Consider the following 72,089-nt stretch of genomic DNA (forward strand, 5'->3'; position numbering starts at 1 on the left):
AAGTTCTCAATCTTCTTCTTCCTCCACATTAACCTTTCCCTCTTAACCAAAATAGTCAAAGCATACTACTCCTAGGTTCTCCCCCTAAGAATATCAAGGCTTCATTGTGGTAAGTGTCCGGGTTCTTGGTTTGAGGTTATCTTGAAGAAGGTCTTTAAGTTGTTCGTGTTTGTTCGAGAGAGAATCGTGAAGAAAAGGTTCTACAAAGGTGATGTTTCTTAAAACCTTTACTTGTAAAGCATATTGTAATTTAGATTTAAATGCATATCTAGTTGTTTATTTACTATAAACTTTGTATTCGATAATTTATGAAATTTGGTCGATCCACTTCTGCTCAAGGTTCTCCTTATATGAGTTCCTTCAATATCCAATATAACATATAACCTATAGTTTATATTATATCAAATACAATATAACCTATAGTTTTTATTTCTCTCATCAATACATAGTATTTAAAATAAATCCCATTTATATTAAATTTAATTATATGAAATCATTTCACATAATTACTATTTAAATCATATTCAAATATTTATTTTCTCTCAAATAAACTTTATTTTATAATGTATGAAATACATTATAATAATTCATATATAATTAAGTAAAATTAGTTATATCATATATAATTAATTCCATCGTTTAATTTGAACAATTCAAATTAATCCAAAACTAATTCTCATTTAATCCATGTTGAGCTATAGAAGGGATCTCATGGACCTGTAGATTGATGCTCCAATGGTACTGGAATAATTTATTAAACTCCTTTAATTAAATTATTCAACATCCATTGACTATCAAGCATTCCACTAAAGACTGACAGCTGACATCTAACTCCTTAAGTACCACTGATCCCTCTAATAAATAATAAGTCATAGTCCAACTATGACCAAACCTCTCTCAGGCCAGGAGAGGGTGTGGTGCCACATTGTTCAAACCCCAAAATTAGCCCCTAAGGGAGCAATTTTTCTACTTACCTCAACATTGGGTAAGGAGTGAATTTCGTCTTATGGAGCTATGTTCCCAGCTCCTCAATCAGAGGAATCCCCAAAATGGTAGGCTTATTGAGTCGATGATCTAGCCACTCTCACCCATACAAATCAAAGGACTGCCTTCATAGGCAGGAGTTCACAACTCACTCAAGATCAAGTCATGTCACCTATGGTCATCCTGGTGAAATGTAAGTCTCTATTATGAACGGCGTTAGACTAAATGTGGTCTATCCTATAGACCCATACTCTGCAAGTGACCTTCAAACACCTTACCGTAAGGGCCTTTGTAAATGGATCAGAAACGTTGTGCTCCAAAGCTATCTGCGTGACGATCACATCCTCACAATGCACAATCTCTCGGATGAGATGATACTTCCACTTAATGTGCTTCCCGCGCTTGTGACTCCAAAGCTCTCAGGAATTAGCCACAACCACTATTATCACAATAAAGGGTGATTGGCTTTGACATGTCTGGAAGGCTTTTTTTGTACGGATGGCCTCATTTGGGAGGCCCAAATGAAAAATGGCCACCTATAGAGAAAGTAATGGAAAGTAGCCTCCTGCTTACGTCATAAACATGTGATTTTATCGACTTTTACCTGAGATGCATCTCACGCACTTGCCAATACGAATTTACTCGATCCTCGATGGCTCATCACTCGATACCCAATGGCTCGTCACATGTTCCTCGATGCACGATCACTCGATACCCAGCTTCATGGTTACTTGATACGGTTGCAACCGACACGTGTATACTTGATCATATCCACATCATACTCGATAATTGATTACTTTATACTCGATTCTTTTGAATTCTTAACCCGTATGAAGGCGTTTGAAGTCCATTATTTCACCACTTCTGACTAGCTTAGACTATTCTTTTTGTTCGTTCGATTGTATATCCTTCGACGACAACACCTTTACACTTGAAACTTGACCATCTCTACATTAGGTAACATTCTTCTCCTTGTTTGTATTTTGGCATCATTCACTCGAAACTCGACTATCTCTGCATCAGGTAACATTCTTCTTCTTGTTTGTATTTTGGCATCGTTCACTCAAAACTCGACTATCTCTGCATCATGTTCCTCGATATATGCTTGCATGTTACTCAATACTCAACCGTCATGGTTTTCATTTCTATTTTCATATCTTCCTTTTGATAGTTAAACAATTTTTATTAATGGTCATTAAAAACTTTAATAAATTTTAATCAACAATTGCATGCATGTAGCAAATCTATCTAATTTTCCAGGTAAGTTCCCAGGTAGGGTGTTACGTTTCCGTCAACTTAAATACCTCAGCCTAGACATAACTAGTCGTAGACAAAAGGTTCCTTATAGATACATTTGCTACAAAATTTAATCTTTTAATTAGAACCAATTTAATCCTATTAAGTTGATTAAAAGATTAAACTTAATTTTTAATCTTATTAGAAATGTGATCTTAGGTTTATGCGATTTTAGGTTTATGTGAATCATATTTTAAAACTATTTTTAAAAAATGATTTTAACCTAAGGTTTGTATGCAATTCTGAATTATTGATTTTAATTTCTAATTTAATTTAATTATAACTTTTATAAAAAATGAAACAAATTAAAATCATATTGTTACATTCATTGACACACTTAGGAAAAATATAACATTGATAAAATTACTTAAAGTAGTGTCATGCTTCATGCAATTCCATTTCATGAGCATGCTAAAAAAATAAAATCATGCAACTATATATTATAACATTTATAATATAAATGATGCATGAATTATGCATAATCTATGGTGGGAATTTTTACTATATGGCATACATTATGACATATAATAAGGAAAGAACCATACATCAAACGCATAACTAAAAAAAATCATTATTGGATCGGGATTGGACACCAAAACAATTAATTAAATTAATATCATTTATATTAATTTAATTAACTAGAAAAATCTAACTATTACAAAATAATAGCCAACCGGTTCGAAACAAGTGAATCGGGCCTTGAACCGCTCGAATCGAACCACCCAGCACCTGAACCGGACCCAAAATGCTCGAACCAACCAAACCAGACACGAACTAAACAAACCACGAATCAAACTAGACAAGAACCAGTTTGCTCTTTCCTTCTCAGAGCGTTGCAACGCTATGGAAAGAACAAAGCGTTCTTCCTCATTACAACGTTGTAACGCTGCGGTACAATCAACATTGTACAAGCGCGATCTCCTTTGTTTTTCCTCCGATTTGGGCCTCATTTTCTCCAGGAACTCATTAGGAACAACACGAGCGACTTAGAAACAGTAAAGTACACACTCGATTGCAAAAGTTATGCCCAAAACAAGGGCCTTTACAAACCAATTTGTAAATTGAAAGCAATAAATCTAAATGGCCGATCTCGAAAACATCCAATAATTACAAAATATCATTAAACAAAACATTCATCACATGAAATATTTTTACAGAATGAACGCCCACCATAACTGTAAATCAATTCTAAAAAATAATAAAAATTGGGACCAAAACCTGGCTCTAATACCAATTGAAGAAACCTGTGAAGTCCCTGAGCAAAAATATGGATTGGTCCCAATTTCAATTTTACACAGAATAAAAACTACAAATCATGAATTATGAATAAACACAAAATTTACAGCATGTTATCAAAATTAAACATAAAGGAAATTAGGATTTTAAGTAAACTTACCCTTGAAGAACCATTCTTCTTCATGAATTCTTTTCTCCAATCATGATCTACCACGAACTAAAAGACCTCCAATAATGAGGACATCACCACAATAGAACCTTCTCTGTATTCTCTATTGGGATGAGAATAACTAAGGAGCCTTGTGGGCTCTTAGATTTTTGGAGAGGGAGAGATTAAAAGGAGAGAAGAGTTTTCTTGGGAGGTTTTCTAGAGTTTCACACACAGAGAGTGAATCTCCTATATTCTCTTCTGTGAAGAAGAAAAAACTAGCCAATCACACACCATTCACTCATGTAGAAGGTTGAGAGATATTAGGAGAAGGGAGTTAAAAATAACTTCCTCCATTTTAAATTCAAAATTTAAAATAAAATAAAATAAAATTCAATTTATTTAATATATATATAATTATATATTAACTAACTTCATATATAATATATACTTACTATATGTTATATCTAATATAAAATATAACTTATAGTTTATATTAATCAAATACAATATAACCTACAGTTTTATTTCTCTTATTAATACATGGTATTTAATATAAATCTAATTTATATTATATTAGTTATATGAAATCAATTCAACATTAATTAAATATTTGAATCATATTCAAATATTTTATTTTCCTCTCAAATAAGCTTTATATTATAATGTAATTATATCATATATAATTAAGTAAAATTAATTATATCACATATAATTAATTCCCTCAATTAATTTGAACAATTCAAATTAATCCAAAATTGATTCTCATTAAATCCTTGTTAAGCTACAGAGAGGACCTCATGGACCTGTAGTTGAAGCTCCAATAGTACTTTAATAATTAATTAAACTTAATTATTCAACTTTCATTAACTGTCGGGCACTTCACTAAAGATCGATAACTGCACTCTTCGCACTCTAGATATATTTTTGTGCCCATTGGATATAACCAGTCAACAATGTGATGACGCTTCACAAATTGCTCGTAAGTATAGCTAAGCCAAAATTATCGCTTTGCCCCTATAGTTACATCTAACTCCTTAAGTACCACTTATCCCTCTAATGAATAATAAATCATAGTCCAACTATGACCAAACCCCTCTCCGGCCAAGAGAGAGTGTGGCGCCACATTGACCAAGTCTCGAAATCAGCTCTTAAAGGAGAAATTTATTTACTTACCTCAACATTGGGGAAGGAGTGAATTCCGTCTTGCGTAGCTATATCCTCAACTCCCCAATCAGACGAATCTCCAAAATGGTAGGTTTATTGAGTCGGCGATTTGACCACTCTCACCCATACAAATCAAAGGTTTGCCTTCAAAGGTAGGAGTTCACAACTCAGGCCATGTCACATATGGTCATCTTGGTGAAATATAAGTCTTTATTATAAATTGTAACTGGGATATAATGTATGCCCTAGTTTATTATTATTTTTTTTTTACTATATTTGTTTTGTACATTGAGCTCCCTAAGCTTTAGAACAAGTGGGAGATTGTTAGGATTGGTATTCTAAATCTCATATATTCTCGTAGTTTGTAAAGATTGTATAAACAAGTTGTTATTAATAAAATAATTATTATTTTATAAGCATAAAACTAATCCAATAAACTAAAGATCATAAGTTATTTTATGTAATTTAAACAAGTAAGTAGAGACCGTTGGGGTTGATGCCCTAAATCTCATAGGGTTCTATAGTTTGTAAACCTTGTATGAATAAAATTTTATGTGATTAATAATATATGATATTTTTATTCATTTTGTCTATAAAATATGTGATATTTTAGTTGCATTAATCATAAACCAATCAACTAACATCCAAAATTATTGTTGTAACTTGAACATGCATGTGGAGACATATAGGTGGATCATGTTTAAGTGATAACCTAAATGGTCTGTAGTATATGGATAAGGTTGGGTACCTTATCCTAGTGACACTACAAGTATGACCCGTTTTGTAGGTGTTACAAATGTTGTAAAGTGCTACAAATTATCTGATCCTGATCATGTATTAGACATGCGAACGGGAATATTCTATGATCTATTGTTCATTAGAGGGATCGGTAGTACTTAAGAAGTTAGATGTACCTACAGAGGTAAAACGATAATTTGGCTCAGCTGTACTTACGAGCAATTCGTGAAGGGTCATCGTACTGTTGATTGGTTATATCCAATGGACATAGAAATATATCTGTAGTGCAAAGAATGCAGTTGTCGGTCTTTAGTGGAATGCCCGACAATTAAGGGATGGTGGATAATGTAATTAAAGAGTTTAATTAATTATTCACGTACCATTGGAGCTTCAAGCTACAAGTTCATAAAGTCCCCTTGGTAGTTCAAAAGGATTTAGTTGAGAATCAATTTTTGGGTTAATTTGAATTGTTCAATATTAATAAGAGGGAATTTAATTATATATGATATAATTAAATTGATTCAATTATATATGATATAATTGTTATAATGTATTTGATACATTATAGTTTAGTTGGAGGAAATAAATATTTGAATGATATTCAAATAGTTGTTAATTTTAATATAAATATGATTTATATTAAATGCCATAAAATAGAGAAAAAGAACTATACTTTATATTGTATATGATACAATATTAAAACTATAGGCTATAAATATAATATGATAAGTTGGTTATCAATTTTATTTATATTATTTTATTATTTTGAATAATAAATCATATTTTCTCTCTAACCACCTTAGTGGGTAGTTAATTGGTTTTTTATGGCAAATGGAATAAAAAGGAATTAGTTTCTTTTCTTCCTTACAGAATCTATCCGACAAGTGAGAACCTATATGATAGAGATTATTCACTAAACGATTGAGATTTTTGCTGTACGATAGAAAGTCTTCAATCTTCTTCCTCCTCCAAACTCAATCACCCTTCTAATCAAAATAGTCAGACTCCACAACTTCTGGACTCTCACCTTGAGAATACCAAGGACTCCTTGTGGTTGTGTCTTCATACTTTTGGTCCGAGATTTATTAAAGAGGGTCTTCAAGTTTGTTACTGTTTGTTGAGCTCGTGACTGATCGAGGGTTTTACAACAAGAAGTGTTCTTCAGAGGTATAATCTCTTGAACCTTTTTCTTTCTTAAAGAGCATGCTGTAATTTTTCTTAGAATACATAATTTGTATGTTTGTTGTAAATTAGTTTTTCAATCATAATGGAATTTGGACGATTCTCTTCCGCTCATGGATCTCTTGTAAATGAGTTCCTTCAATTGGTATCATAGTCAGGTTGTAGTTCTGATTCCAAATTTCAGAAGAAAGGTTGCAGTGCGTTTCGATGGAGAAGACGAAACAGCGGCCGCATCGTGTAGTTAGAGCTAAACGATCGTTTAGACTTTGTTATGCGTTTGTGTAGAGTTTACTACACGATTGTGTAGCATCTGCTAAATGATCGCATAGCTAATGCTATGTGATCGTGTAAAGTTTGTTACACGATCGTGTTGCATTGGTTGCATGATCGCGAGGAGCTCGATGGGTAGACGATTGTGCAGTATATGATACTCAACGCAAGACTTGCATGCTAAACAATCGTGTAGACTATCATGCTCATCGCATAGTTAGTAGCTACACGATCGCATGGTATGTGCTACTTGATGCACGTTGCACGATCGTGTAGACTTTCATGCACATTGCATAGTCAAAAGCTACATGATCGCTTATAAACAGTCGTTTATAGTCGATGCCTCATTACATGACAATCAGGAGTTTGCTACATGATCAAGTTGCAAGGGTTCTTGGTGAAGCGGTTCAAGGCGAGTGGTTCAAGACCCGGTTCACTTGTTCCGAACCGGTGGACTAAACTTTTGTAATAGTTTAGCCATTTAATTTCTGATTTTGAGATTACCTATCCTGGTCCATCAACTTTATTTAAATGTACATGTGATTTATGTTTATTTTATATGCCATAATGTATATCATATAGTTTTAAAACCCACCATAGGTTATGCATTTCATTCCATGTATCATTTTATATTATAAGTGTTATAATATATTAGTATGCATGATTTAAATTACATAAAGCATGCTCATGCACCATATAATATAAGAGTTATAATATATGTATGCATGCATTATAGCATATCCATGCATCATTTATATTATAAATTTTATAATATAAGGTTGAATGTATGTACAGTTTAATTCATTACTTGTTTATATAAAAGTTATATATTAGTAATGAATGAACATTGCATGAAGTATGACACTACCTTAGTTTAATTGATAATTGTTATAAATAACTTATGCATGTCTAGCTTGCAATGTTGGTTGGTTTTAATTGTTTCATTTCTTATAAGTGTTATGATTAATGAAATTAGAATTAAAACCAATGATAAAGAGTTGTATGTAAACCTTAGGCTTTAGTCATTTTTTAAAAGTGTTTTAAATTATGATTGAGATAGACCTAAGATCACATTTCTAATAAGATTAGAAATCTAAGTTTATTCTTTTAAATCTATTTAATAGGATTAAATTGATGTCTAATAAAAGATTAAATATGTAACAAATGTATCTATAAGGGACTTTTTTCTAAGGCTGGTTCTGGCTAGGCTGGGGTACTTAAGTCGATGGAAACGTTGCACCCCTACTTGGGAACCTACCTGGAAAGGTGAATTAGATAGATTTGTTACATGAATGCAAATTTGATGAACTTCTGTTAAAAAGTTTAATAAGACTTGAATCGAAGTAGTTTAATCATCAAAAGCAAGTGTTGTTTTTTAGCAAATTAAACAAACACTTAGATAAAATCAGTAGCCAAATTTCTAAGTTAATGAACTCTAGGTAGAACATTCAGTGGGAGAAAATGGGGTATGCGATACTTCACTTTAACCTCTACACATTTCTCCCTAAAAGTTCACACCGTGAGATCTATCCTCGACCTCGAGGCACCATGGGTGTCTCCCTACAGGTGGCATTTGGGTAGGTCAATACCAAGGTGAATGGAGAGAATGTTCATAGTAAGTGGGAGCGAGACATTTGATAACATATCCCTCGGTCTCTCTCATTAGGTTGGATAAAGTTTTTTGTATCGCCTCATGGCATCGTGGGTGTCCCCCTAAAGGATGGCAGTTTTGCATAACTCTTTATTTGATCTCCAGAAATGGATAAGGTTACTTTAGTCTCTTGTCCTAATCGGCTATTCCCAAAGGTTGGCTCATTAGGGCAGGACTCTAGAATCTAAAATTGTTGGGATTGGTGTCCTAATTCTCCCAGAGTCATGTTATTTGTAAAGATACACATTGTTTGATGAATAAAATAATTGTTATTTAATTTTGGCATTTACTCATATCCAATAAACAAAGCTCCTTGGTTATCTTATGTAAACTTAAGCCTGTATATGTGATATACAAGTGGATCATGACTTAAGTGATAACCTAAATAGGTATGTAATATAAGGATTAAGGTGGGATACTTGATCCTGGTGACACTATGGATACGGCCCGCTTTGTAGAGGTTTGCAAGATTTGTAAACTACTACAGATGGTAGATCCTGACCATTCATGTGGAGACGTGGGGGGTGTCCTATACAAAGAGTTTGTATAAGTCCCGGACCACGAGATGACTAGACTCTGTATATAACATCATTGATACTAGAGATTTACATCTCACCTAAATGAACATTGGTGACACGACCACAATCCTGAGTATTTTGGGAACCCCCTGCCTTTGAGGGTGGTCCTTTGATTAGTATGGGTGAGAGTGGCCAGATTGCCAACTCAACATGCCTATCTTTTTGGGGACTTGTCTTAATCTAGAAGCTGGGAACTCAATCCACACGATGGATTCACTTCTTTCCCGAAGCAGGGATAAGTAGAGAGAATGCTCCCTTAAGGGTTAATTTCGGGGCTTGAACATAGTAGCCACAGCTTCTCTTTGGAAGAGAGGACTCATTCATAGTAGGACTATGACTTATGTTCATTAGAGAGATCAGAGGAGTTAGATGTAACTACAGGAGACATAACGGTTATTGGTCGAGTTGTACTTACGAGGGATCTGTAAAGGGTTGTCACACAGCTGATTGGTTAAGATAGACATATAATATATCTATGGTAAGAAGAGTTCAGCTGTCGGTCTTTAGTGGAGTGTCTGGAAGTTAACTGATGCTGGATCTGTGACTAAAGAGTTTAGTCAGTTATTTACATACCGTTGAAGCTTCAAGCTACAGGTCCATAAGGTCCCTTTGGTATTTCAATGGATTCAGTTGAGGATCAGTTCTTGGTGTTGATTTGAAATATTAAAATTGACAAGAGGTAATTTGATTATATAATTGATATAATCGGGATGATGTATGAGATACATCTAGTGGAGGATTAATGTAAATGAGATTTACATTAAGTACCATGGAATAGAAAAAGAACTATGGTTTATATGTTTCATGAGATGAATATTAAAACTATAGGTTATAAATATAGTATGATAAGTTGGTTATCATTTCTATTTTATAATAATATTAATTATTGATAATTAATTCTTTTTCTCTAATAACCAATTGAGTGAGAGGTTATTGGTGGTTCATGGTAACCGTGAGATAAAAGAAAAATTGTTTTCCTAATTTTAGTAAGTTTTGCAAAGGTTGAATTTGTGAATTTTCTCTCGAAAAGAAAGTTGTCAAGTAAATATGATTTACTAACCGATAGCTTGACGAAGATAAACAATCGTGTAGTGTTTTGCAAGCGACAGACACGATGAGCTAAACAATCGCTTAGCTTTTGCTAGACGATCGCTTAGCTTTTGCTAAACGATTGGGCATCGACCTATACGATTGGTTCAGCCTTCTCCCATTTGCCCGATCGTGTACACGATTGTTGTTTTCTTCTTCGTCTGCCTCAATCTAAGTCCACACAGAGCCCACCCTCTGGATTCTCACACCAAGAATACCAAGGCATCCTCCTTAGTGGTGTCATACTCAACTCAACATCGTCGAGGTTCTATGGAGGCTATTCATGCTATTAGGGAGTTCATGACTGAGGCGATCGCTAAGCTTGAGTGCATGGTGTTCGTGCTGTGGAGCGAGCGTGTTGTTCGAGCGTTCGAGGTTGTTGTGTTCGAGCGTTCGTGAGCAAGGAGTGTGGAGACAAGTCTACAAATGTTCGTAGCATTTTCCTTGTTCATTTGTAGTTATCATGCTGTAATATCTGTAATGAATGCATAACCATTTGTTTCTGTGTACGACTGTAATTTGTAATGTTCATACATGATTGCAATTTGGAATGATCTTTCTGCTTCTCATGGAAATCCTTGTGTTCAATTTCCTTAAAAAATGAGGGGCTACATTTATACATAATTGTTAAGGATGTTAATAAATTTTGGACTGAACAATTGTGATTATTAGATTCAGTTAAAAGGAGTTGTTTCTGTCTAATGATTGAGAATGTCTCATTTCAGTGAAGGGGCACTTGATTACTGTTGAAATACCTTGAATCTGTTTGCTGGCGCTTCGAACAACCTATTCAGATTTTGTATTCAGCATATTTATTTATTTGCAGTTATTTACGATTTTGACCTTAAGGTTTAGAGTAGTGCGCTATATAAACTCTCTAACTCTAAAGGCGCCGTTTTGATGTAATTCTGAAAACATTCTCTCGAAATAATATTTTTCTCCCTCTGCTCGTAGACGTAGCTGACACACTGTTAGTGAACCACGTATATCTGTGTGTCGATCTTCCCTACTCTACGTTCCTTTTTGTGTTCTTTAATTGATGATTTCGCAACAATCACCCTACAGTAACTTTTCACCTGCCTCACTGAAGCATCATTGCAAAATAGATGTAAGTTAGAGATCATATGCACCGCATTCATATGTACCACATAGTCAAACAGGAAAGAAAAAGAACAACAGCAAAAAAAAAAAAAAAAAAAAAAAAACCAGTTGCTCCTTTGAGATCTCAAGAGTAATGCAACAAATTAAACAAAACGAATCATAAACATTAACTTAGAGATCACCTGACAAAAATTAAGTTTCATAAACAAAAAAATAGAAATGGAAGGAAAGAAAAAGGTTATTCCTCCAACAGTATTTGTTAACAACAAAATCAAAACAAGAAACCGTGAGATCGCAATAATTAGAAGAAAAACCAAAGCACAAGAAGTAAATTCCACAAGATTAAAACCTCGAATTGAGCTAGAAACACCAATGTTTACCTCAAAAAACGAGAAAATTGAGAAAAAAAAAAAAAAACAAAAGATATGGCAGTAGAAACAACAAAAGGAAATGGAAATTTCTGAAGGAAAAGAGGAAGAAAGCAGAAGAAAGATCAGAGCGACAATTTAGAGAAATGAGGAGAAGAAGAAAAGGAAGAATTTAAACAAGAAAGAGGAAGACAGAGAGAAGAAAAAGAATAGATTATGGCATAAGGCATGAGAGGTTGAAGAAGGAATCATCTAGGCATTTGTGTCATACACTAGATATTTTGTTAAAACTTGGTTGGTTTTCTAAAAGTGGTTTAACGCAAGTAGACTTAATTAAGTTTGTTTTGTTTCAACAATTTTATTATGGCTACTGTGACTCAAAGCTTACTTGCCACCGATAAACTAACTAGCGAGAACAATGCTAGTTGGAAAAATACAATAAACGCAATTTTAATCATTAATGATCTCTGATTCGTCCTGACGGAAGAGTGTCCTCCTATTCCAACTCCTACTGCTCCTCAAAATTTTCAGGAAGCATACGAGTGATGGACAAGGGCAAATAAGAAGGCCCGAGCGTACATCTTGCCCAGCCTTAATGAAGTCTTGGCCAAGAAGCATGAGCTCATTGTCACTGCACATGAAATCATGGAGTCCCTAAGAGGAATGTTCAGACAACCATCCGCACAGCTCAGGCATGACACTCTCAAGTACATCCTCAACTCACGAATACAAGAGGGTTCATCTGTTCGAGAACATGTTCTCAACATGATGATCCACTTCAACGTGGTTGAGATGAATGGGTAAAGCATCGATAAGTCCAGCCAGGTTAGCATAATTCTGGAACCTTTATCAGATAGCTTCCTTCATTTCCATAGCAATGTTGTTCTGAACAGGATTGACTACAACTTTACTACTCTGCTCAACGAGCTACAGACTTTCCAATCTTTGTTGAAAAGCAAAGAGAAGAAAGGTGAAGCAAATGTTGCTTCATCATCTAAAAAGTTTCACAAAGGTTCAGCCTCTAGAACTAAGTCTGCATCTTCTTCCTCTGGCACTAAAAAATGGAAGAAGAAGAAAGGTGGTAAGGGGAAGGCACCTGCTAACCCATAAGCTACTGCTCCAAGGGGTAGACAACCAGTGAGGGTTAACAAGGGAAAATGTTTCCATTGCAACCAAGATGAGCACTGGAAGAGGATCTGTCCCAGATATTTGGCAGAAAAGAAGAAGGCCAAACAAGGTAAATGTAATTTGCTTGTTTTGGAGACATGTTTAATGGAGAATGATGATTCTTCCTGAATTATTAACTTTGGGGCCAAAAACCATGTTTGTTCTTCATTTCAGGGAATTAGTTCCTGGCAGCAACTTGGTGCTGGTGAGATGGCGATGCAAGTTAGAACTTGTTCATGATTTAAAAAGGAACTTAGTGTCTGTAAAGTGTCTTTTAGAATGTAAATATCAACTTCTCTTATAATAAAGTATTTATTACTAAGAATGGTATTGGTATATGTTCTGCTCAACTGGAAAATAATTTGTATGTGCTAAGGTCGTTAGCAACAAATGCCCTCCATAACATATAGATGTTTAAAATTGTCATAACTTAAAATAAACGACTTAGAATTTCTCCTAAAGAAAATGCCCAACTTTGGTACCTAAGATTATAACACATTAATCTCAATAGGATTGAGAGATTGGTGAAGAATGGACTTCTACGTGAGTTAGAAGAAAATTCTTTACCTGTGTGTAAGTCATGCCTTAAAGGCAAAATGACTAAAAGGCCTTTTATTGGAAAAGGTCATAAGGCCAAAGAACCTCTAGAGCTAGTGCATTCAGACCTCTATGGTTCGATGAATGTAAGAGTGTGAGGGTAGGAAATTTATTATATCTTTATCTATATGGACAATGATGAATATGAATGTAATGCAAGTTCATGTCCCCATTTATTGCGCTAATGAATGAATGAAAGTGCTCTATATGTGCTCAAGTGCTTTGCGATAAAGATATTATGCGATACTACGTTCTAAATGTATGCGTTGATAGTGATATGCTCGTAGTATGCGATGAAGTAGTGCGTGTCACAAGTTTCCTTGCGCTGAAGCCAAGTATAATTCCAATGCAAGTTTCTCAGAATGATCTGAGGTCGAACACTGGGATTGTTGTCATTAAATGCGATACTAATGTGATATATGCGACCGGTTATAATAAAGAATAAAGAATTTTGGTTTTGCAGAAATATAAATTGTGCTGAAAGTAAAATGCGTTGATAAAGTAAATTTCTAAACTACTATGATACGGGGGTCGAGGACTGGCTGTGAAGTTATACAAAAGAATCTATGAATGCGATGACAAGTCTTATGAATGAGGAAAGAGTAAAAACATCTGAAGTTCATCAATCGTGTTAAGGATGCAAATAAGGTTCCGCTTTCCCTTGGCGTACACCTTTCAGTGATCGGGCCGTTCCCATACGTCTATGGTGAAATAGAGATGAACGTGATGAACGTAAGGTTATTTCCATCTCTAGAAATACTTCTTGATTCAGTTAATGCATTCTTCCAACCTTCTCTCGATAGGCGGTAACATCTTCACTTCTGCTCTCATAGGTGAAGATGTCATCAAGCATGCTTTAGCTAAACTTAATTGATTACCTTAACACAGATTAACTCACTTGCTTAATTCTCCCTTTTTACCCAGGGGATTAAGAACACATCATGGAGAAAATGGCTGATAAATGTGTGGAAAGGGACAGAGAGATGATAATGATGACGTTGATAACATTTAATTCTAAATATAAGCGTTTGATACATGATTGTAAATGAAGGATTGAAGAAGATGAACACAGAAGATGAATTAAAGAATAGAAACAAATATGGAAAGAGTGTCAACGTCTTGACATAGATCCCGATCGGAGACTTGTGCTTGTCGGCGTATGAATCGGAAGAATTCCTTGCTCGAAGACTCACTTTTCAGCCTTGTCTCGTAGATCTCCCGGATTTTCTCTGTAAAGTCTCTTCAGACCAACCTCTCTCCCCACCTGTATATCTTTCAGTGAATTCAAGGAGGCTATTTATAGACAAGACCTTGGCTCTTTGAATTTGTGGTCCCACTGTATAATTCTGATAATTTCTACCATGGCGTAATGGAAAATTCCTCTCTGCTCCACGATCAATCTGTCAGAATTGCACAACAGAAAGTTGTACACTTGTTAGAATCGTCCGCGACTGCGTTGCTCTTCACATCTTCGATCGATCGCCACATGCGGTGTTGTTTTTTATTACCGCATGCGGTTGTAATGCGTTGATCTCTAGAGTCCATGATCGATCGTTGCCTGGTCATCATCGCGTTGATCATTTCTTCATTCTTGATCGATTGACGCATGCGATGTAGATGCGTTGTACATTTTATCTTCAAGCCATTAATGCAAGTGGTGACCTATTTCCTGCAAAACAGAGACTAAAACATTCTATTTCACCATCGCAATGGGGTTAATGGATGCATTTACGACATTTCATAATTTTCGTATTTCTCAGCCAATTCTTATACTATCAATGCAACTTTCCTCTCTTTTTGCCACAATATCTAAATAAAACAGTACAAATAACTTGTATTTCTACAAGTTATCAAAGAGCCAAGGGAGGTTATGAATATTTCATCACTTTCACTAATGATTATTCAAGATATGGGTACGTTTATTTAATGCAACAGAAGTCTGAGTCTTTTGAAAAGTTCAAAGAATTCAAGGCTAAAGTTGAAAATGCATTAAATTGAACGATTAAAACACTTTGACTTGATTGTGGATTTGTGGATTCAACTTTCCAAGACTATTTAATAGAACATGGAATAGTTTTCCAACTCTTAGCACCTGGTACACCTCAGCAGAATGGTGTATCAGAGAAGAGAAATTGAACCCTATTGGACATGGTTTGGACTATAATGAGTTACGCTTCCTTACTTGACTCGTTTTGGGGTTATGCAGTGGAGACTACAACTTTTATTCTGAACTACATTCCCTCTAAGAGTGTTGCCAAAACACTTCTGGAGTTATGGAATGGTCGTAAAGCTAGTTACATCATTTTAGAATCTGGGGCTGCCCAACACATGTGTTTGAGGCCAACCCTAAGAAACTGAAACCACGTTCAAGATTATGCCTATCTGTAGGCTACCCCAAGGGAACAAGAGGTGGTTATTTCTATGATCCTAAAGAAAAAAAGTATTTGTATCGACAAATACTACTTTTCTTGAGGACCACATAAGGGAGCACAGATCCATAAGTAAAATCATGTTGAATGAATTTTTCAAAGAAACTACTAAATCTTCAACAACAGTTGTTGAAGAGCCTAGTACCTCAACAAGAGTTGTTGAAGTAGGTTCATCTAGTAGGTCAAATCTAACTAAATGTAGTGGGAAGGTTACGAACCCACCTATTCGCTATATGGATTTAACTGAAATTCCTAGCTATGGTAGCTGATGGCGAGGTTGAGGATCCATTGTCTTACAAGAAGGCAATGAAGGATGTTGACAGAGATGAATGGATAAAAGCCATGGATCTCAAAATGGAGTCTATGTATTTCAATTCAGTTTGGGATCTTGTAAATCAACCCGATGGGGCTAAACCTATAGGTTATAAATGGGTCTACAACAGGAAACGAGGTGTTGGTGGGAAGGTTCAAACCTTCAAGGATAGTGCTAGCATTTTGTTCTTTTGATCTCGAAAGATTTGAATACCCAAAACAAACTAAGCCTCTCCCAAAATCTTTCATTTGGAATTGGGTTGCTAGCCAGTTCATTATTGTAGTCAGTAAGCCAACATCATTCCTAATGAATAGGATATTATCTACGTATAATACTAGGAAAACTACGGAACTGTTGATGATCTTCTTGGAGACACAAGGCTCATCAACATTCTGATCAAAGCCATAAGATTTGATCGCGGTAACAAACCTTATATTCCAAGATCGAGATGCCTATTTTAATCCATAAATGGATCGATTAAGCTTGCAAACCTTTTGCTTTTGACCCTAGACTATGAATCCCTCGAGTTACACCATATAAATGGTCTTCTAAAGATTTCCATTTAGACAAGCAGTCTTGATCAATGAGACAAGAAACGGAGATTAAGTTCCTCTTAATATGAGGAACTACAAAAACATTATCTAGTAACAGATAACGTTTTTTGTCAACAAATAACTTTAGCCTGCCTACAGCAACAGCTGAAACAACCTCACCAGTACCAACTCGTAGAGTCATCTCTCCCTTTGACAACGTTTGCCAGAAATTAAATCCTCGGTAAGAGGAACTGACATGATTGGTAGCACCTGAATCAAAGATCCAGGCAAAATCATCATTCTCTACCAGACATATCTCTAAGACCAATAAATCAGATATACTGTCTTGTCGCCTCTTTTGGAGAGTAGTGGGACCAGTGTCAGAACAACTGACACTACTGGTTTTGTCATCCATCCCTTTATGCTCGAAAAGTATAAACTGACGTTCAAACAAATCTTGCAGTGAGTCCAAGATCTCGCGTGCAATGATCATGTTCTCAACCCTTTTGGCCAAAACATCAGGTATGTTAGCCAAAATGTGAAGTCGGGCCAATGAATTAGCCTTCATCCACACCTTATATGCATTACAAACACTTCACGGTGCATCAAGGGTCAGGACTTGAGGACACTCCTCAACCATGATAAATATGAGGTCGTTTGCCACGAAATATGTTTCACACGATTCTTTCCGCTGTATGTAGTCAATCATATTAAAAGCATTAAATGGAAATACTAACGAGTTGCTAAAAAGAAAAACACATTGACCTACGTTAGGTTTTAAGCAAATACCCGATGTATAATAAAACAATATCCAATAAAGTTTAAGCAAGACTAATATGAACCCCGTGTGACATCTAGTTTCACAATGACACTTCAAAGGTTTAGGACAAAGCCGCCGAAGGGATGTCAATTATCCCTCCTCTGAATTAAGAAGTTCTCAACCAGTCATTAATACTAGAACAACTCTTGCTCCTATAACGACTAGCTATCATTGATTTGGCCAAGAGATCATTAACTTACTTAACAATCTCCCGTAAGTGTAACCCGCCATTTTAGGCACTAGAGATCCGCCCCAAAAAGCCAATCCGAAGGGAAAAAATTCCAATCTGAGCAAAACCTCAAGCAACCCTATCCGTTTCTGGAGTTCACGTTGATCTTGACCAACTACACAAAACCCATTCTAAAGAGGAATGCTCTCAGGGCACCACGAGGGAGTACAGAATGATCTCATGGTGTGACCAATGACAGAGACCATAGGACGTGTTGACACACACCTTCACCCACTTACTATATACACTTTCTCCGTTCAACTTGATATTGACTCATACAAACACCATTCGAAGGGGGATGCTCCTAGGGCACCACGAGGCCAAGCATGAATCTCATGTGTGAACATACAAGGAGAAACATGAGTGGAATCATAGACAAATCAGATACATCTCTTCCTCCCAGTGAGTATTTTATAACCTAGGGTTTAGCTTACTTAGAAAAAAATATGGCTAAGGATTTTAACTAAGTGACTTTTAGGTTTGCCCAAGAGTAACTTTTACCTTGGATAATTAAACAACTTTTGATCATCATCCATTAAACTCTTTAACAAAGTCTTTGATCAAATTGTCACATGCTTGTTGAAAATCTATCTAATTCACCTTTCCAAGTAGGTTCCCAGGTAGGGGTGTTACGTTCTATCAACTTAAGAACCCCAGCCTAGCCAGAACCTGCCTTAGACAAAAGGTCCCTTATAGATTGATTTAAAACAAATATAATCTTTTATGCTAACCAGTTTAATCTTATTAAACCGATTTTAAAAGATTAATCTAGGTTACTAAACTCTTTAGAACCACTTGAACTTAGGTCTATCTCAATCCAATTTTAAAACCCTTTTAAAAAACTTGAGTTCACCCTAAGTCCGCATACAACTCTTTGTTATTGATTTTAGGTTTAATTTCCTTTATAACATTTATAAACAGAAACAACCACCACGATGCAAAGCTAACACATGCAAGACATTCATAACGCTTATAAACAGCCTAAGTGTCATGCTCAATGCATTGTGCATTCATTCATTGCTACTTCTTTTATATAACTATTATACAAAACAGAAATGAAACAAGCAAAACATACTTCCATTCACCCTTAGACTATAACACTTATAATAAAAGGATGATGCATGGCAATGCTTATTGCATGCAAAACATAACTCTTATATTTCATGATGCATGCGCATGCTTTCTAGTAATTTCTTCATGCTCGATTATAACATTTATAATACATGATGCATGAATAATTGCATAACCTAAAGTAGATTTTAAGCTATATGTCAAACACTTCGGCATATAAGCACCAAACATCACATGTATAATTAAAAAAATGTTGATGAACCGGGTAAAATTGCCTTAAATTCACAAAATTAAAGTTAACTATTACAAAAACAAGGAGTCTCCGGTTCAAACAAGCGAATCGGGTCTTGAACCGCTCGGGCAAAGTAACGCATCTCCAACCATCGTGTACTAAACTCCCCACAATCGTCTACACGATAAAACAAATGCTTTTCTCTATCGCTTACCAACACTCCCAGAGCTAAACGATCGTTTAGCAAATACTACACAATCGTATACCTTTTACTAAGCGATGAAGCTTGAGGTACGCGATCGCTTAGCGCACTCCGCACAACACACGCCTTCCACAATCGTTTAAATAACTACAATGTGGCAAAACACCATCGGCTAACAATCGTTTAGCTAGCGCCTCCATATCGTATATGCGCGATTGTGTAGGTAGTAACTAAGTGATGAGGCTTGCTAACTACACCATCGTCTAGCACGCCTTTTACTAAACGATGAGCATCACATGCTCCCACTACGATCGTCTACCTCCAGCGTCTACGCAATCGAGTAACCAATGCTATGCAATAGAATAAACGATTTACCCCTTAGCATTAGTTAAACGATCGTTTAGTAAATACTACATGATCATATAGAAAAATCTACACGATCGCTTAGATAAATCCCAACAATCATTTATATTAGGCTACATGATACGACCAACGCTTGGTCTTCTTTTTCATTGAGAACTGCATCTCCATGCTTCGAAACTTCCTCACGAACAACTCGATTAACTCAAACTCTTTGAATTACAGACTCGATTGCAAGTTTATTACGCTAAAAAACACAGGGGCCCTTACAAATTAACATTTTGTAATTAAAGAAAACTTTAACTAAAGGCAATTAAACCCGAAACATTCATCAACTCCATTCACAAATGCACTTAACAATTAAACAAAATGCAGAAACCCACCGAGACTGTAAAATGAAGTTCAAAAGAGACTTGTAATTTGGAATATCATAACAACCTGACTCTGATACCAATTGAAGGAAATTGTGCACGAGGATTTCCATGAGTAGCGGAAAGATCATTCCAAATTACAATCATATATGAAATTTATAATTATAGTCATAAACAGAAACATACGATTATGCATTCATTACAAAAATTATAGCATGATACTACAAATAATCAAGGAGAGATGGTACACGTATACACATTTGTAGACTCATCGCCAAGGTCCTTGATCACGAATGCTCGAACACAGCAACCTCAAATGCTCGTCCAACTCGACCACTAAACTGCACGAACACCGTGCAATCAAACTCACTAATCGCCTCGATCACGAACACCCCAACAGCACGAACAGCCTCCACAGAACCTCGACGATGTCAAGTTGAGTATGACACCACCAAGAAGGCTACCTTGGTATTCTCGGTGTGAGAATCCAGAGGTGGGCTCTATGTGGACTTGGTTTGAGGTAGAAGATGGAGAAAACAACAATCGTGTAAACTATTGAGCAAGTGGGAGAAGGCTGAACCTATCGTATAGGTCGATGCCTAATAATTTAGCAAAAGCTAAGCGATTGTTTAGCTCATCACTTAGCTGCGTGTCTGTCACCTACGAACACAACATGCTCATTTAGCTCACTCCAAATTGTCGCTTATAAATCCTATTTACTTGACAACTTTCGTGAGATTAATTTCCAAGAGAGAATTCACAAAATCTCAAGCTTAACCTTACTAAAATTAGGAAAACAATTTTCCTTTTATCTCATGGTTACCATGAACCACCAATAACCTCCCACTCAATTGGTTATTAGAGAAAAAGATTTAATTATCCAATAATTAATATTATTATAAATATAAATGATAACCAATTTATCATACTATATTTATAACTCATAGTTTTAGTATTTCATCTCATGAAACATATAAACCATAGTTCTTTTTCTATTCCATGGTAGTTAATGTAAATCTCATTTACATTAATCCTTTACTAGATGTATCTCATACACCAAACCAATTATATCATATATAATCAAAATATCTCTTGTCAATTTGAACATTTCAAATCATCACCAAGAACTGATCCTCAACTGAATCCATTGAGCTACCAAGGGGACCCTATGGACCTATAGCTCGAAGATCCAACAGTACGTGAATAAATGACTAAACTCTTTAGTCACGAGATCCACCATCCGTTAACTGCCAGGCACTCCACTAAAGATCAACAACTGAACTCTCCTTACCACAGATATATTATGTGTCCATCTTAATCAATCAGCTGTGTGACAACCCTTCATAGATCGCTCATAAGTATAGCTAGGCCAATAACCGTTATGCCCCTGTAGTTACATCTAACTCCTTAAGTACCACTGATAACGGGCAGGAATGCACGTTATTATAGTGCTAAGTTATTAAACAATGTTGGATTGCGTTGATGAAAAATGATAAATTGCGTCCATTAAGTATAAATCTATAATATTGCGGTCGCGTGCGTCAACACGTTGGAACTATTGATTTTTGTATTTTTTATGCAGAATATGCGTTAACGCATTACAGAGATTGCGATCGTAGGAATTCATCGGTCAAGCGCAACTTCACCATAAGACTTTGCGATGATCGTGCTCGCAAATATTCACCCAAGAAGAATCACCGCAACATGGTGGGCACATCTAGACGAAAGGACAATTAAGATCGATGGGACAGAAAGCTGACAGCAGTTGGATCCAAATTAAGTTGACAGCCGATAATAGTCATAGAGTACATCCAGCTTTATTGGTGACAATCATCCGGCGCATCAATCAGGAATTAAAGTTGTCCCATCTGAACAACCAGGAAAGAGAAGTCGCCTTTCACCTTTTGATGCCCTATAAATACCAAGTGCATTCTTCAGAGAAGGGGTTAAGTAGTTGATTAGTTCACCATTTTTAGTTCACGCCTCTGTCCATAGTTTTCTTTCATCTTTTTAAGGCGGACGCGAGGAAGAAGTTGTACCAGTAGATCGTTTCAACAAGCTTGGGAGAGCACTGAAAGCTACTAAGATGGAGAGAGGGTCGACTTCTACAGAAGCGGGAATATCTTTAGTTCAGAATAGAGATTCTAGTGTAAAAAGCCTCGTTCAGCAAGGAATTGCCACCAGGCTCTCTGCCTTAACTTCCATTAACATTTTGTACTTAACTTATATATAAGAATGGAATTTCTTTCTCTATATCTGTTCACTCTCTGTGATTCACGTATGAGTAGCTAAATTAGTTGAATGGGTTGAGAAGCGTTTAGCTAGCACAACGAGGGAATCTTCATTCTGTGTGATTATCTTGTTTATGTATGCTTCATTCGTCTATTAGAGATACTCGAGAGGGTAGTCTAAGAACAGGATCTAGACTTAGGAAGGTCAGGTTAGAATCTAGGTTTGGAAGAACCAGATTATAAAGCATAAATAGGAGATAGGCACTTAGGGATGAGCACTATTTGTTATCAACGCATCGCATGCATCTTAGCAATAAGATATGATTGTATGCGGTCACCTTGCTTTCTTGCATTTTGCACCAATGCATAGGACAAGAGTAGAGACTTATGAATAAACTCTATGGACATTTTGCATGCAACACTTGCGTCCTAGATTTAGGAGCATTGCATTTACATTAGAAAATGACTTGTTGTGCATGGTAGTAACATGATCGCATAGTCTAACGCATTCCCAAGTAACGCTAGCTAACGATCTTCTCAACCCGTTCATCGCATACTCATTGCTTCTATCAAAGCAACTTTGTTTGTCAAATCCTCTGCATTTATTTATTTCTTTTTATCAACACAACAAAAACCCAACCACTTTATTTATTTACTCAATTACCGCAAAGTTTTCATAAGAAAATTATCCACGCAAACTATTTTCACAAGTCCCTGTGATCGACCCTGGACTTACCAGGAAACTCAAGGGAATTTACACTTGAATTCCACTGGGGAAACTTGAGTGCACAACGTAATTCTACCAACGCATTTCATCCATATTCCCCACTTAATAAAACCACGCATCAACCACCAATCCCTCTAATGAACATAAGTCATAGTCCTACTATGACTAAGTCTTCTCTTCCAAAAAGACGTTGTGGCCACTATGTTCAAGCCCCGGAATCAACCCTTACTGGAGCAATCTCTCTACTTATCCCTACTTCGGGAAATGAGTGAATTTCATCTTGTAGATTGAGTTCCCAGCTCCCAAATCAGACAAGTCCCCAAAAAGGTAGGCATGTTGAGTTGAAAATCTGGCCACTCTCACCCATACTAATCAAAGGATCGCCCTCAAAGGTAGAAGTTCCCAAAACACTCAGGATTGAGGTCGTGTCACCTATGGTCGTTTAGGTGAGATGTAAGTCTCTAGTATCAACGGTGTTATATACAGAGTCTAGTCATCTCATGGTCCGATCTTATACAAACTCTTTATATAGGACACCCCCGCTCACACATCTCTACATGAATGGTCAAGATCTATCATCTGTAGTAGTTTACAACACTTGTAGACCTCTACAAAGTGGGCCGTATCCGTAGTGTCACCAGGATCAGATATCCCACCTTAATCCTTAAATAGACGTATTTAGGTTATCACTTAAGGCATGATCCACTTGTATATGACATATACATGCTTCAGTTCACATAAGATAACCAAGGAGCTTTGTTTATTGGATAAGAGTAAATGCTAGAATGAAATAACAATTATTTTATTCATCAAACAATGTGTATCAATACAAATAACAAGACTCCGGGAGAATTAGGACACCAATCTTAACACTAAGACACCTCAAGAGGTTGATTATATGAGACAAGTCCCCTATGCATCTTCCATGAGTAGTTTGATGTATGCGATGTTATGTACTAGACATGACATTTGCTATGTAGTGGGGATAGTTAGTAGATATCAATCTAAAACAGGATATGATCACTGGACAGTCGTTAGTAACATCCTCAAGTATCTATAGAGAATGAGGGACTACATGCTTGTGTATGGTTCTAAGGATTTGATCCTTACATGATACACGGACTCTGATTTATGGACTGATAGGGTTCTAAGAAATCCACATCAGGATCAGTGTTCACACTTAATGGAGGGGCAGCAGTATGGCGTAGCACCAAGCAGGGGTGCATCACAGACTCCACCATGGAGGCTGATTATGTAGCGCCTTGTGAAGCTACTAAGGAGGCCATTTGGCTCAGATATTTTCTGACTGATCTGGAAGTTGTTTCAGATATGTCAAAGCCCATCACACTTTATTATGATAATAGTGGTGTTGTGACTAATTACCGTGAGCCTAGGAGTCATAAGCGCAACAAACACATAGAGTGAAAGTATCATCTCATCCAAGAGATTATGAATCGAGGGATGTGATTGTCACGAAGATAGCTTCGGAGCACAACATTGCTAATTCGTTTACGAAGGCCCTCACGACTATAGTGTTTGAGAGTCAACTACAGAGTATGGTTCTATGGAACAGACCACGGATAGACTAGGCAAGTGGGAGATCTTGTATTGCACGTGTTATGCCCTAGTTTATTGTTTTGTGTACTTGTATTTTCTTATCTTGTACACCCCACTAGCTTTAGGACAAGTGGGAGATTGTCGGGGTTGATGCCCTAAATCTTGTAGGGTATTATAGTTTGTAAACCTTGTATGAACAAACTTTTATGTGATTAATAATATATGATATTTGTATTCATTTTTTCTATAAAATATGTGATATTTTAGTTGCATTAACCATAAAAAATAAATTAACATCCAAGGTTACCATTGTAACTTGAACATGTATGTGAAGACATACAGTGGATCATGTTTAAGTGATAACCTAAAGGATCTATTGTATATGGATAAGGCTAGGTACCTTCTCCTGGTGACACTACAAGTATGGCACACTTTGTAGGTGTTATAAATGTTGTAAAGTGCTACAAATGATATGATCCTGATCATACATGTATTAGACATGCGAGCAAGGATATTCTATACAAAGAAGTTTGTGTAAGACTGAACCATGAAATTTTTAGTCTCATTATATAATGTCGTTCATAATAGAAACTTTCATTTCACTAGGATGACCATAGGTAACATGAACTTAATCCTGAGTGAGTTGTGCACTCCTACCTATGAAGGCGATCCTTTGATTTGTATGGGTGAGAGTGACCAGATCACCGACTCAACAAGCCTACCATTTTGGGGATTCGTCTGATTGGGGAGCTGGAAACTCAGCTACACAAGTTGAAATTCACTCATTTCTCAAAGCAGAGATAAGTAGATAAATTGCTCCCTTAAGGGCTGATTTCGGGTCTTGAACAATGTGGTGCCACACCCTCTATTGGCCCAAGAGGGATTTAGTCATAGTAAGACTATGATCTATTGTTCATTAGAGTGATCAGTGGTACTTAAGAAGTTAGATATAACTACAGGGGAAAAACAATAATTTGGCCCAACTGTATTTACGAGCAACTTGTGAAAGGTCATCGTACTGTTGATTGGTTATATCCAATGGACACATAAATATATTTGTAGTGCAAAGAGTGTAGCTGACGATCTTTAGTGGAATGCCCAATAGTTAACGAATGGTGGATAATGTAATTAAAGAGTTTAATTAATTATTCATGTACCATTGGAGCTTCAAGCTACAAGTCCATAAGGTCCCTTTGGCAGCTCAAAAGGATTTAGTTGAGAACCAGTTTTTGGGTTAATTTGGATTATTCAAATTAATAAGAGGGAATTTAACTATATATGATATAATTAAATTGATTCAATTATATATGATATAATTGTTATAATGTATTTGATACATTATAGTTTAGTTGGAGGAAATAAATATTTGAATGAAATTCAAATAGTTGTTAATTTTAATATAAATATGATTTATATTAAATGAAATTTATATTAAATGTTGTATAATAGAGAAAAGAAATTATAGTTTATATTGTATGTGATATAATATTAAAACTATAGGTTATAAATATAATATGATAAGTTGTTTATCATATTTATTTGTATTATTTTATTATTTTGAATAATAAATCTTATTTTCTCTCTAACCACATTAGTGGGTAGTTAATTGATTTTTTATGGCAAATGGAATAGAAAGAAATTAGTTTCTTTTCTTCCGTACAGAATCTATAAGACAAGTGAGAACCTATACGATAGAGATTATTCACTAAATGATTGAGATTTTTGCTATACGATAGAAAGTCTTCAATCTTCTTCCTCCTCCAAACTCAATCACCCTCCTAAGCAAAATAGTCAGAGCCCACAATTCCTAGACTCTCACCCTAAGAATACCAAGGACTCCCTGTGGTTTTGTCTTCATACTTTTGGTTCGAGATTTCTTGAAGAGGGTTTTCAAGTTTGTTTCTGTTGTTGAGTTCATGACAGTTCGAGGGTTTTACAAGAAGAAGTGTTCCTTAAAGGTATAATCTATTGAACCTTTTTCTTTCTTAAAAAGTATGTTGTAATTTTTCTTAGAATACATAATTTGTATGTTTGCTGTAAATTAGTTTTTCAAACATAATGGAATTTGGACGATCCACTTCCGCTCATAGATCTCTTATAAATGAGTTCCTTCAGAGACATACATATGGATCTTGTTTAAATAATAACCTAAACGGTCTATAGTAGATGGATAAGGATGGGTACCTTATTATCCCTGTGACAATACGGATACGACCTATTTTGTAGATGTTACAAGTGTTGTAAAGTACTACAAATGATCTGATCCTGATCATTCATGTTGAGACATGTGATCAGGAGTATCCTATACAAAGAGATTTTATAAGACCGGACCACAAAACGATTAGTCTCATTATATAATGTCGTTAATAATAGAGACTTACATTTCACTAGGATGACCATAGGTGACATGACATGAATCCTAAGTGGGTTGTGAACTCTTGCTCATGAAAGTGGTCCTTTGATTTGTATGGGTGAGAGTGGCCAGATTGCCAACTTCATAAACCTATCATTTTGGGGATTCGTCTAACTGGGGAGCTGGGAACACAGCTACACAAGATGGAATTCACTCTTTTCCCGATGACAGGGCAAGTAGATAAATTGCTTCCTTAAAGGCTGATTTCGGGGCTTGAACATAGTGATCACACCCTCTCCTGGCCCGAGAGGGACTTGGTCATAGTTGGACTATGACTTATTGTTCATTAGAGGAATCAGTGGTACTTAAGAAATTAGATATAACTACAGGGACAAAACGGTAATTTTGGCCAAGCTGTACTTACGAGCGACTTGTGAAGGGTTACCGCACTATCGGTTATATCCAATGGACACAGAAATATATTTGTAGTGCGAAGAGTGCAGCTCTCGGTCTTTAGTGGAATGATCGACAGTTAATGAAAGTTGGGTAATTTAATTAAAAAGTTTAATTAATTATCCAAGAACCATTGGAGCTTCAATCTACAGGTCCATAAGGTCCCCTCTGTAGCTCAACAAGGATTTAGTTGAGAATTAATTTTGGATTAATTTAAAGTGTTCAAATTAATTGAGGAAATTAATTCTATATGATATAATTAATTTTATGTGATATAATTAATATAATGTATTTGATACATTGTAGTATAAAGTATTTGAGAGGAATTTGAATATGATTCAAATACTAATTATGTGAATGAGATTCATATAATTAAATTTAATATAAATATGGTTTATATTAAATACCATAAAGTAGTTTAGAGGAATTAAATATTTGAATATGATTTAAATATTAATTATATGGATGAGATTCATATCATTGAATTTAATATAAATGTGATTTATATTAAATGTCATGAATTATTGAGAGAAAGTAAAATTATAATTTCTATTGTATTTGATACAATATAAAACTATAGATCTGTCTCTTATACACATCTAGATGTGTATAAGAGACAGATCTTATTGTTATTACTGAGAGAACATATTTGATATAACATATATATCTCATCCAATACGTGAAGTGGGTAAGATGAATGGCTATCATTCATCTTCCTCCTTGGATTACTGAGAGAACCGTTCTCTCTGAAAGAAACACACAGAAGAGAAAAGTTCTCTAAAAAAAATCCTTTTCCTCATCTCCATTCCATCTTCCAAATCTAGGTCAGAGCCCACAACTCCTGCTTATTCTCAGCCCTAGAGAATACAAAGGGTTTGTCTTTTGGTGGTGTCCCTTTTGAAAAAAGAGATCGTGATCTGTTCAAGGGATTTCGTGAAGAAATCGGTTCTTCAAAGGTAAATTTTTTTCCTCCCTTTTTTAATTAGAAAAGCATGTTGTAATTTTATTCTTGAATGCATATCTTTCTTCTTCATTTTGTAATTCTTGGGAATTCTATTAAAAAAAAAAAGAAAGAAAGAAAGAAAGAAAGAAAATTGGTAGCGATCCCCGCATTCCGCTACGGAAACCTTAAATGATTTTTCTTCATGAACGACATTATATAATGAGACTAGTCATTTCGTGGTCTGGTCTTATACAAACTTCCTTGTATAGAATACCCCTACTCACCTATCCCCACATGAATAATCATGATCAGATCATTTGTAGCACTTTACTACAATTGTAACATCTACAAAGCGAGTCATATTCGTAGTGTCACCAGGATAAGGTATCCAACCTTATCCATCTACTACATATCATTTAGGTTATCACTTGAACATGATCCATTTATATGTCTCTACATATATGTTTAAGCAATAGATGATAACCTTAGATGTTAGTTTATTGGTTTGTGGGTTTAATGTTACTAAATGTCAAATAAAACATCTCATATTTTATTAAATAAATAAAATGTTTGTACAATACAATTACAATTTATAGAACCCTACGAGATTTAGGGTATCAACCTCAACAAATGTTTCCCCTATTCTCATTAGAGTCGGTGTTAAAGGTAGCATCACTTGTTCTAGGTTCTTGCTACCACCAAGGTCTACCACTCGGGTACATGTTTTCTACAATGAAAGCTAGTTAAGTGTTATCTACTATATTCTACCTTTACGTTATCCCAAATTATCCTTACGTGATCCTATATAATTCCACTCGTTGTGTTTTTACAAGTCCTAGATTAATTTTTCCTATTGTTCTCGCCAGGTTCCTATAACCCAACCCCACCCCCCCCAAGCCTTCTATGAGCCTTGCCCGATTACCAATTTCAGATTTCTCCAAGAAATATTTGTTACCAACTTGTCACACCTCCTCCCGTTCTTACTCCTTAAGCCCAAAACACCACCTTTTGTGATATCCATTGTCCACTTACCCTAGTATACTAGATAATTCTTAAACACGGATGTGTCTAGTTTCAAAGTTAATCTAGTGGCACTTCCAAAACGTCCTCTTTCTTACTTGAGGGGAGAAACAAAACATTGGAAAACATGAGCTAGAAGCTTAATGAGTGATAAGGTTTTAAAGAAAGTTTTTCTTTTAGTAATTCGTTTTGAAATAATTTCATAAGCAACAATCATAAACAACGTCAAGAAATAAGACATAACCACCTCAGTCTGATAGCTGAAATAATATTGTTATGATCATATGTTTTTTAGGTTGTCCAGTCTAACCCAAGACGCAAGTGCGAGGAAACAATCCCAATACCCAATATGGCCCACCGAATGTACACATGTCGACAAAATCCTGTTAGACGTGCTTGAGACACGCTAACATTTTTCCAGGGTACAATTCCAGTTTCCAGTCAAATCTTTATAAACATGCTATCAAGCAAAAGTAAGGGTAAACAACCATTCAAGTAAAACAATGGAAAACCAGTGATTTAAATCTAAGAAGATACATTTCTTGATGATGCCAACTTTACCAAACCATACGTATATATACAATATCATATATGTATGTACAACCAAAACAGTGAAAATAAAACCACTCACAATTCCCTCGCAAGAGTTTTTCTTTCCTGAGCTTTTCCCGCTTCCCTAGTTCCTCCCTGATTCCGAATCTGTGTTAATCCCATTATCAACTTAGAATCTTATATTCTAGGGCTAAACAATTTTAGAATACCTTTTTGGCCTTAGCCCTATCTTACCAACTCAATAGATGCTTATCTACACCCTAGGAAAAACTAAGACAGCTGTGGGTGTAAGGGGTCACTTTTCTGCAGACTAATTGGTGCATGGAACTCTCCTTCAACGCAAGGCAAGCCTAATAAATGCATGGTAGTTCTCCATCAATTGCATCCCTCTCCCTGAGCTCCTCAATTCTCTCTAACTTCCTCCTTTTTTCAAAAGGGATCTTTTCATCCCTCCTATGCTCCCAACACATGACACCTCAATTACATGGTAAGTTTATGTGTCAACACCATGCAAGGTCCAGTGCATCCCCCTTGACACCTCTCCTTACATGCAAGGCTTTAGTGTCTTCACCATACACATGCCAATGCATAGCTACCTTGGAGGTGTCATCTCGAACTTTTTCATGTCATACTATGTGCCTATCTCATCCTTGGCTCGGCCAAGACTTCCCTTGGTCGAGCCACATACCACACTTTGCTATCAATACAACCTTGCTTCCCAAGTCTATTCAAATCAATGCATGCTAGCTATGTTGGGTGCATGGTTGCTTCACCAATCACCTCATATGCGTCCAACAAGCTCCTTCTATGCATCCATGAGGTGATCAATGCATGGTTCCCTAGCTATGCTCCCAAATTGCCTTTTGTTAGGTTTTTAAAGGATATGTATTTTCTATGTTAATTCCCTCAAAATTGTATTGATTATTTATTTTAAATGCTTATTTTGTAGGTAAAACAGTCCTCGAAGCATTTAGGAGTCATTAAGAGAAGATCGGGCCAAAAAGGATCCAAATTAACCAAGAAAATCAACAAAATTGAAAAGAATCGAGTAAATTACCAAAATGCCATCGAGAATCAAGTTTCACCATCAAGTTGTAGCGTTACGACCCTAGGAGAGGCGTTGTACAATGCTTAAAGACAGAACACTCAATCTCGTTGTAAAATAGGCCAACATTGCAATGCTCCCCACAGCGTTGCAACGCTCCGAACTTTGATGCGCATCACCGCGAGCGTGCCCTTGCATTGACAAGCGTTGAGGGGTAGCATTGCAATGCAAGCCCAACGCTTTGAGGCCTTTTCATCAATTTAGCGTTGCAACACTATCCCAGCGTCATGACACTAGCTTGCGAACTATAAAAGGTTTTTCTTGCATTTTTGTAAGGAGAGGAAGAAAATCCATGGAGGCTGGGATCTCTCTCCGAGTTCTTTCACTTCTTTGGTAATTCGTGTTCCAATTTAGGTTAGATTTTATATTTTTGTTGAATTATGAACAAAACTCTTGTAATTCTTCATACAATTTGTCTATGAATTTGTGAAGTTTGATTGAATCTTGTTTCTATTTCAAGGGTCCTTGCAAATTATTTTGAGTTTTCTCTTTTTCTTTATCAATTGCAATCTGATTTGTGCCTTCTTGAATCTGATTTCAATTCTTGAACCATGTTGAATGATCTATATCTTGAACATGTATAGTCTAGATGCTTGGTTTTGTCACAATCGTTGTTGAATATGTTGCTTTCAATATGTCCGATGGAATATCTAGCCAAGATTTTTAAGAGGCAATAGTAATTGTGTGTTTAATAGCTATCCTAGGAAGCACTAATTACTAGATTTGGAGAAATTTTGGTTAATTGAGTAAGCCATCTTAACAATTAATCAATGCAATTGAATCCTAGAACCTAATGCGCATGTTTTCTATTCTATATAGCCGCTATTGAACCCAATAGAAGTAGGAACATGTAAGTTGATTAGGGTTTTGCCTATCCAACCTTAATCAATGATTAGGACGCTCTCTCAACTAGGTTATTGCTAGTTGTCGGCTTTTGTAGAGGCTAGCTTGATCGAGTTGAGTGAGTAGCTGCGAGCATAATTTGATTATCAATAAACTTTTAGAATTCAATGATAGGAATTGCATTGAACGTCTAAATTGAACTAGAAGCAAGATCATTCCTTATTTGTTTACATTCATTTTTTATCTTTTGATCCTTAGTATTTTTCCAATTTTATCAACCCCCCATTTTATTACTTTAATAGTCAAGGTTAGTTAAGAAAGAATAAAAATAAAAACCTTCCCTGTGGATCGACCTCTTACTTCCACTTTAACTACGAGTTAGTTCGGTTGTTGTTCAAGCTTTATAAATATTGTTTGTTTCGAGTTAGGTAGAGCTAATGACACCTACTTTAAAACTGAACAAAATGGCTTCGTTGCCGAGGAAGGCTAAGCCATTTAAATCTCATTCTTAGCTAATTTGACTAGCAAACTTTAAAACACCAAAAATGATTTCTTTTTTCTTTTTTCTTTTTTTTTTGTGTCTACTTGTTTTAATATGATAGACATGAGCATCTATTACGTGCTTCCAACAATGTATGTGGCCCATCAAAGAGAATAAGAGGTAAGAGAATTTAATGAGTTTAAAAGTGAAATAAATGAACTAACCTCTCTTGTTCAAGTTTTGGTTACTGAACACACACAAGATTGGCGTGGTCCTGAGCATGAATGCTATGCTCCTTGGGAGATGCCTAACCAAACCTCGTTATCAATGTTGTATCCTTCTACCAATTTAGGTAATTCTTCATAAAATTTAGTTGATGAACTTTCTGACTACTCTTGTGAGTTTGTGCAGGAACATTCTTATCTTTCTCAAAAACCATCGAGTTTCTAGCAGGATAGCTTCTATTCCGGACATGAGGTTAGAACCGACTTTCAGAATATGTGTGACCTCGTTCCCCAGATTATCGATTCAGTTAGGAGAATCGATGAGCCTTGGGAAGATGCATCTTCTGAGAATATTGAGTTAAATGGTGGAGAGATTCACATTGACAATCTAGTAGAGCCGGCGGTTCTTCGAATTTCCTATCAAGGTAAGACGTTGCATTTAATAATGTTTGAATTTGCTAATGGCTTTTCTAATTGTGAGCAGGATTCAATTGAGTTTCACCTGGAGACTCAAACCTCGTGCTGGTTTAGGTCCATCAAATGCCTGAACTTGCACACTTCATGCTTACATTGGGAACCATTCAAAGCCTTCCGTCGCCTATGGCACTGGAGCCGATCTAATAGAGGAGTTTTCTTGAACCGACGAGGAAGATGATGGTTATTTCATGCCATATTCAGAACAAGTAAGTAGGGATAAGTATGAGCCTGTACCACACCTCAAGGAATATCGAGTAAAACAGTTAGAGACTTCCAAGCCTAGAACAATTCTTACTCTTGGAATTTCTTGCATCTTTGATTACTACTCGTATTTTCCTTATAAGTCAGAGTCAATTGTTGAGTCTTTTCTTTCTTTTGACTCTTTTGAGTCATTTGAGTCTTTTAATTCTTTCTTTTTCCCCTTTTTTTGCCAAGTATTAGAAAATCCAAATTTGACATGTCTAGTTCTCGAAAGAGGATGAGCTCTCTTATAGGCATAAAAGATTCATCCAAGAGAGGACTGGAGAAGTATGAAAAATTTTACATACCTTGAAAGGTATAAAAGACATGTCATATCGAGCAATCGACATTAAAAATTTACCCTTCCTAGAGGTAGCTAAGCGTCAAAAATAAAACAAAATTTTCAGTTTTCTTTTAATAAACAAATTCTTCTTCTAAGTTTTTCACTTTAGATTTAATTTGTTTAGAATTAGTTTTGATCTTTAGAGTAAAACTCTATAAGTTTTTAGTCTTAGTTTTGATTGGAAAAAAAAATTAGGGCACAATGTTGCAACACTGGGTAACTAGCATCGCGACGTTGCGAGGTAGAATCGAACGCAGATTCTGCCATTTTTAGATACAATCTTCTTCTTCAACACTTTTTCTCTCAAATTTTCTTCCCACCTCTCACCGATTCTTCATCCCCACTTCAAATCCAAGCTATTTTTCTTCCAAACTCTTCAATTCCTTCACTTTTCAAGGATTTCTTCCTTGAAATTTTTTGGGTTTTCACCAAAACACTATTCTAGGTCTTTCTTTTCTCTTCCTCTCAAGCAAGGGAATCAATTACCCAAGGTAATGCATTCTTATTTCTTTTAATTATTTGATGATTATCTTGAATGTGATTTGAGTTGAGCTTGATAGAATTTTGAATTTTGTTTGATGAGAAATCTGAATTTTTGCTTGAAAAGAATGAATTTTGCTTTTGAATTGTTGGGTCTTGGATAATTAGCAATAATATGCTTGGAAATTTTTCTGCTTGTAGGTTTCTAATCGATTAGAGGTGTAAGATTATTTTGTTTGAGAGTCTTTTAGAAGAGGGAATTAGGATTTCTTAGGTTTCAACCCCTATTCTATGAATTTTTCCTTAGAATATTTTTTTTCATGAGTCCTAAGCCTAAGAAAGGAAAAAATGTTGCCAGTTCAAGTAGTAGGAATTCTCCTCCACGTCCCGAGTCTAATATTCCTAGGTTTGTTTTTGGGGGAGTTGAGAGTAGATACCATCAAGTGGTAGCTCTTAGGAACCCAGTGCCAGAGAGAGCTTTAACTTCAAAGCCAAATTTCTATCCCCAAATCACTTCTGAAATACGGGAGAGAAGATGAGAAGCCTTTGTACTAACCCTAGTGACTCTATCGTTCCTTTAGTTAGAGAATTCTACGCCAATATTGAAATAGATAGAGATGTATCTTTAGTAAGAGGTGTTAAAGTCTCTTTCTCTTCTTCTAGAATTAATGAAACCTTTGGTCTAGCTCAGTTTGATGATGAGTATGGTCGGTTTCTATCTCAACCACTGGGCAAACAAGAGATTATAGAAGCCTTTTGTGGGCAAGGTGCTCAATGGACACGTTCAGGTGGTGTTGTAGTAAGGTTTAGATCTATGGACATGTCTGTAGTAGGTCAAATCTGGCATGTTTTGTATGTTCCAGATTAATGCCTATCCTTAGACTGACAGATGTGACCCAAGATGAAGCCAAACTTCTTTACTGCCTCATTTAGGGTATGTCCATTAACATTGAAAGAGTAATTCATGCTTCTATAAGACGATGTGGATGTTGTTCTACAATAGGTAGCCTTGGACACCCTGCTTAATAACCTTGTTGTGCCAAAGGTCTAGGGTAGAAATACCCAGAAATGAGGAACGTATGGGGTGTAAAGCTCCAATTTCTAATACTACCATCTCAGCCTTTCGAGGATGTGGAGTTGAGGAACTCCATGAATAAGAACAAGAAGAACTAGGTGAGGAAGATGAGCATTTAGGAGAAGAACCACTTAGGGTAGAACTTCTCGGTCATCCTCATGAACAACCCGCTAGTGGTGAAACCTTATGTGAGCATGCACTTAGAATCGCCACTGAAGCCTTAAGGGTGAGCCGTGAAACCACTCGCCAAGTTAAGCGTATGCAGAGAACTATCGATTTCATGTGCGAAAGAGACCATCTCTAATATGCTAGCATAGGTTTTCAGTACGATCTTCAGCGAGAGCCCGACTCACCTGACTCGGACTGATTTGGCATCACCCATATTTTTCCGGTATCTTCTTCCATCTTTTTCCCTATCTTTTATCTTTCATTTTCATTTTCACTTTTAATTGCTTTCCTTTATTTTCTTTCTAGGTTTAGAATTTTTAGACTAACTTTCTTCATTTCCTTGTAGCTTTTCTTTTCCTTTCTTTTTATTTTTTTCTTTTCTCTTTTGTAGGAATAAACAATAATGAAAGAAAAACAAAAACAAAGAAGCAGGAAAATGTCTACTACCACCCATTGCGCGAAATAAGGGGAGTTCTTTTGTTCCCTTTTCATTTTATCTTTATGCTTAATTTTTAGTTTTAAACATTGAGGATAATGTTTTGTTTTTAAGTTGGGGGTGGGGAACATTGCATGTTCTTAACATTTATTAGTGTTGTAAAAATGAGCCATGCCGAAAATTTTTGCTTTGTGATATCTTTGCATGTATGGAACCCTTGAGCACATGAGCTCGGGTTATGTGGATTTTGTGATCTTGATGAAATATATATTTCTCGATTAGGCTCTATTACATTCCTATGGCATTCTTTTTATTCTCTTAAAAAAAACACAAAATATCATTGTCTTGATATCATTTCTCTTATATGACTCATTTTTTGCTTTCAATGCATGATTCATCTAAGTATGCTCATTCATTCAAGAATAACATTCACTTTGTTTGCCATGATCATTTGCTTTTCTCAAGCTTTTGATTCTTATCAATGAACTTTCATGATACATTTTCTCAAGCAATGGTACAAATCAATTTTAAACTCCTTAAAATCTTTTCTTACAATATTTGAAACTCATTTTTTGAAAGAAAAAAAAAAAAAAACTTTCTTTTTCCTTTTAACTTCATAAAAAATTGAATACTTAATCTTTAGATTTATTTAGAATCTCAAAATCTCATAAATGTCATATCTACTTGATTTTCTTTGTCACCCCGATAGAACAACCTTTGGTCTAGGAACAACCATCTTATTTTAAAAGAGTCTAGTGAATAAAAATTGCTAGCACAAAAAGAGGAAGAAAAAAAAAAAAGACAAACTTATCCATTGACATAACAAAATAATATAACCTTCACTAACATACAATAAAATTGATACAATAAATAGATACTTTTTTACATAAAATTATCCAGTCAAATTGACCATATAAATTGATTCAAAGGTCCCAAAAAACCATAAAATAGAGAAACATACGACTTTCTTCTTAGAGTTGAGAGTTGAAAATTCACCCTTTGCAACGGCTCCGGTCAACTCCTTTTCTAGACTTTTTCTTCCACCGTCTCTATAAATCCTTCATCCATTTTCATCATTTTATCACAGCAATCAAAATCCCATCAATCTCATTCCTTCACCCAGTGATTCTACTGCTTCTGAAGTGAAGACCAAATTGATGACTCAGAGGGCAGCTCCGGCGGCGCTCCGTGCCATTTCTGACCAAAACATATGAGATGGTGGATGATCCGATGACCAATTCCATCGACCATCGTATCGTGGAGTCAAAGTGGTTTCAGCTTTGTGGTTGGGAACCCACCGGAATTCGCACAAGAGTTACTCCCAATTTATTTCGAACACAACAAATTTTTCTAGTTTTGTTCGTCAATTGAACACGTATACAAGTTCAAACATCAAATTCCAACACCCAAATCTTCATTTCCTCCACCCCTCCCTCCCCAGTTTTACTCTGTTTTTACTTAAAATCTTGAGAGCAAAATTCTGATATCTCTGTTTTTATAGGGATTTAGAAAAATTGATCGAGAACAATGGGAATTTGCCAACGAAGGGTTTATAAGAGGAAGAACCCATCTTCTAAAAAGCATCCATAGACGAAAACCAATCTACAGCTATAGCCAGAGCCATGGAAATGGGGGAGCTCCATTATCAGAACAAGAGAGACAAGAACTCGAGCAAAAAATCAAAACCCTTTATCAAGAAAAGACCATTCTCCAATCCCAATTACAGAAACACGAAAACGAAAATGAAAAAATTGGGCATCAAATTCAGACAACACACGAAAAAGAAAAGGAACAAATTGGGCATCAAAATCAGACAATCTCTCAGCAATTATGGCGAATGGGGAATCAACAGAAGCAGTTAATTGGGATATTGGGAGCAGAGTTGTAGAAGCATCGACAGAGCTGTTGGGTGAAATTGAAGTTAAAAAAAAAAAAGGAAAAGAACGTTTTCTTGAGAATCCCACCTAGAGTATTTTTACGGGGAAGTCTCTTCTTATATTCCCATCTTAAACTTTGGATTTGGATCCCAATAAATACATATTTATTAAAAGGAGTGAAAAATCCGTCGGACAAGTATTTGTGTGATTATTTTTAATAATAATAATAATTATTATTATTATTACTATTTTTTAATTTTAATTTTATTTTACTTTAATAATTATTGTTTTCTTTTTTTCTCAAATGAAACCGAATCAAACTAACATGTGTCACTCGTGAGCCGATCCAAGTCGTCCGCACACCTGCACGTTCAGCGACTCCACGCAAGTTGCGCAACTGCATGTTCAACGGCTGCCCGGGCCTTCAACTTCTTTATCATCTCAATTTCTGTTTCTAAACTTCACAAAAATCTCTCTCAAACCTTTTTCCTTTTACATTTTGGTTATCCGAACATATCATATCGAAGGGTGAGTTTTCCAATCGGTTAGTATGCATCTCCAATCGAGACAGTTTTATACTTTTGAGTTGTTTTATCATGAAGACGACATGACAATATTGTTAACCTACTGCACACTTAGGCAAAGCCGCAAAACATCTTAAAGAGAGCGAGATTCACGACTTAGTTTGTAACGAGTTTCTGTTTTACAGGTTCCACATTTTTTACAACTGTCGTTCGTGACTGTTTGCTACCGTCAAGTTTCACCGTCGAAGGGTAGTCGGTTCCAACAAGAGTAAAATGAGAAAAATGGAGAAAGTGAGTTATTGGTCGAAGAATTATCAAAATTTGAAAGAGATGAGATGAAAGTGAAGATGAAGGTTTTGCCCATGGGGAAGCTGGAATTTTCATTTGGGTTGTGTGAGGATTTGCTATGTAATGTGGCGAAGGTTCTGAGGGAAGGGAAGGGAAGGAAATAAGAAGTAGAGTGAATGATATGTTTTGGGAACAATTCTTGACAGAAATTCCAGGGTCCTCAAAAGTTAGTGAAGTTTATTTGGATAGAAGAAACAATGTCGCATGGTAGATTTGTCGTTTGTAAATGATTCATTTCTATTTTTTCGAATTAGAATTTTAGTTTTGCAGATTCCTCATTGCTATTCTCAATCGAAATATTCACATTTGTGTCTATTTTATATTGACATGACTTCCATTCCAAGAAGTTAGAGGCTCGATCCTCCATCTGCAGTTATTTTACTAAAAAGGATATGTCTCCAGGTTTCTCAACTTTAATTTTATGTTTAATAGGTAACTGAACATCCAATTATGCATATTATAAATTCGTGAGTTTTCTAAAATATCAAATATATTAAATCCTATTGACACATAATTGAAAATTATGACCTATATGAAATTGAAAGTTTAAGAATCTATCAGACATATTTCAAAGTTCACCATCTTACTAAACAAAAAATGAAAATTAAACTATCTATTAAACACTTAAAATTCATATTCAAAGAAACGTGAATCTCGCATTTCATATATCTACTAACACTTAAATATTTTAAAATGATTAATATTAGTTTTCAAAGATAATTTTAAAATGATTAATAACTTAAAGAAATTAGAGGACGGTAGAAAAAATTATATAAAATATTAAAGAAAAAATTCAAGAGCAAAAAGTTAGAGAAGGAGGTAAAAAAACATGAGAGAAATAGTTAGAAAAAAAAATATATATTTATAAAAAATTAAACAAAATTAAAAATGCGTGCAAGTTACTTATGCTTAAATAATCTAATATTAGCTATGTCTTTTATACTCTAAATCAATTCCTTTAGTTGTTAATTCCATGATAAATGATGTTAGACTGATAATAATTTTTTTTATAGCAAATTTAATTTTTAAGAATAAAGTAATAAAGCTTTTGAAATTAGTTTTATAAAAAAATCAAAGCAAATTTAGTTGGGCAGTAAATTTAAAGTCAAAGTATTGATTTAGAAGTTTATCTCTAGGAAATTTAAAGCCAGACTAAAATTAAAATTAATTTTATAAAAACTTCATAATTTAATTTGTTATAAAATTAATTTCAAAGTGTTTGTAACTTCTAACTAAATTTGCTATAAAAATAATTAAATCATTGTCGTAAAAATTAATAGACCAAAAGAGTTGATTTAGAAGTGAAAAGAGATAGCTAATATAAAATTTTCTTTTAAAATGAATGGATTAAAATTTTCATTCAAAAATATCATAAAATTTGATCTATGATAGATTAGAGATAAAGATGTGATTACTCAAATCCAGACATATGTAACTTGCATTCCCAATACATGCTTTAGCAACCAGACCGTGGACTCCAAAGACATGTATTTGTGATTCTCATGCTTCAAAACCGTCTCAAATAAGATATTAGACGTTTGATTTTGAGACTTTTGATTCCCAATTTGCACACAAAATGCCTTTTAAGGAAAGAAAATTAGGGAGAGAGTTCAAATTAGAGGAAAATAAAGATAGAAATAGACCACTTTTAAAAAAAGATTTACAATTTTTCTAAAAATTTTAGGACAAAATAAAGTAAAATATGATGATAAATTTTTAATTTGAAATAATAACCTGATTAAAATAAAAACCACTCACAATTACATCGCAACCATCATATTCACAAGTTTAGATGAACAATAAATCTAGGCATGTCAAAATGATTTTCTGCCCTATTTATATTTGTATAAAAAAAAAACATTACTTTTTCATGTAATTCCATTTTCTCACAAAAAGATGCTCGCGAAATTCAAATACTATATTTACACTGTCGTGTGTCGTCCGAGGTATTTATTATCATAATCAAAATAAAAGGAAAAGTATAAAATAAAATAAAATAACAGAACAGAATCATGTCTCGTAATTTAAGAAAAAAAATAAAATTAAAAATTAAAAGGTCTTAATTGATGATGTTTTAGCTCCATATTTTTTTTAGATAAATGGAAAATAATTTAGTTCATATTTTTTTATGGTTAAAAATTTATATTTTATTGTCAAACGTTTTTTTAACAGCTTATGATGTTTTAGCTTATAACGGTTTAATCACGAATTTTCTAGATAAACTCAACAAAATTAAATGGTCAGATTAAATCTCTTTTAAAAATATAATTTCGAAATTCTATGTAAGAATAAGATTTTCAAAAACAAATAAAATAATAGTAATTTGATCAAGGAGAAAAGCGAACGTACGTACGGTTTGGTTCCGGCATTTGTGTCCTTGAGGTTTTCGGCCGATATACGAAATTCATCAGATATTCGTCCGTCGTCGTCTCAAATCGGTGCTAAACCCTGTATTTGTAATGTAATATTCTATAGCTTCCCTATACGATTTCTATACATTGTAATCGTAAATCGATAATAGTTCCATCATTAGCTTTTGTCGGATTCGTATGATGAAGTGATTCTTTGAATTCGTATTATGTAATCATCTCCTCTTCTCTTTCCTTTTTCCTATTGATTATTTGATTTGAGTTGTAATTTCATGGTGTTTTCAGCATTGTCGACTGCCTCTGCACGTTAGCCTCGCTTAAGAGTTGAATTGTCAGTGATATGATTTCTCTACGTTGGTAACAATTTTTGTTCGAAGTATGTTAGTTGTTTCATAAGCAAATTTAAAGACGAGTTTGATTTTATTTTGTTTGAGTTTAGCAATTCCGTAAAGTTTCTTGTACAACAGTGATGCGTAGCTCAAAGAGAACGAAGATTGAAGAGTGTCAAAATGATTGGATTAGTCAGCTTCCGGAATCTGTTCTTGTTGACATTCTTTCATATTTACCAACAAAGGATGCTGTAAAGATGGCATTGATTTCAAGATTTAGGAATCTTTGGACGTATATTCGTTGCCTTTCTTTTGATGAGTGTGCATATCATGACCACAGCAGTGATGATGGTGAAAATTATGATGGTCCACACTATGATGAAAGTTTCCTAAATCTAATTCGTCATGTCTTGATACTTCATGAACGTACTACAATTGATAAGTTTCATCTCAAATTTGCTTTCAATTTGTTTAATGTTATTCATGATGATCATTATAATTCTGATGGTTATGCATCTAAAGAGAGACGAATGGCAAGTGAGCTCACAACATGGATTAAATTTTCTTTGAGGAAACAAGTTAAGGTTCTTGATATTGATTTATTAGGATGCGGTTTGTCAGAGCCAGAAGTAAATTATGAACTGCCTAATAGTATTTTAACTAATAACTATCTAAAGGAGCTCAGTTTGACTGGCTGTGGAATCGAGGATAAAGGGCGTATTCAGCTGATGTCTCTCACTAAGCTTTCACTCAAGGAAATAATGTTGAGTGACAAGATTATGAGTGAAATCATTATAGGATGCCCAATGCTTCAAGAACTTTCTCTCGATGGATGTTTTCTGGTCTTCGTAAGCTGAAGTTGTCTACTTCTAATATCAAGAGGTTGAAGATTATTATTGGATGGAGAAATGAGATGGCAAATTCAAGGTTGGAGATTAGCTGCCCTGGTCTCAAATCATTAGAACTTGCTGGAGCAATACAGCTTGTACAGTTAAAGTATTCAGCTTCTATTTTCGACGCCTCCCTTTATTATAGCCGCACTTTCATGTGCGAACGCAGGATATATGAAAAAGTTCAAATGCTGCTGTGGAAGCTAGCTGAAGTCAGTGTTTTCATACCATGCACATGGACTATTTTGGTAATTCTGTCTCTGTTCTATGTGGCATTCGATTTAAGCCTTTTGATTGTAACACTTCGTATAGAAGGCCTCATACTTTGGCCCGAGAGATCAGAATGGGTTATCCCATAACTGATAAACTGCAGAAGTTGTATGTTTCTTTTTTCTTTTTTGTGTGTTTTCACTTTTAGTTATTTTAAAGTTTAATATACTTGTGAATTCTGGGCTAGCACACATGCATGCAACTCTACTAATCTTATGAGACAATCATTTGACTCTATTACATTAAGTTTTGCATGACTGTTGAGACAATGAAAAGTGATTTAAGCTAGTTAAAGGTACTTCTAAAATTTTTCCTAGTCTTTAGTTGTATAATCAATGCTTTAAAGTACGTTTAGAGAAAACTTTTTGTCAGTGCACAGAATGAATTGTGAGTCTGTGACTATCCAAGATCATCTAGGTGGTATTTTCTTATTGTTTCTATTATATGGGATGTACGGAAATTTTTTTATATGCTTGCTCCATATCTAATTTTAGCCTTCTTTGATAAACTATGATGAATTTCTGGAATGCAGTTAGAATTTGTCAAAACATGCCTGTTTACTTTGTTTTTATCAGTTAACTGGTTCCTACTTTTTGTTTGATAATGTTTACATTTTATTTTATTTGTCATTAGATCTTCACAATATGGGAGTTGACATATGTGCCAATTCCTGTCACTGGTTGGAAATCTGTAGAGTTCAGACTTCTTTTCACAAAGTGGCACTTGCCTGGAATATGCAGCATTCTCAGGAATTCACATTGGTTGGAAACACTAACTTTCTACATTTACCCAGGATCATACTCTATATTCTTGGTACAAAAATATTTCACAACATTGTAATCATTTGCTATTTTTATTTGTTAACTCTACCCTTATGAACAATCTGCAATTTTCGTTCTCTGCAACTTTCAGACTGAGGAAGCGAAATGGATGGAGGCTTATGATTTTGATGGTAAGGATTACTGGAAGTCACCGTATGGCGATTTCCGTTGCCTCAGAAAGTACCTCAAGACTGTTATGATATACGGATATGTAACTGAGCCATACGTGTTGGAGCTTATAGAATTTCTATTGAAGAATGCCTTGGTCCTGGAAAAGGTGGTCATTTCCACCAAGAGGACTCTCCAGCCCATTCACCAATATGAATTATTCAAAGACGCTGTTTTCGATCAGGAGGATCGTTTCACTCCTGAAGAACTACTTCAGTTTTCTCAGAAACTGTTAACTCTTCCAAGGGCATCCAAGTCTGCTGTAATTCAGTTCTGCTAATGATATATCGTACCGCGAATCCGAAGATCGGTTCTTGTGGTCTATATTTCATCTCAATGTATGTTATTTCTCCTCCATGATGCAAAGTACCTCATCTACTAGACTGCTAGTCCTTCAATTTTTATGATTCCTCTGCCTCTGCCACTCTTAGCTCCCCTGAAAAAGGAAATCAGTGGGAAATTTTTGCACCGAGTGTCTAATGGTGGTAGTGCCCTTTTACTTTTTGATGTATGCAGACAAAATAAGACATCAAAACCATTAATTTCTTAACTTTATTGCCTTCTGAGTTCTGATGGCTGTCTTTCAAACTTCATTATTGCAGGTAGTTGAGATGGGGGGAGGGCTTACTCTTCTGGAATTGCCTTTTGTAATGGAATCAGGATCTTATTTATTTAATTATTATTATTATTATTATTATTATTATTATTATTTGAGTTTTCATGGTAAAGCTACAGAATATTTATTAAGATATGTAAATTCGTATGTATGAGAGGGCCAAGATTCTCCAATCAAGTTCAATTCTGTCTAAAATGTTGTTTAACTTAATAAAAAAAATAGTAATAAGTGAAAATTGATTTCGTTTGATTGGGATTTGGATTTTGTTTTATGTTTTTAAGTTTATTGAAGTTAAAAAAAATATGTATTTTTGATAGATACTTCAGATTTTGTTTTTGAAAATTGTTTTCGGATTCTGTGATCGAAGTCGTGCAGATTCTGAAAACAACTATTTTATGTTATCTTTGTATCGAAATTTAGAAATTTAAATTTGAAAATTGTATAATTATATTTAAAATATAGATAAAATATTTAGAAATACATGTCATGGTATAAATTCAATTCTTTTTTTAAAAACCTAAATTGTATTATGTGATGTACGATAAACTATGCAATATTACAGTAATAATTATGCAAGAAAAATAATTAAAAATGATAAAGTAATAATAGATTGTCGTCAAATAGTATTTAGTGGGTAACTACAATTAGATATATAATTTATAATTATAATATCAAATAAATTTTAAATAATTGTTTAAATTAGAATTTAATTTTTGAATCTACTAACAAACATATATCTAAAAGTATGAAATGCAACTTTATTTTTATTGAATCCATTCCCTATCAAATAGGTTCCATTTTTAAAACATACATTTTTTAAATAAGTTTGAAAGGTATTTCGTTATTTATTTATTATTATTATCACGCAGGCACACACACACCCCCCATTCCAAGAACAAATAAATATTTACTAGAGGATAGTTACAAATTTAGCAATCGTATCTAAAGTATTAGGAGATATAGTACAATGTAAACGAATTTACAGATACCACAAAATTTAGATAGACTCTTGGAGTTTATCAGTGATAGACCGAGTTGATCATTAATTGGAGTTTATCAGTTTATCACTAATAATTTTTATTATATTTGTAATTTTCATTGTTATATATTTAATTATCTATATTATCTAAAAGGGCTATGGGGGAGAAACATTTGTTTTCTCCTCATGCCCTTTTTAGTGATTGGTTATGGGGTTAATAGATCATAATTTTACATTAAAACCATCAAAGAAATAATTGATTGTTCACGTGTAAATTATATATATATATATGTTAAAGTTCACGTGTAGATTTTGGATATTCGATTTTATTGATTTAAAAAATTGTAAACAATTAATATAAAACTAAAAAAAATTATATATTGATGTGTAGATTTTATTTTTTATATATGTGGACTCTTTTTCACAACTCAATTGTCTCGTCTCATCTTATTAATAGCTTTCATCCTCATAATTTTGTCCCTTCAAGTTGGACAAAGAGAATGGACTATTAGAGTTCTAATTTTAAAAGTGCTGACGATTAAAACCTCCAAATCTTGAACATGTAAAGGATGTTTATACTTCTTTATTTTTTTTGCAATGTTATTCACAATCTTTTTCTTAATTTTTGCATTCTTCATTGATTTTTTTAAAAGCCAATACTAGTGGAACTCAAAAATACAATTCGATTAAATTGGTTTGGGAAATTTTGTCATTTGCATAGGTCCGGGCTATATGAAATTGCAACAATAAGGATGTCTAACACAGTGAAAAACTAGATGCCAACTTATCTTCAAGATCTCTTCCCTCAGCCCTTCGGGTGTTGGTTTTTACTTCGGGTTTCTAAGAAGAAAGAAAGAAAAAAAAAAAGAAAAAAAAAAGAAAAAAAAGAAAACAATGAAACTTTGAGGTTTTCTACCATTGTGGTTCTACCATTATCCCTTTCCTTTCAAAATCATGTTAAAGAAATTCCTTATTTAGTAAGAGGATTTAGATATCATTATTTTCCATCTTATTTATCATTGAGATAAACTTCATTTGAAGTTATAGATAGGTGTAGATAAACTCTATTTGTCAATTGTTTATTTTTATCTAATATCTTATTTTTTAAAAAAATTAGGGTACAAAGATTCAAGCGGTACTTTTCAACATAAAAAAGAATGGAATGATAAAGTCGGTAAACAATTGATTTATCTATATCTATACTATCTAAAAGGGCTAGCAGGCTATGGAGAGAAACTTTTGATTTTCCCTTTTATCCTTTTTAGTGGATGGTTATAAGGATATTATAGGTAATATCACAATTAAGATCATACAATAAATCTTTTTTTTTTCTTCATATTTTGAGCCGTAAAAGGTAAAAAATAATTTTAAAAAAATATATCTTATTTTTCCTTTTTTAAGCATCATATAATTTTCCATATTTTTGAGTGTCACATGTTTCCCTCTTTTTGACAAAAAGATTGTGTTTTTTTTAGAGTATTATCAAGAAACTAAATCATATGAAATTTAAAAAAAAATGTAAATAATGATATTTTAGTTTGTGTTTTTTGAGAGCATTATCTTGATTTTTCTAAAAGTTGTTTTTAAGATTAGTTTAAAAAAAAAATCAACATCACATTAATCATTTCAAAAGCTTTGATTCAAAATAAATTATTTTTGTTTGATTTTAAAATATTTGATTCAAAACAAATAATTTATGCTTGATTTTAAAATTATATTCACATTTTTTATGTTAAAAATGTTTTTTTAAGAAAAAGAAAATTATCCACCTTCCCTTAACTAATTCAAAAGATTTGATTCAAAATAAATTAATTCAAAAGATTTTGATTTAAAATAAATGATATATCTACATATATACTAATTAAATATAATCGATGTGTATATATACCTACTATTTTCAATCTTCCAAATCTCAAATCTTTCTTTTCTAATATTTCAATTCTGGATCTTTTTCAAGCTAAGCATAGCAATAGATGTATGCAAAGTCTACTAACATTGTGATTTAATACATAAATACACATGGATCATAATATACATGGATCCTCACACAAAGAAGATGGCGGAGAAGAAGACCAATATTTTTCACGTTAAGCAATTTAGTGGTTCTTAAACTTTTTTTTTTATTGATATGTGAATCATATGTTTAAATAAATGATAATATTTTAGGCTTTTTCATTTACATTAGAAACCAATATGTTTGTTTGAAGTGAAGTTTGAAATCAAGAAAATATCATTTCATAAATTTATTAATGAAAAAGATATTTTAGGGTTTGAAAAAAATAAAAATCTAAAAAAAAAAACAGAAATAATAATAATAATTTGGTTTTGAAAATTGAAAATAATAGAAAAGTCAAAAAATTTTAAAAAAAAAAAAAGAAAAAAAAAATCAAATTTTCAATTTAGATTCAGTTTGATCATTATGTTATATATTTATTTTTAAATTCTATTTTTTAAAAATTATTTTTGTTTTTTAATTTTGAAAAAAATGTCAGTTTTTACTTTAACCATATAATGATTTATATTTGGTTGAAAATCAAATCTATTTTAATCAAAATTTTCTTTACAATAAATTAAACTCTACATTCAGCACCTCCCCTCCTTTGAAAAAAAATATCTCCAGATTGTTTTGATTGTTTTATTATCTATTATAAAAAATCTAAAATTTTATAATTATTTATTAAAATAATAAATTCAATAATTTTTTATATTTAAATTTTTATCTATTTGTTGTTCAAAGTTCTCTTTCAATATTTGTATTTCAAATTTAGGTTCATGATTTCTAGGTTAGTACAACAATATCCTGATAACATTAATTTTTTTAAAAAAAATACAATCAAAATATAATATAAAAATAAAATTTAAGTTTTAAATTAGCTTTTTTAGATCCTATTTTGGTATTTAATATATAAATAATTTAAGAGTCACTTAGACTAGAAAAGCCATTTATCTAAATTCAAGAAATTGTTGTTTTAGAGACAAAATCAATTTTTCAATTTATAGAAAGTTTTTATAAATAAAAATTAGATTAAAAATTAATAATTTTAATTGTTGAAAATAAAATTATATTATAATTTTATACAACACTACAATATTTAACGTGCATTGCATGTGTCGCAATTGCCCTTCACTAAAACTAATCCCCTCAAATTCAACCCGAGTGCTAATTCTAACAAAATAAATATCGTCCAAATATGTGATTTTGTGCAGTCAATAATGTGCAAATATACAACAAATATAATGACATTATATGTTAATCAAACAATTAAAGTCCGTTTTCGTTCTCATTTCTTGTTTCCTGTTTCTATTTCTCATTTTTCAAGAAACTGACTTTGATAACCATTCCTATTTCTTATTCCTAAAATTTGAGAAACGTTCCTAAAAATGATTCCAAAATTGAGGAACTACAAAAAGTACTTTTATTTAAAGATGTTCCTATAATGTATCATAATGGTGATTTGGTTCATTAGTGTGGATATATGTCCAATATAATTCATGGGACTTTTTTTTAAAAAAAAATTATTTCTTTCTTTTTTATATTTCATTTTTCTCTATATTATTTTTTATATTTACTTTTTTCTTTCTTTCTTTTATATTCCATTTTTCTCAATATTTTTTTCTATTTCTTTTATAATTATTTATTTTCTTCTTTGTTTCTTTTATATTTTCTTTTTCTCTATTTTTTATATTTTATTTATATTTATTATTTTTATATATCTATATTTTAATCTAATTTTGAATTATTTAGGTTTAAATATTATTTTAATTTTCAAATTTCAAAATTTCACTAGGGTTATTTTCAAATATCTAGATTTATATATTATTTTGATCTTCAAATTTTAAATTTTCAACAAGATCGTTTACAAATATAGGAAAATAAACAAAAATATTTACAAATATAGCAAAATTTCACTATCTATCACAGTCTATTGCAAATAGACGGTAAATTTTGCTATTATTATAAATATTTTCAATAGTTTTGTCATTTAAAAAAATTTTCCTTTTTAATATATATAAAATATTTTTTGAATTTTAAATTATACAAAATACATTATATATTTTTAAATTAATATTTTTATAAATTCTTATTCATAGATAAGAATCAAGTTATTTATTTAATATAATATATTAACAGTTTTTGTTTACAAAGATATTTATTTAGGTTCCTTTTAATATTTTTACAACCACGACATTTACATAATAATATAATTGAGTTAGATTTGAGACTACATTTAAAATTTAAAACAAATGACTTGAGTGAGAAATAATATTGTAAATCAAATTTTAGCAACATATGAATGATAGAAACAATTGTATTATCGATATTATTTTTACATTGGGATTTATGTGTATTCTTTAAATATTTTATAACTATTTTTTATTCTTAAATGCATGCTATATATCTTTTTTATTGTATATAATTAGATAATATTTAAACTATAAAATATGGAAAACATGTAAGGGAAAAAAATACAAGAAACGAGAAACAAAAAATAGTTATAAAATGTTTTTGTTCTTATTTCTTTTTTCCAAAAAAGAGAAAATAGGAAAAGTTATCAAATATATTCCTCTTTCTTATCAAAAAAAGGAAATATATCCTTCTTCATGTATTTCCTCTCCAAAGGTCATGAGCAATACAAACCTCTGAAACACAGCACCGAACTCTTCACAATGCTCCTATTGGACACCACCACGAAGTTCTTCCTTGCTATTCTCCAGGAGAAGGAGTTGTAGACTTTTCTAGTTTTTTGAGAGGGAATGAGAGTTTTCCTTTAAGAGAGTGCTTGGGAGAGAAGAAAATTGCATAGAAATCACACTGTTTTTAAGTTGTTTTTCACCCACCCATCTCTCTCAATACAGATATGATGAAGAGGGTGGAGGGAGTTACCTCACGTAAAATAAAAAATAACTCCCCTTAAATGGGAAGTTGTTAATACAATATTATATTATATAATTGGTTACTTAATCTTTAATTAATTAACTATATATTATGCATCTCAGTCATGTTCACATGCACATCTCACATATAATCTATAGTTTTAATGAATCATATTTACATTAATTTTTAACCTATAGTATTTATATAAATCTTATTTATATAATTAATATTTGAATCCTATTTAAATATTTTTCTCTCTCATCAAACTTTATATATAATGTATCCATATACATTATATTAATTGTATCTCATACAATTAATTTTCTTAATTAATTTGAAGAATTCAAATTAATCCAGAAATTAATTGATTCTTATTTAACATGTATTGAACTAGCAAGAAGACTTTCCTATAGATTAGAAGCTCCTATGATATGAGCCTAATTAATTCAATTAATCAACATGCATTAATTGTCGGTCACTCCACTAGAGACCGACAGCTGCACTCTTCGCACTATAGATATATTTCTGTGTCCATGGATATAACCAATCAACAGTAAGTTGACCCTTCACAAATCGCTTGTAACTAGCTGGGTCAAATTATTATTTTACCCCTATAATTACATCTAACTTCTTAAGTGCTACTGATCCCTCTAATGAACAATCAGTTGTAGTCCAACTATAAACTAGACTCCTTTCTGGCTAGTGAGAGGATAAGGTGTCTCATTGTTCAAGTCCCGAAATCAGCCCTTAAGGGAGAAATTCATCTACTTTCCCTATGATCATGAATGAGTGAATTCCATCTTGCGTAGTTTTGTTTCTAGTGAAGGACTGTGAGGTCCGATGCGGAAGGGTGGATCGTGTCCCTGTTTCAATTTCACAAAGAATTAAAATACAGTTAACTAAATTATGCATATCACGGAGATTTCATAGCATACTTTTGAAGGAAATCGGGCATGAGGATTTCCATGAACAGCAGAATGATCGTTCCAAATTCCATTCGTATTTGAACATACACAATTATAATCAAGAAACGGAAACTTACAAGATATGCACAATACGAAATTACAACATGCTTTTAATAAGATCAGGGATAAAGCATCACACCTTTGAAGACTCATTTTCAACCTCCCTCGATCACGAATGCTCGATCAATCTCTAAGACTGCAACACACAAATGCTCGTACACCACGATCATAACATAGCATGATCACAGCAACCACGAACACAATATCTCCAAGATCACGAACACAGCGAACGACCTCCAAACAACCTCGACTTAGTCGAGTTGAGTACAACACAACCACAATGTCTACCTTGGTATTCTCGGTGTAAGAATCAGAAGTGTGGGCTCTGTGCAAAATTGGTTAGAGGAAGAGACTGGAGGAATAACAATCGTGTAAATGATTGAGCAAGTGGGAGATGACAAAGTCTATCGTATAGACGATGCCCAATCGTTTAACAAATGCTCCGCGATCATTTAGCAAAAGCTCTGCGATCGTTTAGCTAATGGCCAACTAAGTGAACTATCGTATAGTGTCACTCCACAATTGTTTAGTCTCTCTTCAGCTATCATTTAGTGAATCCTATTCACTTGACAGCCTTTCTGTGAGAACTTCGGAGAATAGAAACTCTTTCTCAAATCTTAATAAAATTAGGAAAACATTTTTTCCTTTTATCTCACGGTTCCCATGAAACTACCAATAACCTTTCACTCAATTGGTTATTAGAGAAAAAGATATAATTATCCAATAATTAATATTATTATAAATATATATGATAGCCAACTTACCATACTTTACCATACTATATTTATAACCTATAGTTTTAATATTTCATCTCATGAAACATATAAACAATAGCTCTTTTTCTATTTCATGGTACTTAATGTAAATCTCATTCACATTAATCCTCCACTTGATGTATCTCATACATCACACCGATCATATCATATATAATCGAATTACCTCTTGTCAATTTGAACATTTCAAATCAATACCAAGAACTGATTCTCAACTTGAATCCATTGAGCTACCAAGGGGACCTTATGGACCTGTAGCTCGAAGCTCCAATGGTATGTGAATAACTGATTAAACTTTTTAATCATGGGATCCACCATCCGTTAACTGTTAGGCACTCCACTAAAGACCGACAGTTGAACTCTTCTAACTATAGATATATTATGTGTCCATATCAACCAATCAACAATGTGATAACCCTTCATAGATCGCTCATAAGTACAGTTGAGCCAATAACTATTATGCCTCTGTAGTTACATTTAACTCCTTAAGTACCACTTATCCCTCTAATGAACATAAGTATTGAAATAAAAGAGAAAGAAAGTGACATAAGGAGTTTACGTGGAAAACCCTGATTCAGGGAAGAAAAACCATGATAGAAAAGGACTTATTATTTTAATGTCATACATACAATAGACCCCAACATCAGATATAAATAGAATGAAGTGAAACCCTAATTTAGCAAATATAGTATAAATTACAAAAATGCTCTTAAGGCTAATTCAACATATTTCAACATTTCCCCTCAAGTTGGGGCGCAGATATCGGCAAGACCTAACTTGCTAATACAAGCTTCAAATGTCTGACTCGATAACCCTTTCATAAGAACATCTGCAACTTGTTGGACTGAAGGTACATAGGGGATACAGATAGCTCTGCGGTCTAACTTTTCTTTAATAAAGTGCCTGTCAATTTCTACATGTTTGGTTCTATCATGTTGCACGGGAATATTCACAATACTGATGGCAGCCTTATTATCACAATACAGCTTCATGGGCCCTAGACTACTCTCGTGAAGATCAGATAAAACTTTCTGTAACCAGATTTCTTCACACACTCCCAGACTCATAGCTCTATACTCTGCCTCAGTACTACTTCTGGTCACTACACCCTGTTTTTTACTCCACCAAGTTACCAAATTTTCCCATACAAAGGTACAGTACCCTGAGGTTGACTTTCTATCAGTCATAGATCCAGCCCAATCTGAGTCAGTATATGCCTCAATGCTCCGTGTGTCATCTTTTCTGAACACCAAGCCCTTCCCAGGGGTGGACTTCAGGTATCTCAAAATTGGAGTCACAGCTTTCATGTGTTCCTCATATGAACTCTACATGAATTGACTTACCACACTCACAGTATGAGATAAGTAGATCAATTTTCCTACCAAGCATTGATACCTCTCCTTATTCACAGGAACTCCTTCCGAAATGTTTTTCAGTTTGCTATTGACCTCAATAGGAGTGTCAATGGGTTTGCATCCAGTCATTCCTGTTTCCTTCAACAAGTCCAGAGTGTACTTCCGCTGAGGTACAGATATTCCTGCTTTTGATCTTGCCACTTCCATCCCGAGAAAATACCTCAAACTACCAATATCCTTGATTTCAAATTCACCTGCCATCTTTTGTTTTAGCTTAGTAATTTTTGTCGTGTCATCTCCTGATAGGATGATGTGATCAACATATACTACCAACACAACAATCTTTCCTAAGGGTGATTTTTTGGTAAACAATGTATGATCAGTTGGCCCCTGAACAAACTCTTGGGACTTAACAAACATGGTGAACCTGTCAAACCATGCCCTAGGGGACTACTTCAACCCATATAAAGACTTCCTGAGTTTGCAAACATGATTCCCAAACTTAGCTTCGAAACCTGGAGGTGGGCTCATGTAAACTTCCTCTTCTAACTCACCATTTAGGAAGGCATTTTTTACATCTAGTTGATGTACGACATCTTTATTTACGGCGATAGACAGAAGAACACGAATCATGTTTAACTTAGCCACTGGGGAAAAAGTTTATGAATAATCAATCTCATACGTCTGAGTGAACCCTTTAGCAACTAACCTGGCCTTATATCTCTCGAGTGTTCCGTCAGACTTATACTTCACTGTGAACACCCATTTGCAACCAATTGTTTTGTGACCTCTAGAGAGAGCTACTAACTCTCAAGTCTTATTTTCCTCGAGAGCTCTCATTTACTCCATTACTGCTGCTTTCCACTCGGGAACTTCCATGGCCGCATGTACACTGGTAGGTATTGCTAGAGCATCCAACTGAGTAGTGAAAGCCTTAAAACAAAGAGATAAGTTACTATAGGTCAGAAAATTATGTAAAGGGTACTTTGTACATGACCTGGTTCCCTTTCTCAAAGCAATTGGCATATCCAGAGTGGTATCATAGTTGTCAGTTTTCGTCTGTCTCTCTTCAGTATCAGACTTCTGAGAAAATTCTGCATCTTCTTGAGGATCTTTCAGCACCTCATTACCTCCTAAAGTTTCAACCTTCTCTGAGCTCGCCTCATCATTTTCTATGTTTACAGACTTCTCTTCAAGAATCTCCTCTGAAACAACGGGATCTTGAACTTGAGCTAGTTCCAACGCTTGGAACTTTTCGATGGAACACCAAGGTTTCCTGAATTTCTTTTCTGAGATTCTTCCTATAATATGTTATCTAGGGCACTTGTCTAGTAGGAAGGACCGACACGGGAACAGCAGAGTTAGGTTCAAGACTAGGTAGACTGGATCCAGGAATATTAGGACTAGGCTCAAGATTGAAGCTAATAGGTACTGAGTACGTGGAACTGTTAGTCTCTTCATTCATGGTCTCCCCCTGAAGATGACTAACAAGAAAGAACGGTTTATCTTCAAGGAACGTGACATCCATAGTGACAAAATATTTTCTAGAAGATGGGTGAAAGCATTTATAGCCTCGCTGATGAAGGGGATACCCGACAAACACACATTTTTTAGCTCGTGGAGCAAACTTAGTCCGGTGTGGACCATGAGTATGAACAAAGGTTGTACACCCAAACATACGAAGAGGAACCTCAGGAATAAGACGGGTAGATTGATAGGACTCTTTGAAGCACTCAAGAGGAGTTTAAAACTTTAGAACTGGTGAAGGCATTCTATTAATGAGATGAGTTGTGGTAAGAACCGCATCTCCCTACAGGTACGAAGGGAGAGATGTTAGAATCATCAAAGAACGAGCAACTTCAATGAGGTGGCAATTTTTCTGTTCAGCCACCCCATTTTGTTGTGGAGTATATGCACACGAGTTTTGATGGATGATCCCCTTTAATGCTAGGAATTCCTGGAAGGTGTGATTGACAAACTCACGACCATTGTCACTCCGAAGAATGGCAATCTTTGTGTTGAATTATGTTAATATAGTGGTATAGAACTTTTTGAAGGTAGATAGAACCTCGGACTTATCAGCAAGAAGATATACCCATGTAGGTCGGGTATGGTCATCGATGAAATTTACAAACCACCATTTACCAGACAAGGAAGCGATGCTTGAGAGACCCCAAACATCACTGTGGACCAGGTGAAAAGGCTGGGTAGGTTTATAGGGCTGAGAAACAAACGACACGCAAGGTTGTTTAGCACGTATACAGACATCACAAGATAATGAAAAAACATTCACATTATGGAATAAATTAGGAAATAAATATCGCATATATTGAAAACTAGGATGTCCAGGACGAAAATGCCACAATAAATAATTTGTTTCAGACATAGTAAACGAAGATAGAAGTCTAGTCCTAAACAAGCTTCTGGAGAAAGCATCTTCAGAAAGGAAATATAGGCCTCTATCATATCGGGCAGTGCCAATCTTCTTCCCCGAGCTCAAGTCCTGAAACAAAGCAGTATCTGGTGAGAAGACAACTCTACGGTTCAAATCTTTTGTTATTTTGCTTATTGATAATAAGTTATAAGAAATTTTGGGCACATGTAAGACATTTTGCAGAGTTAATCCCTGAAATGGTGACAATCTGCCTTTCTAGCAACAGGAGCGAAGGACCCATCCGCAATTCGAATCCTCTCATTTTCAGTGCTTGGATAGTATGAGAGAAACCAGCCGGATGAGCCAGTCAAGTGATCAGTTGTTCCTGAATCTAGAATCGATAACTCATTCACTTGAACAAGGAAACTAAAAGATTGAGGGTTACCTGATTGAGCAACTGTTTCGATCCCTATGGTACCTAAATCACCAGGGTTGGCCACTAGAGGTTGTGTCTCAGGTTGTGTGGCCCCCTTAACTAATTCACCCACTAGAGCATACCTAGAATTCAACTTGTCATTCGGGGGGTGACGTTTACCATTCGGAGGGCGACCATGCAATTTCCAGCACTGATCCTTCATGTGCCACTGTTTTTTGCAATGCCCACATACTTGTGGTGTTTTACTAGTCTGCTTATCACCATCAGCTCCAGTGGACTTCACCCCGAAGGTAACTGACTCTACAGTGGTAACACCCGGCCCATTCATTGTACTTGATCTATCTTCTTCTAATCTAACCTCTAAACATACCTCTACGAGAGACGATATTGGTTTCTGCCCTGGTATTCGACTCCGAACTGTATCAAATTTGGGGTACAACCCTGCAAGAAAATCATACACACGTTCAACCTCTTCTATCTTGGAGTATTGAATTCCATCTTGCGGGCAGTTCCAGATGATCTATTGACATAGATCCATTTCTTGCCATAACAACGACATCTTGCTAAAGTATGAAGTTACATCCATGCTCCCTTGTTTGCATTCGTGAACTTGTTTACGTAGAGTATACAAGCGAGATGTGTTCTGATGCCTTGAATATAACCGTCGGACTGCATCCCAAATATCTCGATTAGTGGCTGAATAGAGCAAAGGTTTCCCAATTTGTGGTTCTATGCTACTGATTAACATTGAGCGAAGCAAAGAATCCTCTGCCTTCTAGACACACTCTTGAGGATCCCCAGGATTCGATCGTGGTATCTCTCCAGTCAAATATCCAAACTTATGGCGTCCCTCAAGAACCATTTTAATTGTTTGTGACTAAGAAAAGTAATTTTGCCCATTTAGCTTCTCTCCCGTGATCATTCCTGCAAATTTTCCTATAGTTCTAGATAAAAAATTAGTAGTAGAAAGAGTAGGAAACATTGATACCAGATTTTCTGAATACATCGGGGAAGAATCATGGCCATTCAATCTGGCTCCAAGGGCAGCCATCTGTTGCTGGAGACTAATCAATTGTTGTTGGAGTTCCCCATGAGATTCAGATCTGGAATTTTTCTGTTCAAAAATCATGAGATTTTCTTCAACGGAATCACCCATTCGAAACTGAGGTTGAACTGGGTACACATGAGGAAGAGGCTGTCCACCATGGTACTGTGAAGAAGCTACTGGTGGAAGTCCACCGGCGGCAAAATACGGCAACCCATGACTGACGTTATTCCCAGACGGCTGCGATAATGGGTAACGGACAGTAGACTCGGCGATCAGCTACGAGGTCGAAGAAATTGCGTCGATCTGACCCGACCTGGCAGCTGGAGCAAACCCACGACCGTCTGGAGCAGATCCGATCTTGTGCGAAGTCGAGGGACTGATCAGCTGCGAGGGAAAGAGTATGTGTGCCGGAGAAGAATCGCTTGTGTTGCGATGTCGAGGACCTTCATCGATTTGATGTTCGGCTGAACGGTTGAGTCTGGAAGCTAATCGGCACGCTGACGGAGCAAGCCCACCACCTGCTGTTCGGCTCGCCGACTGGATCTGTTCGGCTGCACTACCTGGGATGATAGTTCCGAGATATCGGTCAATTGTTGCTTAAATCACAGCCTCATTAGTCAGTGTACCTTCACTATTCAAATTTGATGACTTGAGTTTCTTCTATCGGGGCGAGGGTTTCATCACCTTACTCTGATACCATATTGAAATAGAAGAGAAAGAAAACGACATAAGAAGTTTACGTGGAAAACCCTAATTCAGGGAAGAAAAACCACGATAGAAAAGAACATATTATTTTTAATGTCATACATACAATAGACCCCAACCTCGGATATAAATAGAATGAGGTAAAACCCTAATTTAGTAAATTATAGTATAAATTACAAAAATGCCCTTAGGGCTAATTCAACGTATTTCAACAATAAATCATAGTCCTACTATGACTAAGTCCTCTCTTCCACAGAGAAGCTGTGGCCACTATGTTCAAGACCTAGAATCAGCTTTTAAGGGAGCAATCTATCTACTTACCTCTTTCTTCGGGGAAGGAGTGAATTCCATCTTGTGTAACTGAGTCCAGCTCTCAAATCAGACAAATCCCCAAAAAGGTAGGCATATTGAGTTGGCAATCTGGCCACTTTCACCCATACTAATCAAAGGATCGCCTTCAAAGGCAGAAGTTTCCAAAAAACTCAGGATTGAGGTCATGTCACCTATGGTTGTTTAGGTGAGATGTAAGTCTCAAGTATCAATGGCGTTATATACAGAGACCAGTCATCTCATGGTCCGATCTTATACAAACTCTTTGTATAGAACACCCCCGTTTGCATGTTTCCAAATGAATGGTCAGGATCTACCATTTGTAGTAGTCACAACATCTACAAACCTCTACAAAGCTGGTCGTATCCATAGTGTCACAAGGATTAGGTATCCCTCCTTAATCCTTATACTATAGACCTATTTAGGTTATCACTTAAGGCATGATCCACTTGTATATCTCATATACATGCTTAAGATTTCATACAATAACAATGGAGCTTTGTTTATTGGATATGAGTAAATGGTAAAATAAAATAACTCTTATTTTATTCATAACAATGTGTACAGTTTACAAACTACGAGACTCCAAGAGAATTAAGACACCAACCCAACATTCTCCCACTTGTCCTAATGCCTCGGGAGACTAATGTACAAAATAAGATAAAGACAAGTACAATATATAATAAACTAGGGCATACCTCAGTATCATCTCCCACTTGCCTTAGACAAGATGCTGCATGTCCCGCAGACCCAGACTCTCTAGGTGATCCTCGAACAGTTTAGCCATGAGAGCCTTTGTAAATGGATTAGTAACGTTGTGCTCCATCGCGATCTTTGTGACTATCACATCACCGCGATGCACAATCTCCTTGATCAAGTGGTATTTATGTTCTATATTCTTTCCTCAACGATGACTCCGAGGTTCCTTCGAATTTGCCACAGCCCCACTATTATCACAATAAAAAGTGATTGGAAAATCCATATTTGGAACAACTTCTAAATCTATAAGGAATTTCCTCAACCAAAAAGCCTCCTTAGTTGCTTCACAAGCGTCTACGTATTCGGCTTCCATAGTGGAGTATGCGACGCATCCTTGCTTGATGCTTCACCATACTACGGCCCATCCATTCAAAGTGAACACTGACCCTGATGTCGATTTACGAGAATCTCAATCGGTCTGAAAATCAGAGTCTGTGTATCCTGTAAGGATCAAATCCTTATCTCCATACATGAGCATGTAGTTCCTTGTTCTCCGAAGATACTTGAGGATCTTCTTAACCGCCGTCCAATGATCTAATCTCGGATTGGTTTGATAACGACTGACAATCCTTACTACATAGCAAATGTCGGGTCTGGAAAAAAAACATTGCATACAATAAGCTTCCAACAGCTGAAGCATAGGGAATCCTTCTCATCTCCTCAACCTCTTGAGGTGTCTTAGGACATTGATCCCTAGACAATACCGTTCCATGCCGAAGGGTAACAAACCCCTATTGGAATCCTGCATCCGGTACCTAATCAACATTTTATCTATGTATAATGCCTGAGACAAGGATAACCTCTTGTTCATACGATCCCGAATGATCTAGATCCCTAGAACATATTGTGCCTCACTCAAATCTTTCATTTGGAACTAGGCAGCTAGGCACTTTTTAATGTCAGTCAGAAATCCTACATCATTTCCAATGAATAGGATATCATCCACATATTGTACCAGAAAAGCTAATGAGTTGTTAATGACCTTCTTGTAAACACAAGGCTCGTCAAAGTTCTGATCAAAGCCAAATGATTTAACCGTACTATTAAATCTAATATTCCATGATCGAGATGCTTGTTTCAGCCCATGAATGGTTCTATTAAGCTTGCAAATGCTTTGCTCTTGATCTGGAACTACGAACCCCACTGGTTGAGCCATGTAGATGGTCTTCTCAAGATTACTATTAAGAAAGGCAGTCTTGACGTCCATTTGCCATATCTCATAACCATAAAATGTGGCTATGGACAGGAGTATCCTGATAGACTTGAGCATGACAACAGGTGAGAAAGTTTCCTCATAGTTCACTCCTTCAACCTGGGTATAACCCTTTGCCACGAGTCTAGCCTTAAAAATTTGCACTTGACCATCTACACCTCACTTTTTCTTATAGATTCATTTACACCCTATAGGTCTTACCCCATTAGGTGGATCCACAAGCTCCCAGACTTGATTGAAGTACATAGACTCCATCTCCTGGTTCATGGCTTTAATCCATTCATCCTTGCCAACATCCTCCATTACTTTCTTAAAAGACAATGGATCCTCAACCCCATCATTAGAAATGATGTTCTGGGCTTCCGTCAAATCCATGTAGCGATCCGGTGGGTTCATAACCCTCTCACTATGTCGAGGTAGTCTCAATTCTTAAGATGGTTGACTAGATGTACCGACCTCAACAACTCTTGTTGATCTGTCAATCTATTCAACAACTTTTGTTGAACCCTTGGTAGTCTCAGTCTCACTAGAAATCTCATGTAAAACAAGCTTACTTAGTGGTTTATGATCCCTGATGTGGTCTTCTTCTAAGAAGATAGCATTTGTAGAAACCAACACTTTATTCTTACTCGGATCATAAAAGTATCCATCCCTCATTTTCCTGGGGTAGCCTACAAAGAGGCAAACTTTCGAACGTGGTTCCAACTTCTTGGGGTTAAGCACAAGCACATGGGTCGGACACCCTCAAATCTTGAAGTGGCGTAAACTACCTTTACGGCCTCTCCACAACTCAAAAGGTGATTCATAAATACTTTTCGAGGGAACGTTGTTCAGAATATGACATGCAGTCTCCACTGCAAAACCCAAAAACGAGTCTAGAAGATGAGCATAACTCATCATAAACTAGACCATGTCCAACAAGGTTATGTTTCTCCTTTCTGATACACCATTCTACTGAGGTGTACCTAGAGCCAAGAGTTAGGACGTAATTCCATGTTCTATCATATAGTTCTAGAATTGGAGGTTCATATACTCTCCACCACGATCAGATCGTAGTATTTTTATCTTCACCACGATCAGATCGTAGTATTTTTATCTTCTTACCTAACAAGTTTTCAACTTCAGCCTTATACTCCTTGAACTTGTCAAGGGCTTCAACCTTACGTTGCAATAGGTAGAGATACCCGTACCTTGAATAATCATCTATGAAAGAGGTGAAATATTCATTCCCACCTCGAGCTCTAACACTCATCGGACCACAGAGATCTGAATGTACAAGCTCCAAGGCTTCCTTGGCTCTATAACCTTTTCCAGTAAAAGATCGTTTGTTCATCTTGCCTTCGAGGCATGATTCACACACCGGCAATGAGTTTTCTTCTAAACTCTTTAGAAGTTCACATTTCACCAACTGCTCAATCCTATTGAGGTTGATGTGACCTAACCTTAGATGCCAAAGATGGGCGTTTTCCTTAGGAGAAACCTTTGGTCTTTTAGCAGTCGTTGTCATATTGAACATTTCAGTATTAAACAAGGCTTTTATGACTAACGGCCTTAGTACATACAAGTTATTCTCCATTGAACCAAAACCAATCTCCATCCCATTCTTGAAAATAAACACTTTACTCTCAGAAAATGAGACAGTATAACATTGTTCAATGAGACAAGAAACCGAGATTAAGTTCCTCTTGATATGTGAAGCATTATTTTATTAAGTGTGGAAAATGTGGATGATATATGTTGATGGATAGCGTTGTGCACTCAAGTTTTCCTAGCGGAATCCAAGTGTAAATTCCTCTAAGTTTCCTGGTAAGTCCAGGGTCGATCACAGGGGCTAGTGAAAATAGTTTGCGTTGATAATTTTCTTATGAAAACTTTGTGGTAACCGATAAAATAAATAAGGTGGTTGGTTTGTTGTTGCGTTAATGAAAATAATAATAAATGTGACAGAGTTCGAAAAGAGTTGGCAACAAGAAATACAATGAATATGCGGTGAAGGGGTTGAGAAGGGTTTCGGTTAACACTCCCTAGGTTGCGTTCATGCATTGCGATCATGCAACATGCATACAATAGTAAACCACCTCTCGGCGTGAATGCAACGGCTTCTAAGGGTAGAACGCATGTGATAAATATGCGATAAGTCTACAGGATTTACACATAAACCTCTATTTCTATTTATGCAATGACAACATGACATTCACACAAATATGCGACCGCATAATATCATTCCTATTCCTAGGATGCATGTGATGCAAGTTGACAAACAGAGCTTATCTCTAAGTCCCTATTTCTTGTTTATGCAGACCTAATCTTGCTCTTTCAAGTCAGATTTTAACCTAGCTCTCTCGAGACATTAGGTTCTTTCTTTAGATTCTCTCTCGAGTAACTCTAAAGGGATATTTCACACAGCATAAAACAAGACAATCGCAAGCAATGAACTTCCTAGATCATGTTAGCTTAGTTCTTCTCAACCCATTCAACTAGTTTAGCTACTTATGCGTATTAAGAGAGTGAGCAGATGTAGAAATAGAACTTCCATTGAATAGATAAAAGATGAAGTACAGAATAACAATGCAAGTATAGTAAAGAGCCTGGAGCAATTTCTTGCCACCAGGTGTCACACTGTTCTACTCGTGCTCTAAAGATATTCTCACTTTCGCGATGATAACACGCTCTCTGCTCTTATGCCCCAAGGTTCTCTTTCGAGCTGTCTTGGACGATCTCCAGCATCACCACTCTTCTCTAGCTCCGCCGTGAAATGGAAAAGAAAACTATGAACAAAGGTGTGAACTTATAAAGTGATGGAGTAATCAATTGCTTAATCCCTTCTCTAAAGAATGCACTTGGTATTTATAGGGCATCAAAGATGAAAGGCGGCTTCTCTTTTCCTAGTTGTACCAGATGGGACAGCTTTAATTCCTGACTGATGCGCCGAATAGTTGTCACCGATAAAGCTGAATGTACTTTGTGATCGTTATCGGCTGTCAACTTAATTTGAATCTGACTGCTGTCAGCTTTCTGTCCCATCGATCTTAATTGTCCTTTCGTCCGGATGCATCCACCATATTATGGTGATTCTTCTTGGGTGGATGTTTGCGAGCACGATCAACGTAAAGTCTTGCGATGAAGTTGCATTCGACCGGTGTATTCCTATGATCGCATTCTTTGCATTGCGTTAACGCATTATTCTGCACAAAAATATAAAGATCAACTTCTCTAATGCGTTGGATGCATGCGACCATAATATTGTAGAATTTATGTTTAATGGACGCAATTTAATATATTCTGTCAACGCAATCCAACATTGTTTAAGAACTTAGCACTATGATAACGTGCATTTCTGCCCGTTATCAATATGAGGAACTACAAAAACATTATCCAGTAATAGATAACATTTCTTTTCCAAAAATAATTTCAGTCTGCCTACAACAACAGCTGAAACAACCTCACCAGTACCGACTCGAAGAGTCAACTCTCCCTGTGGCAACGTTTACTATGAACTAAATCCTCGGTAAGAGGAACTGACGTGATTAGTAGCACCTAAATCAAGGATCCAAGCATAATCATCATTCTCTACCAAACACGTCTTCAAGACCAATAAATCATATTTATCGTCTTTAGACATCCTCCTTTTTTAGAGAGTAGTGGGATCAGTATCAAAACATAAATAAGCTCCAAGTTCCATGTCAGAGAACACTTCTCTTCTATGAACTTTAATAGAGTCAACAATATTTGCTTTCTCTTCCTGCAGTTTAACTTGGGAACTGACACTACTGGTTTTGTCATCCATCTCTCTGTGCTCGAAAAGTAAGAACTGACGTTCAAACAAATCTTGCAACGAGTCCATGATCTCATGTGCAATGACTGTGTTCTCAACCCTTTTGGCCAAAACATCAGGTATGCTAGCCAAAATGTGAAGTCGGGCCAATGAATTAGCCTTCATCCATACCTCATATACATTATGCATACTTCACGGTGCATCAAGGGTCGAGACTTGAGGACATTTCTCAACCATGACAAATTCGAGGTCGTTTACCACGAAATACATTTTATAACTCTTTCCACTGTATGTAATCGGTAAAACTAGAGGCATTAAACGAAAAAAAAAAAAAAAGCATGTTGCTAAAAACAAAAACACATTGACCTACGTTGGGTTTTAAGTAAATAACCGTTGAAAAAACAATCAATATCCAATAAGGTTTAGCAAAACTAACATGAACCCCGTATGACATCTAGTTTCGCAATAATGCTTCAAAGGTTTAGGACAAAAGCCGGCGAAGGGTGGACAATTCATCCTTCCTCTTAATTGAGACATTCTCAACCAGTCATTAATACCAGAACAACTCTTGCTCCTATAACGACTAGCCATCATTGATTTGGTTAAGAAATCATTAACTTACTGAACAATTTCCCGTAAGTGTGACCTGCCATTTTAGGCCCTAAAGTTCTGCCCCAAGCAGCCAATCCGAAGGGAAAAAATCTGATTGGGGCAAAAACTAAAGTGACCTTATTCATTTCTAAAATTCATCTTGATATTGGCCAACTGCACAAAACCCATCCGAAGGGGGATGCTCTCAGGGTGCCACGAGAGAGTACAGAATGATCTCACAGTGCGAACCCATGACAGAGACCGTAGAACGTGTTTGCACAAACCTTCACTCATTTACTATAAACTCTTCTCCGCCTACCTTGATATTGACTCATGCAAACACCATCGAAGAGGGATGCTCCCAGGGCACCATGAGGCCAAGCATTAAATTCACGGCGTGGAATATTTAGGGAGAAACGTGAGTAGAATCATTAAATATCAGATACATCTCTTCCTCCCACTAAGTATTTTTATAACCTTGGGTTTAGTTTACTTAGAAAACACAGCTAAGAACTTTAACTAAGCGACTTTTTAGGTTTTCCCAAAGTAACTTTTACCTTGGATAGTTGAAACAACTTTTGATCATCATCCATTAAACTCTTTAACGGAGTCTTTGACCAACTATCGCATGCTTGCAGAAAATCTATCTAATGCACCTTTCCAGGTAGGTTCCGAGGTAGGGGTGTTCTGTTTCCATTAGCTTAATTACCCCAACCTAGACAGAACCCGCTTTAGACAAAAGGTCCCTTATAGATAGATTTAATACAATTTTAATCTTTTATGCCAATCAATTTAATTCTATTAAACCAATTTAAAAGATTACACTAGATTGCTAATCCCATTAAAACCTTTGAATTTAGTTCTATCTCAATCCAATTTTAAAACTCTTTCAAAACATGAGTTTGCCTAAGTCCGCATGCAACTCTTTCTTATCGATTTTAGTTCTAATTTCTATTATAACGCTTATAACAGAAACAACCAAAACCAACCACAATGCAAAGCAAACATATACAAGGCATTCTTAACTTTTACAAAGTAGCCTAAGTGTCATGCCCCATGCATTGTTCATTGATTGCTACTTTTTATATAACACTTATACAAAACAGCAATGAACCAAGCAAAACATGCTTCCATTCGCCCTTATACTATAACGCTTATAATATAAAGATGATGCATGAATATGCTTCCTGTATGCATAAATATAACTTTTATAGTTCATGAAGCATACACATGTTTTCTTGTAATTTCATCATGCCATATTATAAAACTTATAATACATGATGCATGAATAATTGCATAACCTAAGGTGGGTTTCAAATCTATATATCATACATTATGCCATATAAACCACATACATCTCATGTATATTAAACAAACATTGATGAACCAGGATAGTTAGCCTCAAAATCCTAAAAACAAAAGCTAACTATTACAAATGCAAAGAGTCTCCAGTTCAAACAAGCGAACCGGGTCTTGAACCGTCCGATCGAAGTCTGCGTCTCCACTGATCGTGTACCAAAACCCTCGCGATCATCTACACGAAAGATTAAACGTTTTACTCAATCGTTTACCTACACTTCTAAAGCTAAACGACAGTTTAGCAATGATCGTGTACCTTTTACTATGCCATGAAGCACGAGGTACGCGATCGTGCAGCGCGCAATGCATAACGCAATCTCTACGATCGTGTAAATGACAACTATCTAGTGGAGAACAATCGTCTAAATGATTGCTGAGTGAGTGCCTAAGTATCGTATACTGCGTGATCGTGTAGCCAGTGACTATGCGATGAGCATGCTAACAACACGATAGTTTAGTGCACGCATCTTTTATTAAACAATGAGCATCAAATGCTCCCACTCGATCGTTTACCTCCAGCATCTACGTGACCGGGCAACCAACGCTATGCGATAGAGCAAACACTTTATCCCATCGTTTAGTAAATACTACATGATCGCATAGAAAATTTACACGATCGTTTAGCTAAATCCTAACGATCGTTTACCTCAAGCTACACGACATGACCAACTCTTGGTCTTCTTCTTCGCTGGGAATCGCATCTCTATGCTTTAAAACTTCATCATGAACGACTCGAGGAACTCAAACACTTTGAATTATAGACTTGATTGCATGTTAATTATGCCCAAAAACACAAGGGCCCTTACAAATGAACACTTCGTAATTTAAAGAAAGCTTAATACAAAGGATATTAAACCCATAAACATTCATCAACGCCATCCACAAATGCATTTAACATTTAAACGCAATGTAGAAAATCCACCACGACTATAAAAATAAGTTCAAAAAGGGAATGAAATTTAGAATATCAAAACAACTTGGCTCTGATACCAATTGAAGGAAATCGGGCATGAGGATTTCCATGAGCAGCGAAATGATCGTTCCAAATTCCATTCGTATTTGAACATACAGAATTACAATCAAGAAACGAAAACTTACAGGCTATGCACAATACGAAATTATAGCATGCTTTTAATAAGATCAAGGGATAAATCATCATACCTTTAAAGACTCATATTCAACCTCCTTCGATCACGAATGCTCGATCAATCTCCAAGATTGCAACACACGAACGCTTGTACACCACGACCGCAACACATCACGATCACAGCGACCACAAACACAATAATCTCCAAGATCACAAACACAGCGAATGACCTCTAAACAACCTTGAATTAGTTGAGTTGAGTACGACACCACCACAATAGTTACCTTGGTATCCTCGGTGAGAGAATCCAGAAGTGTAGGCTATGTGTGGACTTGGTTAGAGAAAGAGACTGGAGGAATAACAATCGTGTAAATGATTGAGCAAGTGGGAGATGACAAAGTCTATCATGTAGACGATGCCCAGTCGTTTAACAAATGCTCCACGATCATTTAGCAAAAGCTCCGCAATCATTTAGCTAATGGCCAGCTAAGTGAACTACGTATAGTGTCACTCCACAATCGTGTAGTCTCTCTTCAGCTATCGTTTAGTGAATCTTATTCACTTGATAGCCTTTCTGTGAGAACTTCCGATAATAGAAACTCTTTCTCAAATCTTACTAAAATTAGGAAAGCATTTTTTCCTTTTATCTCACGGTTACCATAAAACTACCAATAACCTCCTACTCAATTGGTTATTAGAGAAAAAGATATAATTATCCAATAATTAATATTATTATAAATATATATAATAACCAACTTACCATACTATAGTTTATTAAACCTAATAGTTTTAATATTTCATCTCATGAAACATATAAAAATAGCTCTTTTCTATTTCATGGTACTTAATGTAAATCTCATTCACATTTAATCCTCCACTTGATGTATCTCATACATCACACCGATCATATCATATATAATCAAATTACTTCTTGTCAATTTGAACATTTCAAATCAACACCAAGAACTGATTCTCAACTTGAATCCATTGAGCTACCAAGGGGATCTTATGGACTTGTAGCTCGAAGCTCCAAAGGTACGTGAATAACTAATTAAACTTTTTAGTCACGGAATCCACCATCCGTTAACTGTTAGACACTCCACTAAAGACCGACAGTTGAACTCTTCTTACTACTGATATATTATGTGTCCATATAAACCAATCAACAGTGTGATAACTCTTCACAGATCGCTCGTAAGTACAGCTGAGCCAATAATCGTTATGCCTTTGTAGTTACATCTAACTCCTTAAGTACCACTGATCCCTCTAATGAACATAAGTCATAATCCTACTATGACTGAGTCCTTTCTTCCAAAGAGAAGTTGTAGCCACTATGTTCAAGACTCGGAATCAGCTCTTAAGGGAGCAATCTATCTACTTACCTCTGCTTCAAGGAAGAAATGGATTCCATCTTGTGTAACTGAGTTTCAGCTCCCAAATCAGACAAATCCCCAAAAAGGTAGGCATGTTGAGTTGGCAATCTGGGCACTCTTGCCCATACTAATTAAAGGACTGCACTCAAAGATAAGAGTTTCCAAAACAATCAAGATTGAGGTCATGTCACCTATGGTTGTTTAAGTGAGATGTAAGTTTCAAGTATCAACGGTGTTAAGTACAGAGACTAGTTATCTCGTGGTCCGGTCTTATACAAACTTTTTATATAGGACATCCTCACTCGCATGTTTCCACATGAATGGTCATGATCTATGATCCATAGTAGTTCACAATATCTGCAAATTTCTACAAAGCAGGTCGTATCCATAGTGTCACCAGGATTAGGTATCCCTCCTTAATCCTTATACTACAGACCTATTTAGGTTATCACTTAAAGCATGATTCACTTGTATATCTCATATACATGCTTAAGTTTTCATATAATAACTATGGAGCTTTGTCTATTGGGTATGAGTAAATGCCAAAATAAAATAATTCTTATTTTATTCATAACAATGTGTACAGTTACAAATTACGAGACTCTGGGAGAATTAGGCTACCAATCCCAATAGCTTTATAAATAAATAGTGAAGAAAATTAAGGTTAGTCACACTTACTCTTGAAGCCAAAAACTTCACGAATTCCTTCTCGATTCAATCACGAACTCTCCAATTGATTACAAACAAGTACAGTAACACAAAATGGCCACCACCAAGTGGTAATCTTCTATATTCTCCTTAGGGGTTTAGAATTAGCAAGAGGTGTGGGCTTTGCTATGATTTTGGGCGAGGGAGAGAATTTGAGAAGAAGAATTCTGTGTTCTTACTACTTCAGAGAATAACCTCGAGCCCCTTCTGCGTAAAAAGCCAGGAAGAAGAAAAATCAACCTATAACTTCTCCTTACTCCACATGAGTGAATGAGAGAAAATAGGGGGAGGGAGTTATAACTCTCTCCTTAATTAAAATATTTATTAATTTTAAATAATTAAAAAAGTGTAATATATATATATATGATAACAAACTTATCATATATTATATATTAAACTATACATTATATCGAATATAATATATATGCTATAGTTTTTATATTGTATCAAATACAATATAGTCTATAGTTTGAATTTTCTCAATCAATCATGGTATTTAATATAAATCAAATCTATATTAAATTTAATTATATGAATCTAATCCATACAATTAATATTTGAATCATTTTCAAATATTTAATTCCTCTTAAAATAAACTTTATATTATAACGTATAAAATGCATTATATTAATTATATCACATATAATTAATTTAAATTAATTATATCATATATAATTAATCCCTCAATTAATTTGAACAATTCAAATTAATCCAAAATTAATTCTCAATAATCCCACTTGAGCTATAGAGGGGACCATATGGACTTGTAGATTGAAGCTTCAATGGAACTAAAATAATTAATTAAACTTATTAAATTACTCAACATCCATTAATTGCACGTCACTCCACTAAAGACCGACAACTGAACTTTTTGCACTACAAATATATTTATGTGTCCATTGGATATAACCAGTCAACAGTGCGATGACCCTTCACAAATTACTCGTAAGTACAGTTGGGCCAAAATTATTGTTTTGCCCTTATAGTTACATCTAACTCCTTGAGTACCACTGATCCCTCTAATGAACAATAAGTCATAGTCCAACTATGACTAAATCCCTTTCAGCTTAGAGAGGGTGTGACACCACATTGTTCAAGCCTCCAAATCAGCCCTTAAGAGAGCAATTTATTTATTTACCTTGACATCAGGCAAGAAGTGAATTTCTTCTTGTGTAGTTGTGTTCCCAGCTCCTCAGTCAGTCGAATCCCCAAAATGGTAAGCATATTAAGTTAGCGAATGGGACACTCTCACTCATGTAGATTAAAGGACTGCCTTCATAGGCATGAGTTCACAACTCACTCAGGATTCAGGTCATGTCACCTATGGTCATCCTGATGAAATGTAAGTCTCAACTATTAATGGTGTTATATAATGAGACTATTCATTTCGTGGTTCGGTCTTATACAAACTCTTTGTATAGGATACCCTCACTCATATGTCTTCACATGAATGATCAGAATTAGATCATTTGTAGGACTTTACAACACTTAGTAAGTCTAAACTATTAATGGTGTTATATAATGAGACTATTCATTTCGTGGTTCGGTTTTATACAAATTTTTTGTATAGGATACCTTCGCTCATATGTCTCCACATGAATTATCATAATCAGATCATTTGTAGGACTTTACAACACTTTGTAACAATCAGATCATCAGAATCAGATCGCTATATCCAATCCCAACAGTAACAACTATAAAGCGGGTTGTATCTGTAGTGTCACTAAGATAAGATACCCAGCCTTATCTATCTACTACAGATCCTTTAGGTTATCATTTAAACATGATCCACCTGTATGTCTCCATATATATGTTTAAATTACATAAAATAACCTAGGATATTTGTTTATTGGATTGAGTGTATGCTCATAAAATAACAATTATTTTAATAATAGCAATTTATTTATATAGAGTTTACAAACTACGAGAATACAAGAGAGATTTAGGACACCAATTCCAACACCCAGCTCCCCATTCGGACAAATCCCCAAAATGGTAAGCATATTGTGAATCTGGTCACTCTTACCCATACAGGTTAAAGGATCGCCCTCATAAGTAGGAGTTCACAACTCACTCAGGATTAAGATCAAGTTACCTATAGTTATCCTAGTGAAATGTAAGTCTCTTCAAGTAACGTTGTTATAAAGATGGACTAATCATTTTGTGGTTTGATCTTATACAAACTCTTTGTATAGGATAGCCCCACTCACATGTCTTCATATGAATGATCAAGATCAAATTATTTGTAACAATTATAAAGTGGGTCATATCCATAGTGTCACCAGGATAAGTTATCCAACCTCATCCATATACTATAGACCATTCAGGTTATTATTTAAACATAATCCACTTATATGTCACCACATACATGTTTAAGCTACATTAAATAATCAAGGATCTTAGATTATTGGATTTGGGTTAATGCAAATTAAATGTCAAATAAAATAACACTTTATTTTATTAAATAAATAATTTATGTACAAATAATTTACAAACTATGAAATCCATGAGATTTAGAGCATCAACCCCAACATTATGGATTGTGTTTCTACTGTAAGTTTTCTGTGCTCGTCAGCGGTAGGACCTCTCTTGTGTTTTTTCCCCAACGAGGGCTCAGACAAGGTAATCCTCTTTCTCTCTATTTATTTATCTTATGCACTAAAATTTTGTCCTCTTTAATTAGTGCTGAAGGTTTGAGTAGGAAGTTAATTAGATGTAAAATTCTTAGAAGGGACCTAGTATTTCCCATTTATTTTTCGCTGATGATAGTCTTTTGTTTTGCAAAGCTTCTTCGGAGGCCTGTAATCAAGTTAAGACCATTCTTTGCATTTATGAGCAGGCTTTTGAACAATGTGTGAATTTTAAGAAATCTACGATTTTGTTTAGTCCTAATTGTTGGGATTTGTGTCCTAATTCTCCCGGAGTCTCGTTGTTTTGTAAAGATATACATTGTTCAAAGAATAAAATAAGTGTTATTTAATTCTGGCATTTACTCATATCCAATAAACAAAGCTCCTTGGTTATCTTATGTGAACTTAAGCATATATATGTGATATACAAGTGGATCATGCCTTAAGTGATAACCTAAATCGGTCAGTAGTATAAGGATTAAAGTGGGATACCTGATCCTGGTGACACTACAGATACGGCCCACTTTGTAGAGGTTTGCAAGTGTTGTAAACTACTACAAATGGTTGGTAGATCCTACCATTCATGTAGAGACGTGGGCCGGCGGTGTTCCTATAAACAAAGGATTTGGTATAAGACCCTG

General features: G+C 35.0%; 2 protein-coding genes and 1 pseudogene across 3 annotated transcripts; all 3 read left to right on the forward strand.

The window, feature by feature from the left end:
* The first annotated feature begins 32,895 nt into the window (after positions 1–32,895).
* On the forward strand, positions 32,896–38,800 carry LOC120088965 (annotated as a pseudogene).
* Positions 38,801–40,922: 2,122 nt separating this feature from the next.
* LOC120089240 (F-box/FBD/LRR-repeat protein At1g78750-like) lies at positions 40,923–42,169 on the forward strand. The gene is made up of 3 exons (XM_039046662.1): positions 40,923–41,050; positions 41,244–41,334; positions 41,426–42,169. Coding segments are annotated over exons 2-3 (720 nt in total). The 5' UTR covers positions 40,923–41,050; positions 41,244–41,333; the 3' UTR covers positions 42,145–42,169.
* Positions 42,170–42,179: 10 nt separating this feature from the next.
* LOC120089239 lies at positions 42,180–44,099 on the forward strand. Of its 2 annotated transcripts, XR_005485105.1 has the most exons (4): positions 42,180–42,425; positions 43,081–43,260; positions 43,360–43,774; positions 44,039–44,099. XR_005485105.1 is itself a non-coding variant. In XM_039046661.1 (3 exons), exons 1-3 carry the CDS (start codon positions 42,201–42,203, stop codon positions 43,714–43,716), a joined length of 762 nt encoding a protein of 253 aa, XP_038902589.1. In that variant the 5' UTR covers positions 42,180–42,200; the 3' UTR covers positions 43,717–43,946. The 2 variants fall into 2 exon arrangements, 1 of the variants encoding a protein (XP_038902589.1); XM_039046661.1 differs by lacking the exon at positions 44,039–44,099 and having other exon boundaries at positions 43,360–43,946.
* Positions 44,100–72,089: the final 27,990 nt, after the last annotated feature.

Source organism: Benincasa hispida, chromosome 10 (assembly GCF_009727055.1).
Source record: "Benincasa hispida cultivar B227 chromosome 10, ASM972705v1, whole genome shotgun sequence".
NCBI lineage: Eukaryota > Viridiplantae > Streptophyta > Magnoliopsida > Cucurbitales > Cucurbitaceae > Benincasa > Benincasa hispida.

What these genes read in the sequence shown, in the direction of transcription:
- LOC120089239 (XM_039046661.1), top strand. Translation starts at nt 42,201, where the DNA reads ATGGCAAATTCAAGGTTGGAGATTAGCTGCCCTGGTCTCAAATCATTA. An exon ending in CATGCACATGGACTATTTTG is followed by an intron (nt 42,426 to 43,080) that starts GTAATTCTGTCT and finishes ATTTGTCATTAG; the next exon opens with ATCTTCACAATATGGGAGTT. An exon ending in GATCATACTCTATATTCTTG is followed by an intron (nt 43,261 to 43,359) that starts GTACAAAAATAT and finishes TGCAACTTTCAG; the next exon opens with ACTGAGGAAGCGAAATGGAT.